The sequence below is a fragment of the Rana temporaria genome, chromosome 1 (genome assembly GCF_905171775.1).
Source record: "Rana temporaria chromosome 1, aRanTem1.1, whole genome shotgun sequence".
Lineage (NCBI taxonomy): Eukaryota > Metazoa > Chordata > Amphibia > Anura > Ranidae > Rana > Rana temporaria.
Window position 1 is genome coordinate 682475542 of NC_053489.1, and position 72089 is coordinate 682547630.

General features: G+C 43.5%; 3 protein-coding genes and 1 long non-coding RNA gene across 5 annotated transcripts; 2 read left to right on the forward strand and 2 right to left on the reverse strand.

The window, feature by feature from the left end:
• Positions 1 to 22657: 22657 nt before the first annotated feature.
• Positions 22658 to 25016, reverse strand: LOC120924678. Its single transcript, XR_005746402.1, has 4 exons — positions 24098 to 25016; positions 23943 to 24006; positions 22984 to 23218; positions 22658 to 22889 (listed from the first exon to the last, which is right to left on the reverse strand). It is a non-coding gene; the product is annotated as an uncharacterized LOC120924678 (long non-coding RNA).
• Positions 25017 to 25053: 37 nt separating this feature from the next.
• Positions 25054 to 26430, reverse strand: LOC120924679. Its single transcript, XM_040335678.1, has one exon. The coding sequence runs from the start codon at positions 26407 to 26409 to the stop codon at positions 25153 to 25155; it is 1257 nt and encodes a 418-aa protein (XP_040191612.1). The 5' UTR covers positions 26410 to 26430; the 3' UTR covers positions 25054 to 25152.
• Positions 26431 to 26461: 31 nt separating this feature from the next.
• On the forward strand, positions 26462 to 33336 carry LOC120924681. Of its 2 annotated transcripts, XR_005746403.1 has the most exons (4): positions 31637 to 31887; positions 31979 to 32042; positions 32776 to 33010; positions 33105 to 33336. XR_005746403.1 is itself a non-coding variant. In XM_040335680.1 (3 exons), exons 2-3 carry the CDS (start codon positions 27446 to 27448, stop codon positions 33173 to 33175), a joined length of 630 nt encoding a protein of 209 aa, XP_040191614.1. In that variant the 5' UTR covers positions 26462 to 26831; positions 26926 to 27445; the 3' UTR covers positions 33176 to 33336. The 2 variants fall into 2 exon arrangements, 1 of the variants encoding a protein (XP_040191614.1); XM_040335680.1 differs by lacking the exons at positions 31637 to 31887; positions 31979 to 32042; positions 32776 to 33010 and adding exons at positions 26462 to 26831; positions 26926 to 28004.
• Positions 28012 to 31611, forward strand: LOC120924680. Its single transcript, XM_040335679.1, has one exon. The coding sequence runs from the start codon at positions 28624 to 28626 to the stop codon at positions 30829 to 30831; it is 2208 nt and encodes a 735-aa protein (XP_040191613.1). The 5' UTR covers positions 28012 to 28623; the 3' UTR covers positions 30832 to 31611.
• Positions 33337 to 72089: the final 38753 nt, after the last annotated feature.

Here is a 72089-nt window from a genome sequence, read left to right on the forward strand (position 1 = left end):
GTAGCAGCAAACAATATTCTAAGAGATGCTAGAAGAGCATAATAAAATGTCCCTTGCTTTTCAGCATTTTGTTGGCCATATAAACGCTACCAAGCCAACAACTGGCCCCCATGGATGATTGAAACTATGGGAGGGATCCCTTGAATATTTGAAGGCATCAAGGGTTTGTTTACCCGAAATAGCTTTCTTTACCTTAGTGTAGTCCTCCTTCACTTACCCCTCATCCTTTCATTTTACTTATAAATGTCCTTATTTCTTCTGAGAAATCCTCACTTCCTGTTCTTCTGTCTGTAACTCCACACAGTAATGCAAAGCTTTCTCCATGGTGTGGAGAAAGCCTCTTGAGGGGGCGAGCAGGCAAGTCAGGATGATCTTTACTTTGCAAATAAAGGAGCTGTGTGTTGGCATTATGATACTCCTCGCCCCCTCAAGAGGCTTTCTCCACACCAAGGGGAAAGCCTTGCATTACTGTGTGGAGTTACAGACAGAAGAGATCTGGTTCGGAACTGAACCAAGGGTGTTTGGGCCATCCCTAGTCTGTAGGAGGGTGCCCAACATTTTCTTGGTCTATATGCTTTTAAAGCCAGACTGAGACCAGAGGCAGCTCAGAAGGTATTGAGGCAACAACCATTCAAAAGTAGTGGTCCTTCAGAAGAGGACATCAATTTCACCACCATTGTAGGACTTGCCTGCCTCAATAGATGATACCAAGTCCATCACCCACTGAAGAGAGAGCATCCAGAGTGAGCAAGACTGAAAACCAAAAACAGCTCTATGTTTCAGCGGAAGAGCCTGAGTTGACCAAATTTAAAGATTGCATGGCTGCACCAATAGATGGGCTAGAGCTCAGTATCCCTACAGAGACTGTGTCAATTCCAGAAATTGTGATTGATATAACTGCTATTATGGACAATGAGTCTAAATTTGAAGACGCAATTGAGTCCACCAAAGCCACAAATATTGTGGAGACTGCGCCCACCTCAACAGATGGGATTGAAACCACAGTTGTAGAGAATGTGGCTGATCTTAATGATGAGATGGAGATCGGCATCCCTTCAGAGACTGTGTCAATCCCAGAAAATGTGACTGAGATCGCCACTACTGCCGACACTGTGTCCGCCTCAGAAATCAAGATTGAGGTCATCCACGGCACAGACAATGCTCCGGATTGTGCCGTTCTTCCAAGAAAGGAGAGTGTTCCTCCACTGACCACCCAAGAAGAAACTGCGGAGGAGGATAAGACCCACCCCAGCGGAGAATCTGCCAAGCAGAATGCCACCCCTGCGGGCAGAGGTCAGTCATTCTTTAGCAAGGTCAGGGCTTATTTTCCTTATAAAAATGAGAAAATATACTTCCTCCAAAAGATAAAAATTGCAATCAATACAACATACAAGTTGGATGAACAACCTATATTTAATTTAGAGATGGTTCATATTGGTGGGGACTTGGTATACATCTGAACAGACCAGGAGATGATCTACAAATCACATGGAACCAAAAAAGGAAAATGTTGGTGGAAGCTCCGCCCACCCAGCCACCTCTGTTTTTTGTTTGATACTACAGAAGTTAGCACACCCCTAATTATAGTCTTTATTGCCAGTGGTGAACAGTGACTTGTATGGTACGCTGCCTGTTTCAGTGGTAACCCTAAAGTATCTACTGTAATACCGCATTGCTCATAGGAGCTTAATTCCCCTAATATGAGTCTCTTATATGTGTGCCTATTTTAAAAGCCTCATTTCCATTGGTCCTTTGTAAAAAAAAATAATAATAATCTATTGCATGGGGGAGTTCGTGAATAATGCCCTTTAAAACATTGCCTTAATGGATATGTTTGAGGGTTTTTCCTGGCCATGAAAAAGCGTTTGAACGCGAAACATCACGTCAGTCACGGCTATTATGCATCTCCATTGAATGCCACTGTAGTTTGAGCCTTGTCCGTGCCCTGCACCAGTCTCATCTCCGGGGGCACATTAGCGTTGCTACCAACGCCACGTCTGTGCCTTTCATTGGTCCAAGCGTAGTTTTGGTTGACGTCATCAGAGCGCGCCCAGCTCCCCATTGGACGGCTTCCCGGCGACGCTGCACGTGCGTCAGGGATCATCTCGCTGAAGCGCGGCTCCGTTCATCAGGTATTGATGCAGGTTTTGCCCGCTAGTACCTGCATCTGTGCGTGCGTGGGCTTTCATCACCTTCCGGATCACCCTGCCAGGTCCCTCAGGCTACGCCCACCTAACATCTTGCCGCAGTAAGAAGGCTGCCCATTCCAACAGATACTTTTGAGCTGTTACAAGACACTTGCCTCTCCTATTTGGTTATTGATGGTTACTGTGATGCAAGTGTGACAGGACAACTCGGGTGACTCAGGATTGATGTTAACCCTTCCATCACAGACTCCTCAGTGGCATCCCATTGGATTATTAATTTAATATTAATTTTATTACTATCTCAATATTGACTTTTTACCATTATATTTTATATAGTATTGTGTGCCTAATTTTATGTAATATCTATGTCAATTTATCATACTATAAAGTTTTATGCCTTCTTTCCATTGAGCGCTGCTTTTTTGTTGTTGCATCCTGAAGAATATGTCTCGCCCATAGGGATGAGATTAATAGAACGTAGTCACTTCACAATGTTCATTTCAGGGTTCCACTCCCAATTCAAAGAGGTGGAATCCATTTTTAAAGAACACTGGTGTGGCAAAACCTAGCCACTTCTGGAACGCTGGACGTTACATGTCATAGGGTTGTCTGTATTGCATGCTATGTATTCTGCTGGGTCTTATGTGGGCATAGTAATTTGTATGCTAGCAGCCGTAAGCCACTAGCATTCAAGTACTTTGTTTTATGTTGCCCAATCGGTGTTCGGCAGTTTTAAACCGAACTGCCACAACACATAACCCCAGACCTCGAGTCGTGAGGGAAAGTCCTGGAGGAGACAAGAGAGCCCGGTAAAGGCTGAGCGCTTCAGGCTCAAAATCTACTAGAAGACATTCTTTGACTTTAATTCTACATTCTTCTATTTTTTTTAATCAGGAATGCTGTATTTCTTATTTAAATTGTACTTGAGGAGATTAATCAAAAGAAAAATGTGTTCCATCGTATGTTTTATCGGAGAAAGTTTAGAACATGTGGTGGAGACCCAGGGATCCAGTATGCTGTATTTCATAATGATGTTTTTTGTGAGGAGAGGAATAGAAAAAATTGTTGGAGGAAGAACTTATAAAAACAAAAAGACCCAGACAGACGACGGACACAGTAGGGGCGTGGCCGGACCGAGCTGGGAGATGGACGTGTGAAGCCTGAGCTCCTGCCACCTCAGAGCTAACATCAGTGATTATCGGAGATTACCGGATCGCTTTCCAAAAAGAAAACTATGGGAACAGCCTCCAGAACGTCCTCTGCCTCCAGATCACGCTCACCGAGGAGAAATACCGGCGCAGTTACTCAGACCATCCCGGACATGTTCCGCTCCCAGAGAGGAAACATGGCGCCTAAACTCCTCAGCGGGCCATCCAATGATTTTACCTCATGAACACTCTGAGCAATCGGACATTATTCTAATGACATCACCGGTGGCACCCTCCACAACAACGGAGGGCGAAGGGACCACTGCACCCACCTCATAGTCACAACGACCGCTTACCGTAGAAGATCTGCGATCGGTAGTAACGGATATTAAGGACGCTCTAGGCGCAGCCGTCTCGGAGCTTTGCATAGACATACGCTCACTTACCGAACGAGTCTCCCACACGGAACAAACGGTAGAGGATCAAGGCATCGTCCTCCAACGTTCTTCGAGGAAGGTGGACAATCATACCCTGCTACTCAGGGATGTGAATCGTCATCTCGGAGACTTGGACAACCGAGGCCGCCGCCAGAACTTACGAGTGTTGGGCCTACCGGAATCCGCTGAGGGAGACCTAATACATCAGGCAGTGACGTGCATTTTTAATTCGGCACTGGGCAGACCCCCCACAAGAGGCCATAGCTATGGACAGAATCCATCGCGCTTTACGCCCGAAGGGCAAAGAAACGGATCCCCCAAGGGATATTTTCTGTTGCTTGGCAGATTGCAGACTCAAAGAAAATATCCTAAAGATGGCGAGGGACAAGCGCCTTACTCATGGCAATGCTCCAATACAGATCTTTCAGGATTTATCGGGGATCACCCTAAAACATCGCCAAGACCTCAGACCAGGGGGTTACTTCTGGAACGCTGGACGTTGCATGTCATAGGGTTGTCTGCATTGCATGCTATGTATTCTGCTGGGTCTTATGTTGGCAGAGTAATTTGTATGCTAGCAGCCGTAAGCCACTAGCATTCAAGTACTTTGTTTTATGTTGCCCAATCGGTGTTCGGCAGTTTTAAACCGAACTGCCACAACACATAACCCCAGACCTCGAGTCGTGAGGGAAAGTCCTGAGGAGACAAGAGAGCCCGGTAAAGGCTGAGCGCTTCAGGCTCAAAATCTACTAGAAGACATTCTTTGACTTTAATTCTACATTCTTCTATTTTTTTTAATCAGGAATGCTGTATTTCTTATTTAAATTGTACGTGAGGAGATTAATCAAAAGAAAAATGTGTTCCATCGTATGTTTTATCGGAGAAAGTTTAGAACATGTGGTGGAGACCCAGGGATCCAGTATGCTGTATTTCATAATGATGTTTTTTGTGAGGAGAGGAATAGAAAAAATTGTTGGAGGAAGAACTTATAAAAACAAAAAGACCCAGACAGACAACGGACACAGTGTTTGTTTGTTTGTCCGCATCACACCAGGGTCGCACGGCCATGCTCAAAGTACCGGAGGATCTACCCCGCTTTTGCGATACACTGGGGATCCCCCTTATAGCAGTCCCTGAATGGTACGCAGCCTTCCGGCAGTCAGTATGCAGATGGCCGAAGACACGCGAAGAGCCGATGGGGACCCAGGCATCCAGACACCGGAGACAGAGATCCCCTTCGGACGTCAGGCTTCATTCTGATTCGCAAGTGATCGGAAATGACCGAGGCCCGCCTACGGCCCCAAATGCTAGAAGAGCCCGGAGAGATTACTGATCATCGAATATGGAAGCCGCTATATTCTATATTCATGTTGTTTAATATGTTTAGGTGTGACGTTTGTTGGCCTTAATCTGTTCTATATACAAGTTTTATACCATTGCAGACTTTTGGCTTGCTCCCTAAACCTTTGCCCAAAGAGAACATATAAATGCGATGGGACTTCTTTTTGATTTTACTTGGGAGTGAATGTACCACTGACTGAATTCTTTGTCTAACGCTCCTCCCACTTCGAATTTCCCACTTGAGGATTGTTTACCCATATACTACATCACCCATGATGCTGTGCGGCACCTGGGGGTGAAGGTTCTGGAGGCGGACGCCACTGGGAGGGACTACATTTTTGAACTACGTTACCCAGTCTGGATAGCGCCAGGTAGAGCTTGATGAATAGGTTTTGATACCGCCTCCCACGGCTCGTTCACACTATGGGTACACGATCCAGACAATACTACAGCTGTTCTTTATGGGATGCCCTGGATATGTTGACTCCCAAACTGGCTGTTGATCTTACAGGACTCTGGGGCATACCCTTTTATGTCTCAACGGAGCTGAACACTCGACACTATCATACAACCTACGATCCTCCCCATGAGACTGAATAGATGTCTGCTAACGTCATCAATAGCTTCCCTGATGTTCAAGAACGGACCTGATGGGTAGTGGACGGGGAGGGACCACCAAACGCTTGAACAGTTTCAGAGAAAGATCAACCCAGATGGTCTACCTAGACTTGAGGAAATGTAACTGTTATGACCCTGACTCTGAGAACACTCTGTCTCAAGTTTAGACTCCAGCTGTAGAGGCCTATCAGAATTAACCACCAGCTCACTCTCACTGAACTATAAGAGTATGGGGTCTATATCATCATATCCTCTGATTGGAGCAAAACATGTAGTAATAGTTTAATACTTGTTAAACTATGTTGTATCTTTTATCTAGAAAATAACAAGGATAAGTCTTTAGTAGGTGCTTTCTGCATATATAGGTAGTGAACTTGAGTCATGTAGAAAATTAGCACTCATGATATAACACATAGAAAGAACCCCAATATAATTAGAGCAAGTATCTCAATAGTTAATATGCATTCTGAGAGAGAGAAAAGGAGACAGTCCTGAGTATGGATAGCAACACTATCTATGTGGCAAAATAGTCTATATACACATGCAGTCTAAGGGGTAGTGTGGACCAGGTCTCTTTGCACAGGAGTAGATGGTATTTCCAAATATGCAGTACTATGGTCTATATACTCATGCAGTTTAAGAGGTAGTGTGGACCAGGTCTGTTTGCACAGGAGCAGATGGTATTTCCAAATATGCAGTACTATGGTCTATATACTCATGCAGTTTAAGAGGTAGTGTGGACCAGGTCTGTTTGCACAGGAGCAGATGATATTTCCAAATATGCAGTACTATGTTCTATATACTCATGCAGTTTAAGAGGTAGTGTGGACCAGGTCTGTTTACACAGGAGCAGATGGTATTTCCAAATATGCAGTAATATGGTCTATATACTCATGCAGTTTAAGAGGTAGTGTGGACCAGGTCTGTTTGCACAGGAGCAGATGGTAATCCCAATATGCAGTAATATGATCAGAATATACTTGCGGTTAGGAGGTAGTCCAGACTGGGAAAGTTAGCACAGGTGCTGATGGTATCTCCTTAGCAGTATGCAGCGGTGGTGGTCCTTCTATCCAGTATAGCAATGAGATTTGGATCCAAGTGTCCCACAAAGGGGAACTTCAAGGTTGCTGTGGGTTGGTGGAGGGTCTCCAGGTGGCGGCAGGGTCCAACAGGAATATTCCAACAACCTGCCGCCAGTGCTGGAGGTTTAAATAGCCCGGTCTCCCATCCACGCCGAGCGCCACACACTGGAACGCACTTCCGCGTTCCAGCGTGGAGCGCAGACGTCCGCGTACCGGAAGTGACGCGGATGTCTTCTTGAATGGAGCGCAGCTGTCATTGCAGGTAAAGCTGCGCTCCTTGTACACAAATTAACGCTAATAGCGTTACAGTAACATATGCTTCCAGATTACCTAGAGGCTATTGCGTTTGTATGATTGATCTCGGTTTTTACTGGTATAAATTTGAAATGTTAGTTATATTGTACTAAGTATTACTGTTCCTGCTTACGCTCAATAAGGGCTTTTATTAGATCCTTATACCTCAGCACGACTCGAAGAACACGGGAGAATAGCCCTTTAGAAGATCCCCCGATGGAGTCGCGGAAGATTGCATGATCTTCTCCCCCTTTGGGATTTAACCCCCCTGAATGCCTTGGCTCTTTGGGGGTTAATTGGCTGGATCTTAATGCCCTGGGGGGGGGGGAATTGGTTACTCGGCGTCTGATACAAGGATCTAGATTGTGACATACCCCAGATCCCTAGAGTTTGATTGGGGCCATAAACATATGTTCTTTTAAGCCTATCACACTGACTATTCTCCCATAGGTCATATATAACTCTATGTCTCCTCAAGGCTGCACTCTATTTTTAAGTAACGCTCTGAGGTGGCACGGGATAACTTGGTTTTATTGTTTAAGAGTTTTATCTTTAGAATTGTTCTATTACTTACATTTTGAATTCTTGTTTGCTTTGATCTGTCTTTTGGCAGGTCCAGGCCAACCCCCACACGGTGGTACGCTGCGGTTAGTACGCACCTATTAAGGTGTGTGCACCCGGCGTGCATTGTAACCTTCCGATCTACCCTCCCCCTTTGGAGAGTGAGGATTTCATTCCTCTCTCTTAATCGGTAGATTTGATACTTATCCCAATACACATTGATACTTCCACATTCTTTCTTGTCCCTTTCATACCTCTCCTCCCCCGTTTTCCTTTTTGGCTTTTATCAATATTACGGATCCCGGTGACTTAACTGACATGGCCGACAATCTGAATTCTACCCCTTTGAAACTTAAGATTTACTCACTGAATGTACGTGGACTTAATACACCCGAAAGGCGCTGTCGTCTACTTTATTCCCTCCAGAGAGAAAAAACACATTGTTCTCCTACAGGAGACCCATTTCCGAACGGACAGTTTCCCGGTGCTACGTGATCGCCATTTCCCGACAGGATATCATGCGACGAACAATGAGTCTAAATCAAAGGGGGTTACGATCTTAGGGCCAGATTCTCAAAGGCGTTACGACGGCGCAACACCATTAGCGCCGTCGTAACACCTCATCTGGCCCCGGGTATCTATGCGACTGATTCTCAGAATCAGTTGCGCATAGGTACCCATTAGATCTGACAAGCGTAAGGCTGTTACGCTGTCAGATCTTAAAAGTAATTTTTTTTCCCGCCGCTAGGTGTCGCATCGTCGCTTTTCCCCGTCGTCTATGCAAATGAGGTAAGTACGGCGATTCCCGAACATACGCGAGGTCGACGCAGCGAATTAACGTCGTTTGCGTAGCGTACCCGACGCGTAAGGTTGCCCCTGCTAATTAGCAGGCGCAACCAATGTTAACTATGGCCGTCGTTCCCGCGTCGAATTGAATAAAAATGACGTCGTTTGCGTAAGACGTCCGTGAATGGCGCTGGACGCCATTTACGTATACATCTAGGCAAATGACGTCGGGGCGACGTCATTTAGCGCAATGCACGTCGGGTAATTTACCCGACGGAGCATGCGCAGTATGCTCGGCGCGGGAGCGCGCCTAATTTAAATGGTGCCCGCCCCATTTGAATTGGGCGGGCTTGCGCCGAGCAATCTAACGCTACACCGCCGCAAGTTTACAGGTAAGTGTTCTGAGAATCAGGATTTAAACCTGTAGACCTGCGGCAGTGTAACGTAGAGCTCATACATTACGCTGCCCAGGAGCAGCGCTAATGTATGAGAATCTGGGCCTTACTCTCCAAAAATTGCCCACTACTGGTCGATGATGTCCAAAGAGATACACAGGGCAGGTACATCTTTATAAAGGGGAAGATACAGGGATCCCCTGTGACCATAGCAAACGTATATGCTCCCAACACACAAGTAAGATTCTTTAGAGATACGCTCCAACATCTAACCGAATTCAAGATGGGAAAGCTGATTCTAGGCGGAGACTTTAAAGGATCACTAAACAAAAAAATGTTTTGGGCTAAATAGCTTGCTTTACCTTATAGCAGTCTTGATTTCATGTCCTCATTGTCCGTTTTTGCTTTGAAGCAGCTGTAATCCTTTGCTGAAATCCTCACTTCCTGGTTCTCTGGCTCCATAGTAAATGTCTCATGGAAGCTTCTCACTGTGGTCTAAGCTGTGTGTCTAAAACTCCTCAGAACCAATCAGATTCATTTTAAAAACAAAACACTGCCCTGGATTTGTTTGTTTTTGTTCTGTGTGTCTCTTTACATTTCATAAACATGAAATCAGTTTAAAAGCGAAAGCGAAACTAAATGCACATTATTTGATAGAATTTAAAGGGTCACTAAAGGAAAACGGACAATGAGGACATGAAATCAAGACTGCTATAAGGTAAAGCAAGCTATTTAGCCCAAAAAATGTTTTTGTTTAGTGATCCTTTAATGTACCTTTAGCTCCTCTTGTAGACACCTAACGGATCCTCATGTTTAACATATCGCGCCCTTCGGGCCATAAAAACTCAACTGAGCCTGTTAACCCTTCATGACTCATGGCGCACACTCCATCCCACAGTTAAGGACTTTACTTACTTCTCCCCTTTACATGACAAATATTCACGCATAGATCTTCTGTTACTCACTCAAAATGACCTAGAACTTCTCTTTGACGCTACCATTGAACCAATGATACTTTCAGACCACAATCCGGTCACTATGACTCTTAAATGGCCAGGCCATTGTCCAGCATCGAAGATCTGGAGAATGGATGATTCCATTCTCTTAGACCCGGGAGACACTCAATCATTGTTGACTTCGCTTTCCCAATACTTTACAGAAAATGAAACGGCGGATGTAACCCCTGCGACAGTGTGGGCGGCTCATAAATGCGTAATTAGGGGGAAAATTATGTCCCTCATGGCCAAGCGACGTAAACTTAGAAAAGCACGGGGGCGTGGCTTGCGGGCGGAGAAGATGGACGCTTAAGCCTGCAGCTCTGACAGAGAACCGGGGGAACAGCGACTGCCCAGCACACTTAAGACCGCTCAGAGCCCCATCCAGCCAGCCCATCCTTGGGACATCCACCCGATGCAGGCTAGGAAACGAAAGGAGGACCGTTACCCGAGGAAACTAACGGACTTTTTCGCCATGCCGTCAGGGGGACGGAGGAGCCAAGATGGCGCCGGCGCGCGCCTGCAGTTTACCTCATCGCCATACACAGACCTCCCGGACTCGAATCCGGTCCCATGGGAGGAGGACACTGAGCCGCACGGAGCCGGGGATAGATCTCCTCACACTCCATCGACGCAGAGCCCAGCGAAAACGCGGATGCGGATGGACGCCACACTACAGGCCCCGGGAGAGGAGGCTTCACTCACGCCGCAGGAGAAGGTAGGCCTCGATGCTGCATCCTCCATTGCCCTCTTCCCTACGTCCGGACAACCTGTCCTGGACACCACTCTAAAGGACATGTTACTGTCTCTGCAATCCTCCCTCATGCTAAATATCTCCACGATGGTGAGAGGATTCACAGCAGAACTGAATACTCTGGGAGATAGAGTGCAACAAGTGGAATGTAAAATGGATGACTGTGCTAGCACTGTTAATGAGCTTATAGATGCATGCAGGGACCAGGCTGAGGAAACAGATTGGATAAGAGCTAAGCTCGCAGACCTCGAGGACCGTTCGAGGAGAAATAACGTTAAAATGAGAGGGGTCCCCGAGTCTGTTATGCCTGCTGACCTGCACAATTATGCCCGGGAAATGATTGCAAAACTACTGCCTGAAGTATCGCAAATTGAAAGCATCATTAACCGCATACATAGGATCCCCAAACCTAAACACCTGGAGGCCTCCATCCCGAGGGATGTGCTTATGAAGATCCATTTCTTCCCAACCAAAGAGAAACTACTAGCAAAAGCCAGATTAACCCCTGAACTCCCGGCCCCATTCAATGGCGTTCACCTATACGCAGACCTATCTCAATTCACACTATCCATGAGGAGGCAGATGAAATCCGTGACAAAGGCTCTTAATAACCACAAAATATCCTACAAGTGGAGACACCTGGTGATCACCCACAATGGCGCGACCAATGTTGTATCTCATCCACGGGATGGCCTACAGCTCCTCCACTCCTGGGGCATCATCTTGGAGCTATCTCCTGCAGACCAACAAGCCCTCTCAGACCATCGTCCGAGAGGCACACGCCGCCCAAACCAACCACAGCCTAGCAGGAAATGAGCCCTCAAACCCCACTTTGTAAGGCGACGACGATCCCCTGTTCTCTGTCCTACTGTCAACTAGTTGTTGGAACATTCCCCTAATTTGAGTCAGTACACCTGTTTACTGCTGCTGACCTTTTTTGTTTGTGTTTCATAGTTCTTTATTGATCCTTTCACGTGACTATCTACTTCAATAACTGGCCGATAGTTGCCCGTCACAAGCCGGGTGCCCACAGTGGTGGGAACGAAGCATCAGGCTCTAGAGTCATCTAGACCCTTAATTGCACAGAGGCCAGGACATCTGCAACAGTGCACAGCGCTCATATTTCACTAACTGTCTCTTTCCCAACAGAACCGCTTGAATTTTCTCTCCGCCAGAATCTCTACAGCATCCAGTCCGACCGAGATTCCCAGTGCTACCAAGGTACCAGTAACCGACTGCCCAGAACCATACACCACCTGTGATACCTTCAGAACTGTGAGTTTTGTCCTGCACACACCCTCACCTCATCCTGCACGCACCGCCACTCCAAGATGGCCATCAGTGTTCTCTCCCTGAACTCGAACGGTCTCAACCACCCGGTAAAACGGGCTTCATTATGGAAAACAGCGCTGGCCCACGATAGCGACATAGTATGCGTTCAGGAAACGCACTTCGCCCTGAACGCTACCCCCAAATCCTTTCCTCATGTCTTTTCGGCAAGCTACACAAAAAAACAACGGGGGGTCCTAATTGCAATCAGAGACTCAGTAGCATTTCAACTCCACGACAGTATCCTGGATCCTGAGGGACGCTACATTGTATTTGTGTGTACTGTGGAGCACGTTCAATACACCATAGTAAATATATACGCCCCGAACACTAGACAGATTGGCTTCCTGAAAAAAGCACTAAAGGCTACCCTGAAAATCCAGCAAGGACATCTTCTTATATGTGGCGATTTTAACCTTGTACCCGACTATGACATGGACTCCTCAGCGGGGCCCAAACGTTTTGTTTCACCCCTGGCTGCCTTTTTGAACGAGCATGACCTATATGACGTATGGAGGTGTTGTCACGCGACAGAGAGGGATTACACGTTCCTCTCCTCGCGTCACAACACCTACTCGCGAATCGACCTTTTCTTGTCTGACAAATGGCTATTGCAAAAAGTATGTATATCTGAGATCCATGAAGCCACCTGGTCGGACCACGCTCCAGTGAGCATTCAAATTACTAACCAACACTCTACTCCCAAATCTTTTGTGTGGAGAGTGAATAATTCGCTGCTCCAACGCACCGACAACCAATCGTTCCTATCTGAACGCTTGGAAGAATTCTTTAGCACCAATTCTAACACAGTTTTGTGGCGGTTTTGTGGTGTGCTCACAAATCGTTTATGAGGGGTTATTTTATTCAGTTGGGAGCTAGGTGGAAGAAGAAGAGAATGCAAACACTAGACGACCTAACAGCCCAGATAATGGCCACAGACACACTGAACAAGACTAACCCAAGCCCGATCCTCCATGCCAAATTGTTTAAACTTCGCACCGACCTAAGGACGTTGCTACTAGAGGGCTACGAAAAGAAGCTCAGGAAGCTGAAAGCTACCTCCTTTGCTTCAAATAACAAAGCTGGTAAGGTTATGTCCCAACGCATCAAGGGACATAGGCTTAAAGCAAAAATAGCATACATAAACTACCCGACAGACCGAGATAAGCATATCAATCCCCAAGCGATAGCAGACGCATTTAGTTCATACTACAGCGAATTGTACAACCTAAAAGGACAGTAAGGGCGCACCTCACCCCACGGCAAGCGACATAGAATCTTTTCTAGACCAAGTACACCTCCCTTCCCTTACTCCGGAACGAATATCAGATCTTAACAAGCCCTTCACACCTTTAGAAATACGAACTGTAATTGATAAACTCCCCTCAGCGAAATCCCCGGGGCCCGACGGATACACAGGGGAATACTTCAAAACCTTCGCTACCACATTAACTCCCTACCTATGTGACATGTTCAACCACGCTGCCACTTCCTCCCAATTCCCTGACGAAATGCTAGAGGCCCTTATCATTACCCTGCCCAAACCAGGTAAAGAACCCACGGTCCCTCAAAACTTCTGACCAATATCCCTCTTAAATATTGATCTGAAAATTTATGCCAAGTTAATGGCAAACAGGCTAGTCGATGTCCTCCCCTCCTTGATCCATGCGGATCAGACAGGTTTCACTAAAGGGCGTCAAACGTCCGATGCCACAAGACGTCTTATAGACGTGATCCACCACACAACTTCATCCGGAACGCCTTCTCTGCTCCTGTCATTGGATGCAGAGAAGGCGTTCGACAGGGTCAACTGGTCCTATCTCTCCTCGGTATTGGAAAGATTTGGCTTCCAAGGGCAAATACTCAAGGCCATTCTCGCCTTATACACAAATCCCTCAGCGCGAGTTTACTCCGCTAACCTACTTTCCAAGCCATTCCACATATCAAACGGCACAAGGCAAGGGTGCCCCTTGTCGCCACTAGTGTTCAACCTCATGATGGAACCTCTAGCGGAACACATCCGCACCAACCCGGCCATATCCGGAATCACTATAGGAACCCGCACCCATAAAATAAGCATGTTCGCGGATGACGTGATCCTGATGATCACCGACCCTTCCCGATCCCTGTCAGAGATCCAAAAAGTACTGCATTGGTACGGGGAGGTCTCATTATACAAAGCCAATGCCACTAAATCTCAAATCCTCAACCTAGGAGTAGATCCGGTGACGAGCAATGTATTGCAGCAGCAATTCCCTTACACCTGGGCAGACTCATGCCTACCGTATTTAGGAATCTACCTCACCAAAAACACACGTGACCTTTTCTCATATAACTATATCCCCCTGAGAAATAAGATGCAACAAGACCTGGGGAGACTGGGCAAGGTGGAATTGTCTTGGTGGGGCAGGCTTGCCGCCTTCAAGATGATTCACCTCCCACAGCTGCTCTATCTATTTCGAAACGTAACAATCCCGATCCCGGCCAGCTACTTTAGATCCCTGCAGGCGATGCTAGCAAGCTTCGTCTGGCAGGGGAAAAAATCCAGATGTTCACACACAAAGTTGATTAAACACAGACTAGCCGGAGGGGTCGGCTACATCGACTTCCGTGACTATTTCTCGGCCTCGGTCATGGCCCAGGCGAGAGAATGGTTTCAACAAGACCCTTCGACCACCTGGGGCGAGATCGAGCGAGGCTACAGCTCGGTGGGCCCACCGAACCTGTGGCTATTTGCTGCCCTTCTGGAACATAGGACCCCGACCCACCTGGCACCGCCCATGAAAGTGACCATAAGAACGTGGCTCCAGCTTATAGCACGTCGGGACCACTCGGACCCGACGATCACTTTGAAAATACCAATTGATACTTTATCCCTGATGATTACCCCGCTAGCAATTAAAACGTGGCGAGAAAGGGGCATCCAATTCCTCCAAGACCTATACTCTCCTACCAACACCATCAAATCTTTCCAACAGCTACAGAGGGAGTTTGACATTCCCCAAAACTCTTACTTTCAATACCTACAAGTTCAACACTGCCTAGGAACAACACCGGCACATCCACACACCATTAACTCATGTGCTTGGATTTACCTCACAGCTAAATCCCAGCCAAAAAAGGGCATTTCCCTCTTCTACAACTTCCTTCAAGACAAACGCAGTTTTGTTAAAAATCCATCCCATGACCAATGGGAAAAGGATCTACATAGATCCTACTCGCCCCTTCAATGGCACACGGCATGCAAACTAACACAAAGGGCCTCCAACTGCACCAACCTATGGGAACTGTCTGTAAAAATCACACTCCGCTGGTATTACACACCAGCAGTTTTATCCAAATTCAAGACCCAAACCCCTGACTCCTGCTGGCGAAACTGTGGCTGGAGCGGGGACCTCCTCCACATACTCTGGGGATGTCCCAAGCTTCGACAATACTGGGGTCATGTGTTAGACGTAATCTCCGCAATAACGGGCTCCAGAATTGCACCAGATCCAGCACTGGCAATACTCTCCCTAGGGATAGAACTGATCCCACCTGCACTACGCCACGTAGTGCTCAACCTCCTAATGGCAGCTCGCCTGTCAATAACGAGGAAATGGAAGGATGACCTTCCCCCGACGATCACTGAAGTGATTGATCTGGCCAACTTACACTGCTCTCACGAACAACTACTGGCATCATCATTAGGACGCCTAGCAAAGGTTACAGCGCTGTGGACTCCCTGGTAGGTCTGGTTCACCAATAGTAAGGAATTTCCAGTGGTATGAGCATGTATGCACAGTATTGATTATCCCTGTACCTATGGAAGAGAGCCAGTGCCCCACTCTGCGCAGTTAGTTCCCGAAAGGGGCGCGGGTGGAGTACAGGCTCTCTAATCTACCAAACCCTAGCGAGCCGTCACCCTCTGGTGAGGGCACCATGCTCTGGTTAGCAAATACCAACTGTTGTTCCGGTTGACAGTTAAGTTTGAATATTCCTTGTTTGCTACCATTACGGTTTCTACTTATATGATTTATTGATATACCAACTACTGCTGTATCTTGATATACCGTAAGAACATGTTCCATTGTGGGACACTGTTCCTCCTATGACTTAATGCACTGTTGTATTGATTGTATTGATTGTCTTTTCACTTTGCTGAAATAAATAAAAAAACTATTGAATTAAAAAAAACTTAGAAAAGCACGTATTGATAATCTGTTAAACCAGATTGCAACCCTTAAACGCGCACATAAACGGTCGCTCGCAGCAAACATATATGATTCACTACTGAAGGCAAGGAATGACCTACTCGCTGAATTCCACACCAGGCTAAAGCGTAAATATGCATTTATGCATAAATTATATTACAAATTTGGAAATAAATCTAGTAGGCTGTTAGCTAATGCCCTGCAGAAAAAGAAATCGGCACACACGATTCATGCTATCACATCCCCCACAGGTGTCTCAATTACCAGAACTGACCGTATCGCCGAACAATTTTTGCAATACCTTTCGTCACTATACCACCTACCACCTCTGTAGGAACTGCTCAGACACGCACGAGATTACTAGACGATTTTCCTCGACACTTATGGCACTTCCCCTATACCTACACCGGACATGTCCTGCTTAGACACACCGATTACAGCTGAGGAGGCCCTTGCAGCCCTGAAACAACTGAAGCCAGGGAAGAGTGCGGGTCCAGATGGACTCCCCACGGGTTATTACAAAACCTTTTCTGCCGTTCTGATCCCCAGATTTGTGAAAGCCTTAGCGGATGTTCCCCTCCCACCCCTATCTAACTTAATACCTCAAAAGAGCCCAGAGGCTCATAAGAGTCCAGAGTCAGCCTGTGTGAATATCATTTTAGAATCAATCATAACCAGGTTTTTGATGTTCTAATTGCTGACTTGACATGGAAGCCACCAACGCTCACGGCCAAATTCCTGACAAGGCCATCGAGGCCAGGCCTCGGGGCGGAAGTAGGTGCTGGGGCGGCACCAGGGGGGTACAACGATACACATGTACAGGGCTCGAGTGCCTGGCGGGAGGCCAGGAAGTGTGCAGGAGAGAGGAGCCGGAGGAGATATATTGCAGGTCTGCAGGAGAGACGCAGCCATAGGCGAAGCATAGTAAGCTGGCAGGGCTGGGACTCGGGAGATGTTATGAGGAAGGGACTTAACAGTCTTTTAGTTGCTCATTGGCCAAGGATGCAGCAGGAGGTGGGTCTCTCTGCCTCCTTAGCCAATAGATACACAGGGTGCACTGTCCATCACTGAAGAGCCTTGTGCTTCCTGTGTTGGTGGGAGGGACAGAATTCCTCTGAAAAGAAGCTGGTAAGTCAGAGGCCGTTATTTAAATAGTGAGAACATTTTTAAAAATGCCACAATAAGAGAAAGATTAGGTGTCATTAACAAAAGGCTATTTTCTTGATTTAAAAAAAAAAAAAAAAACCTAAAGCCAAAAATTGAGTGGTCATGGCTACCGCCAAACTGCCAAGGAGAAATCTGAGGCCTCGTACACACGACAGAGAAACTCAGTTCCTCGTCGAGTTCCTTGTTGAACTTGTCGAGAAGCTCGGCAGGCTTGCTTTGCGTACACACGTAACATACCAAAATCTGGTCGTTCTCCGGCGCGATGACGCTCACGACGTATGACGCGACTATAAAGGGGAGGTTTGATTTTGTTGGCGCCACCCTTGGGGCTCCTTTTGCTGATTCCGTGTTTACGCGTGTTAGTAAAAGTTTGGTGAGTGACGATTCGTGCTTTTCAGTCTTTGTGCTTTCAGATTGATCTCTGCCGTTCAGTTTGTACTTGTGGGGGTCGTATCTAGGCAATCGAGACGTGCGGTCAGGTCGTATTGTTTTACATTGCGGTCCTGTCCCCGCGTTTTTCATTGTCAGGGTCGTTCTTCATAGGTCTTGCTGTTCTTCACTGCGGTCTGTTTAGTGCAATTCTGATTTGTCGTTCGTAACTAGCCTTGTAGCCATGTTGCAGGCACCTAGTCGTCGCCGACTTCGTGCTAAGCATCTTCTGAGTGTAGGTCTGTTTGTTTATGACCTAGACGATGAGGAGTTCATGAACAGGAGGAGGACGCGTTCATGGACCAAGAATTGGTTGCTCCGTAGGAACCAATTCTCTCACATGCCTTTGCTGCGGGAGCTTCAGGAAAATAATCCTGTTGATTACAGGAATTTCCTGAGGATGTCTGATCCCGTCTTTCAGCACCTGTTGGCTTTGGTGTCCCCCTATATTACCAGGCAGGACACCGTTATGCGGGAAGCCATCAGTGCTGAGCAGAGGCTAGTTGCCACCCTCCGTTATCTGGCAACTGGGAGAAGCCTTCAGGACTTAAAGTTCTCGACGGGCATCTCCCCCCAGGCTCTGGGCCTCATCATTCCTGACACCTGCTCTGCCATCATCCAGGTTCTGCAGGAGGAATATATGAGGGTAAGTTTTCTCCTTTAATATCGCATTTTATGTCTATAATGTATGCTAATGTCTTGTAGTTATCTCCTCCTTCCCTAATTACCATGTCTGGAATATGCTGTGAATGTCCCCTTTGCCCCCATGCATGATGTAAACTTTGATGCCCCTTTTTTGGCCTACATGCATATTTTCCATCACTTACCTCCCCAGCATGCTATCCTGGGCCCCAACCTACCTAGTCTAGTCACTTCCCAATGTATTGTGTTATATCCATTGTAATGTCCCCCCCCTCCCCTCCCAAATGTGTTGTAAAGTCTATGTTCACCAATAATCCAAATTATATTATTTTTGTACTCCCAAACTCATCTAGCCCTCCCCTCCCAAATGTGTAGTAAAGTCTATGTTCACCAATAATCCAAATTATATTATTTTTGTAATCCCAAACTCATCTAGCCCTCCCCTCCCAAATGTGTAGTAAAGTCTATGTTCACCAATAATCCAAATTATATTATTTTTGTACTCCCAAACTCATCTAGCCCTCCCCTCAAAAATGTGTTGTAAAGTCTATGTTCACCAATAATCCTAATTATATTATTTTAGTACTCCCAAACTCATCTAGCCCTCCCAAATATGTGTTGTAAAGTCTATGTTCACCAATAATCCAAATTATATTATTTTTGTAATCCCAAACTCATCTAGCCCTCCCCCAAACTTGGGCACTGGCCCATCAGAGGGGGTGTTTAATGTGTTAATTGTCTAAATATATTTAGATATAATATGCTAGTTCCCAGAAATGTTAGAATGCTTATAATGTCTTTGTATAATCTGCTTGCAAGGTTATGTGGCTAATTTTTTCTTTTTTTCTTCCCCAGCTTCCGTCCACACCACAGGAGTGGCAGTCTGTGGCTTTGGACTTCCAGACCCGATGGAACTTCCCCAACTGCGGGGGAGCCATCGACGGGAAGCATGTCCCCATCGTGCCTCCACCCCGTTCAGGATCCCAGTTCTTTAACTATAAGGGGTTCAACAGTATTGTGCTGATGGCGGTGGTGTCAGCACAGTATGAATTCCTTTTTGTGGATGTCGGGATGAATGGACGGATATCGGATGGGGGAGCCTTCAGGCAGACGGAGTTTGCGCTTCGCCTTCAGGATGATGATCTGTCATGTAGAAGGCCTGCCATTTGTTTTCCTGGCTGATGAAGCGTTTGCCCTGGGACCCCATCTTATGAGGCCATTCCCTCAGCGCACCCTCACCCCAGAGAGGAGTGTCTTTAATTTCCGGCTGGGCCGAGCACGTAGAGTGGTTGAGAACGCTTTCGGCATCATGGCCAGCCGGTTCCGCCTTTTCCTCACCTCTCTCCACATGGCGGAATATAAGTGGAATACTATTATTTTTGCATGCTGCATTCTCCACAATTTTTTGCGGAGACAATCTCCAAATTATATGGCCCTGGTTGGGCCCGAGGCACAACATTTGGCTCCATCAGAAACTTTGGCGGGCCTTGAAGCTGGCCACACAGGACTGCCCCCCCAGAGTGCCCGTGAAGTCCGGGACAAATACATGGACTATTTCATGGGTAGGGGGGCAATACCATGTCAAGCAAATTTGCCATAATTTTATCTTTCACAAAAATAAATCAGAATCTTTTTTATAAACTTGTTATGTCTTGCTTGTGTTGCTTGGAGTTCTTTACTAAGTGTAACTAAGTGTATTTTCATTATCAACTAGCAAACATTTCCCAGGTGACCCCCAAACCAAACACATAGAAAATTTAACGTATTTTAGGAAAAACACCACACACTTTTTTGAGGTTCAAAAGCTCTTTATTTTACTAATTTTTTTTTTTGGTTTGTTTTCCAAAATACCCTACAAAAATATTTGGTCTTTTTTCTCATACAATATACAATCATTTTTGTAATTTTTTTGGTCTTTTTTCTCATACAATATACAATCATTTTTGTAATTTTTTTGGTCTTTTTTCTCATACAATATACAATCATTTTTGTAATTTTTTTGGTCTTTTTTCTCATACAATATACAATCATTTTTGTAATTTTTTTGGTCTTTTTTCTCATACAATATACAATCATTTTTGTAATTTTTTTGGTCTTTTTTCTCATACAATATACAATCATTTTTGTAATTTTTTTGGTCTTTTTTCTCATACAATATACAATCATTTTTGTAATTTTTTTGGTCTTTTTTCTCATACAATATACAATCATTTTTGTAATTTTTTTGGTCTTTTTTCTCATACAATATACAATCATTTTTGTAATTTTTTTGGTCTTTTTTCTCATACAATATACAATCATTTTTGTAATTTTTTTGGTCTTTTTTCTCATACAATATACAATCATTTTTGTTAATTTTTTGGTCTTTTTTTATCTTAATAAACAATTAAATCTGGTTATTTTTTTTTGTTTGTTTTTTTATTAAAGAAACTGTAAAATCTGGTTATTTTTTTTTTTTTATTAAAGAAACTGTAAAATCTGGTTATTTTTTTTTTTTTATTAAATAAAGTCTAAAATCTGGTTATTTTTTTTTTTTTTTTTTAATTAAATAAAGTCTAAAATCTGGTTATTTTTTTTTTTTTTTTTTTTTTTTATTAAATAAAGTCTAAAATCTGGTTATTTTTTTTTTTTGGTTTTTTTTATTATTAAATAAACAGTAAAATCTGGTATTTTTGAATTTTTTTTTGTTTTTTCTGATTCAGACTCTCCCCAAAACATCAAGTACATTTTTTAATTTATTTTCCACCCTCCTTGTTCTTTCTTTAATTTGTCGGTTGGCCAGATGAATCTCCTCCACCTCTTCTCTGCAGGCCCATATTTCAGATATAACCATCTGGACAGTATGCCTGTCCAAGCCACCACCTGATCCTGAAATGTGGGACAAAACAATTTTTTAAAATTAGGCAGGCCTACATCTACATTACCTGAAGCTGGGTTAGTTATATGTTACTTTACCTGATGTGGTGGCAGGCTGCGCATCATCACCATCCCTCGGGGGTGTGGCTTGCTGGACTTCTTGCTCCCGTGTTGAAGCTTCATGACGCCCTACGAGAATGAAGAAAATGGAAACAGGATTTTTATAGCTTATAGGCCTGAAAGAGGAATATGATTCACTTTATACAATTTCTGGGACTATTGATGTTTTGAAAAACCCCTCAGGGCAAAACACAGGATTGAAGGCATTCACAAAGATCCTGACAAATCTTGGAGCTTTGGTCTACTTTTAAACATGTAAGCCAACCATGTATACACTGGATCACCTCAGCTCTGTGTGAAGCCCAAAATGGGTTATTAAAGGGGACAACAATTATGCAAATGAGTCCACATGTGTCACCGACTGCTGAGCAGACTCTCCTTTTACTGTATATATTTAAATTTTAAAAAAAGTTTTGTGGTTTTAATAGCACATCTACATAATTTTCACGATTGATCTCACCCCAATTTTTGAAAAATGTCATAATTTTGAGGATTTTAAACACAATATTTTGTCGTTCCGAATGTACGTCCAGTTTGACGACAAATTCTTGTGCATAAAAACATAATACAGTACAACCTGAAATAAAAAACACATGGCGCGGAACAAATCTTACAAAATATATAACAAACAAACTTCTTCTAATCACTCTCCTGATCCTCTTCATTTGTTCCGGCTCCCGTTTTTTCAGGTCACACCACCTTTTCCGGATCTGCTCCTTGGACCTTTTCACCCCAAATTTATGATGGAGACTCCTCCTCACCTTCTCCATTATTTGGGCCTTGACCTTATTAGGGTACTTGTATGGCCCATGCCTCCCATCATAGTCCTCTGCTTTGAGGATGAGGACCATCTCCACCATTTCCTCAAAGGTCATGTTGGTGGCCTTAAAACGGATTCTCCGTGTCATTCCTCGTCCCGCCTGGCCTGGCTCCTGTCTTGCTGCCATATTCTCCAACATGTGCTCCCAACAAAAAAAAGATGGAAAAGGGGCGGGGAAAATACGACACCATGAACGTCAGGGGCGGGGAGACGTGCGTAAAGTCCCACATGCGCGTGTATAAAGGGCTACCACGTGAGTAAAAGGGGCGTTCACAGTTTGTGGAAGACGGCGGAGATAACGATCGGGTCAAAGACCGGTATGTAACTACATTTTACATGTTATTCTTGATTGAATGATTTTGTGGGCTACATCTTAGGTTCATAAATTAAAACATATGAAAAAAAGGATAAGGACACAATGGGATGGGGGAAAGTGCTGCTCACCCCTAAATAGATAATAAAGAAAAGGACAGTTTCCCCAGTGGGGTTTTTAGGCAGCAATTGTTGTTGCTTGTTGTGGGAAATTACAAAGACGTACCAATATTTGTAAAAAAGGTAGAAAAGATATTTATTTTAGCAAGTAGAACAAGTTTGATTATAAAACAATGAGCTCTGGTACAGTTTAAACATTGAGAACACATACATATGATGATAAAGCATCAAAGTTGCATGACATTGATCAACATGATTGGCTGATCTTTAAGTCAAAATGTTCCTGACGCGTTTCGACCCTTGCATGTGAGTCTTCTTCGGAGGAAAAGGTATATGATGCAAACTATAACAAAAAATAGATATATAATAATAGAATACATAATATATAGTACAGTCTGAGTAAAAATATGTTTTAAAGTGTATAGTTACCAACTCACAGGTTGTGTTTCTCAGTTTTATTTGGACCAGAGTAGAATTAAAGTCCTGAGGATCCCTGATAACTTGTCTCCATACGGGTGGTCTGTACCCCCACACGAGAGTCCTCAGAAATGCCCCTTATGAGTGGCCTACAGGAACTCACAGTGTGAGTGGGAAGGAATCCAAATACAGCCAGGGAGCGTGGGCCGGGCAGGTGGGCAGGGGGCCCAGCAAAGCAAGCTGCCTGAGTGATGCCTATTTAAGAGTTCAAAAATAGAGTGGTATGAGTACCAAATTTAGATATATTTTAAAGTATAAAAATAATAATAAATAAATTGTATCAGTAGATGGCGCTAGACTTGCACATGTACCCCATTATAATAGTATATATGTAAAGACAGATATCTAAAATGCCATATAAAACTTAATTATGTAAGTGCATATGGAAAGTTCAGTGGTGTAAAGGAAGGGGTGATGATGGGAAGGGTAATCGAACTTAATTTCGGTTTGTTATATGAAATACAATACAGATCAAATTAGGATACCAAAAATTATTATATATTGGTATAAAGTGTAGTGAATCAAAACAAAAGTGTATGTATAGGGATGAATTTCTTAGTGAGTGTGAAATGTGTATGTGTGAGTGAATATGTGAGAGACAGGAAAAGTGAAAAAAAAAAAAAAAAAAAAAAAAAAAAAAATTGTTGGGTAGAAATAAATAAATAAATATTAGAATTAAATAAGTGAGTAGATGGGTGGATGGGGATGTGTGAATATGGTAATGAATGGTAAAGGACACAAACAAAAAAGAAAACGAAAATGCTATAAGTGGGGGCTAGTAGGGTGAAAGGTAGATAAATATGTTAGATAAAAGAGTGCCAGTTAAATTAGTGTAAAAGTGTGCAGCTAGATGATAAAAAAGTGCATTATTAATAAATAGTGTTTTTATAGAGGTTAAATAGAGTTGTAATAAAGTTACCTTGTTTGAATGTATAATAATAAATTGTAGCAACAAATTCCAGAAGAGGCATTAGTAGGCGTATCTGGAGAAAAGAATATGATTCATAAATAATAATGAATCAACAGAAAAAAGTTGTTGCAAGTCTGCAGAGTTTTGGAAGATTGTAGTCTTACCCTCTGTGTGGTGTATCCAGTAAGGTATGGGAATGGGATCACAGGCAGGTGTCAGGTGTACACCTAGTGTGTTTAAGTATGTGCATGTCAGGTGCTTCCACTTAGGTAATCACTCTTAGGCAGCTGATGCCTTGCTTGGAAAATCCCTGTCCAACCTGGTGGACTGCCCCTCCCAAACAGGCTCCTCCAACTGAACCAGGATGCCAGGGTCAGATGACCCTCCCAGCTGTGAGCTCCTCGGCGTCAGAGAAGGGAATTAACCCCAACCCTCTGTTGCGATCGCGAGCGCCGCAGTGACGTCACGTGCGCGCGCACTGCGCGCGCGCACGGGGCGTCCACGGCTCCAGGGAGCGTCGCTGACGCCGTCAGTGGGGAGGAAACACCTCCATCATGGCGCAGTGAGCACCATCTTGTGGAGGAAGAAGAGAACACAGGGCCCTGCGTCTCCCCCTCCCCACTGAGAGACCACAAAGGTAGCAAATTGTAGAGGCACTCAAGAGGGAAAAACCACCCGGTGGAGACATGACAGGGTCCTATAGGAAGAAAAAATATATATTAATAAAGTACTTATTTATAGATATAGAAATAAATTCTGCTGAAAATAAACATTTATGCCCGTCACAGCAGAGATTACATACATGATTATATTACAGTCACAGCATTGATCATGAGCAGTGGATGTCAAAAGATTTATGCATAGACCATATATGCTTATTTTTTGGAGTTTTATCATGAACATCTGGCATTGCCACTGTGGGTGGGTAAGCATATGTTGAATTGTCTAACTATGGACTGTGATACTTAGAGGGGGATATAGGGATATAGAGATGTTCCGAGTGGCTATTTGGAGTTTTTTGGGATAAGAGAAAATATACAAAGTAATAATAATATTGATTGTACCAAATTTTTTTTTTTTTTTTTTTTTTTTTATATGTATTTGGAAAAGAAGCATCCAGATATATGGATATTGGCCATATATTAATTCTGCTAGTGGTGCCATGGACGTGACATGTGTTGGTATTTAGTCAAGAGTATAATATATACATAGAACAATTTTATTGGGTTTTTCCCGAGGTGAAACCCTTTAAAAAGGGGGCGAATGAAAGGGCATCATTCAGGCCTGGTTGCTGAGTAGCCCCCAGCCTGAATATCCATTTCTGTTCGCGCTGTAGTAAGGTTTTATTCCAGTCGCCTCCCCGATCTGGAACAAGAACATGATCGAGGGCGGCAAAACTTACGTGTGGTACACGATAGTTATGAGAGAGGGCAACATGCCTCCCTATGGGGAGGTAAATGTTCCCAATGGTCATACTATACTTGTGTTTGGAGATTCGTTTTTGGAATTCCTGTTTAGTTTTACCTATGTAATAGGCCCCACACTCGCACTCCATGAGATACACCACTCCGCGTGTGCGGCAATTCACAAAATATTTGGGCTTGAAAGTCTCGCCATTTGGGAGGCTAAAGGTTTTTTCTCTTCTTATTAGGTAACAGCATGAGCAGTGTCCACACTGGAAGGTACCAGGTAGGGAACACCGTAGTTTCTCATTTGTAGTATCCTTGAACTCACTAGACACTAAAGAATCCCTAATAGACATGGCCCGCCTATGTATAATGGAGGGATGTGTAGTAATGAAGGGATTAATTTTAGGGTCATCGGTTAAGATTGTCCAGTGTTTCTGTATTATGTCTTTTATCGCTTTGTGTTGCAAAGAGTAGCGGAAGACTGGTCTAGTGGTCTCGGATTTGAAGTCAGTTATAGTTTTCTTTTTCGATAAGAGATCATTTCTTAATTGAGTAGAGGATCGGTTATAGGCCCTGCGCAGGCATTTTCTACTATATCCTCTGGTTAGAAGTCTAGTCTGGAGTTGGTCTGCCTCCTCCCTGAAGAGCGAGTCTGTTGAGCAATTGCGGCGGAGCCGCAAATATTGCCCATAAGGGATGGAACTTTTTAAGGGAATTGGATGGTGGCTGTCAAAGTGTAAGATGGTATTGCCTGCTGTAGCTTTCCGAAACAGAGTACTGCGTAGGTATCTGTCAGGATCAATGAACAATTTCACATCAAGGAAAGTTAAAGTATTTTTGTCATGTATCATAGTGAATGTCAGATTAAAGTCGTTGATGTTCAATGCGTTGAAGAAGGCAAGGAGGTCCTCTTCGGGACCATCCCAGACGATGAAAATGTCATCAATATACCTCCGCCACAGTTTAATGTGGCGGAGGTACACGACGAGGTTATCATCGTCTGGGAGGGATCGCTCCCACTCCCCCAGGTACAGATTGGCGTAGGATGGGGCACAACATGTCCCCATCGCTACGCCTTGCACCTGGAGGTAGTGGGAGCGACAGATATCTGTCTTTACATATATACTATTATAATGGGGTACATGTGCAAGTCTAGCGCCATCTACTGATACAATTTATTTATTATTATTTTTATACTTTAAAATATATCTAAATTTGGTACTCATACCACTCTATTTTTGAACTCTTAAATAGGCATCACTCAGGCAGCTTGCTTTGCTGGGCCCCCTGCCCACCTGCCCGGCCCACGCTCCCTGGCTGTATTTGGATTCCTTCCCACTCACACTGTGAGTTCCTGTAGGCCACTCATAAGGGGCATTTCTGAGGACTCTCGTGTGGGGGTACAGACCACCCGTATGGAGACAAGTTATCAGGGATCCTCAGGACTTTAATTCTACTCTGGTCCAAATAAAACTGAGAAACACAACCTGTGAGTTGGTAACTATACACTTTAAAACATATTTTTACTCAGACTGTACTATATATTATGTATTCTATTATTATATATCTATTTTTTGTTATAGTTTGCATCATATACCTTTTCCTCCGAAGAAGACTCACATGCAAGGGTCGAAACGCGTCAGGAACATTTTGACTTAAAGATCAGCCAATCATGTTGATCAATGTCATGCAACTTTGATGCTTTATCATCATATGTATGTGTTCTCAATGTTTAAACTGTACCAGAGCTCATTGTTTTATAATCAAACTTGTTCTACTTGCTAAAATAAATATCTTTTCTACCTTTTTTACAAATATTGGTACGTCTTTGTAATTTCCCACAACAAGCAACAACAATTGCTGCCTAAAAACCCCACTGGGGAAACTGTCCTTTTCTTTATTATCTATTTAGGGGTGAGCAGCACTTTCCCCCATCCCATTGTGTCCTTATCCTTTTTTTCATATATTTTCTCGGTGGCTAAACACCTATTCTTCCCCACATGGACACAGGAAAGTATAACCTATGAGCTCTGGCACTGTGCAACTGTATTTAACATATGTTTGTTTGTTGTTTTATGGTTTTGAATAACTAGAAGTGTTAACATGTCCGCCTATCAAGGTGATGAATGGATGAACTTGATGCAACAATATGAAGCAAAATTTGAAAAAGGGGAACAGGTCGATACCCAGATCTCTTCCCATTTTCGCAAACTGGGAAAACTCCTAGAAAAGAAGTCGTCTCTGTTCTGGCACATTAAGTCTTTTGAAAGATATACTAGCGCCAAGATAAACCCTTTTGGTCTTCGCATACAAATTTTTCCTCACACTGAACAAGTGGATACCCCATTCAAAAAAGAATGGGAAACCAACTTACAGTTATGCTCTCAAGAGATGATGAATATCCTATCTCGGGAATACACTAGACAAATTGCTGTAGTGGATACCGAGATTGGTACTTTGGAGGCTTTGTTGTCTCCCCATAAAAAACATGATGCATATATTAAATTGCAAACAATGCTTGAAACTAATCTGTTATCTTTTAACAAGAATATTCTACAGGATAAAGAAGTCAAGTTCTGGCGTGATAAGTCTGCCTTTTCCGAGGAGCGGGCCTATAAATGGAACAATACCTCTGCACAAATGCAACATAAAAAAGTCCCACGTGAGTACAAACAAGGACCTAATGCAACAAAAACAACTTCTAATGCGCCTCCCCAACCTCTATTAGGACAGGATAACCATCCCGTCCATAAAGGTCGAGGAAAATACAAAAGAAATCGCAATAATAGAGGCTCTGAAGAACAAGATGTAAAAAAACGCATTGTTACCAATGATCCTATCATTGATGATGACACCTTTGTGGTTGATACGAACACACCATCGACTGTGATCAATGGTACTACATATCCCACTAATTTTGATCTAACCGATACTCAAGCTAACAAAAATGGCACTTTGGATACACTTGAACCAGTTCTACGAAAAACTTTAAACCCCTCAAGGGGTCCCGGCTCTCCCCTGCCCAAAAAAATGGGCAAGGGCCTGGATCCCTTTGTTGTCCGGCTACCAACCGGCAACTAAGTATCATTAACTTATCCTCTCATCCATTAACCCCTGATGAGGAAACAGTTCTCTTACGTGGTCTCACTTTTTGCCCCGAACGCAATTTTGATCTTTTCGAGGCCATTACTGATCTTCACCTTTTTGCGCGCAAACTAACATTGAGAAACCTTTATTCTAAACATATTAATTCAGATACAACAGACTGGTCAGGTGTCTCTATGAGAGAATTTAAGGCATTAAGGGACCTCACTCTGTTATATGAGGAAAACAACACGGTTGATCTAATTGACCTCATTGATTTAGATACATTATTGGAGGAACCTCTTTTGGTGTCCGACAATGCCCTCCATATGTTCAAACTTCCCTCTAAAAAATTCCCTCCACTTGGCACTAACCCTAGCATACTTACCTTTGTGCGACAAACAATGCGAGACATGTGTAAGCTTGCCACCACTCACTTACGCCCTAAAAATCTCAGTCAAAAAGAATTTAAGGCTCTCGATTCTCTACGCAACAACAAACAAATTATTATCAAACAATCAGACAAAGGGGGAAATGTTGTCTTGATGGACAACCAAACCTACCTTGACATGTGCCAAACTATCTTAAAAAATAATGACTGGTATTGTAAAATATCCATAAACAATATCACTCGTTTCTATATTGATTTCTATAAATTCGTTGATCAGGCCTTTTCTCAAGGTGTTATCTCTCTAGATCTACGAGATTTCATCAGAACCAAGCACCCCAAAACGGCCACTTTTTATAGCTTGCCCAAAGTTCACAAAAATAAGACCCCCATTCCTGGACGACCTATAGTTTCCGGGATCGGTTCGATTTCCGAAAACCTCAGCCAAGTCATAGATGCGCACCTTCAACCCTATGTCACATCTCTTCCTTCTTTTACTAAGGACACCATGCATTTTTTGCAAACCATTGAGGGATGCATGCTGTGTGATCAAGCTTTCCTCGTCTCTATTGACGTGGAAGCATTATATAGCAGCATCCCTCATGAAAAGGGCCTCAGTGCTATTGAGGAGGTCCTTACACGTGGACATATGTTTACTCCTGATTTTAATGATTTTTTGATTAAGGGTTTGAGATATATCCTATATCACAACTTTTTCTCTTTTGATCGCTCCCACTACCTCCAGGTGCAAGGCGTAGCGATGGGGACATGTTGTGCCCCATCCTACGCCAATCTGTACCTGGGGGAGTGGGAGCGATCCCTCCCAGACGATGATAACCTCGTCGTGTACCTCCGCCACATTAAACTGTGGCGGAGGTATATTGATGACATTTTCATCGTCTGGGATGGTCCCGAAGAGGACCTCCTTGCCTTCTTCAACGCATTGAACATCAACGACTTTAATCTGACATTCACTATGATACATGACAAAAATACTTTAACTTTCCTTGATGTGAAATTGTTCATTGATCCTGACAGATACCTACGCAGTACTCTGTTTCGGAAAGCTACAGCAGGCAATACCATCTTACACTTTGACAGCCACCATCCAATTCCCTTAAAAAGTTCCATCCCTTATGGGCAATATTTGCGGCTCCGCCGCAATTGCTCAACAGACTCGCTCTTCAGGGAGGAGGCAGACCAACTCCAGACTAGACTTCTAACCAGAGGATATAGTAGAAAATGCCTGCGCAGGGCCTATAACCGATCCTCTACTCAATTAAGAAATGATCTCTTATCGAAAAAGAAAACTATAACTGACTTCAAATCCGAGACCACTAGACCAGTCTTCCGCTACTCTTTGCAACACAAAGCGATAAAAGACATAATACAGAAACACTGGACAATCTTAACCGATGACCCTAAAATTAATCCCTTCATTACTACACATCCCTCCATTATACATAGGCGGGCCATGTCTATTAGGGATTCTTTAGTGTCTAGTGAGTTCAAGGATACTACAAATGAGAAACTACGGTGTTCCCTACCTGGTACCTTCCAGTGTGGACACTGCTCATGCTGTTACCTAATAAGAAGAGAAAAAACCTTTAGCCTCCCAAATGGCGAGACTTTCAAGCCCAAATATTTTGTGAATTGCCGCACACGCGGAGTGGTGTATCTCATGGAGTGCGAGTGTGGGGCCTATTACATAGGTAAAACTAAACAGGAATTCCAAAAACGAATCTCCAAACACAAGTATAGTATGACCATTGGGAACATTTACCTCCCCATAGGGAGGCATGTTGCCCTCTCTCATAACTATCGTGTACCACACGTAAGTTTTGCCGCCCTCGATCATGTTCTTGTTCCAGATCGGGGAGGCGACTGGAATAAAACCTTACTACAGCGCGAACAGAAATGGATATTCAGGCTGGGGGCTACTCAGCAACCAGGCCTGAATGATGCCCTTTCATTCGCCCCCTTTTTAAAGGGTTTCACCTCGGGAAAAACCCAATAAAATTGTTCTATGTATATATTATACTCTTGACTAAATACCAACACATGTCACGTCCATGGCACCACTAGCAGAATTAATATATGGCCAATATCCATATATCTGGATGCTTCTGTTCCAAATACATAAAAAAAAAAAAAAAAAAAAAAAAAAAATTTGGTACAATCAATATTATTATTACTTTGTATATTTTCTCTTATCCCAAAAAACTCCAAATAGCCACTCGGAACATCTCTATATCCCTATATCCCCCTCTAAGTATCACAGTCCATAGTTAGACAATTCAACATATGCTTACCCACCCACAGTGGCAATGCCAGATGTTCATGATAAAACTCCAAAAAATAAGCATATATGGTCTATGCATAAATCTTTTGACATCCACTGCTCATGATCAATGCTGTGACTGTAATATAATCATGTATGTAATCTCTGCTGTGACGGGCATAAATGTTTATTTTCAGCAGAATTTATTTCTATATCTATAAATAAGTACTTTATTAATATATATTTTTTCTTCCTATAGGACCCTGTCATGTCTCCACCGGGTGGTTTTTCCCTCTTGAGTGCCTCTACAATTTGCTACCTTTGTGGTCTCTCAGTGGGGAGGGGGAGACGCAGGGCCCTGTGTTCTCTTCTTCCTCCACAAGATGGTGCTCACTGCGCCATGATGGAGGTGTTTCCTCCCCACTGACGGCGTCAGCGACGCTCCCTGGAGCCGTGGACGCCCCGTGCGCGCGCGCAGTGCGCGCGCACGTGACGTCACTGCGGCGCTCGCGATCGCAACAGAGGGTTGGTGTTAATTCCCTTCTCTGACGCCGAGGAGCTCACAGCTGGGAGGGTCATCTGACCCTGGCATCCTGGTTCAGTTGGAGGAGCCTGTTTGGGAGGGGCAGTCCACCAGGTTGGACAGGGATTTTCCAAGCAAGGCATCAGCTGCCTAAGAGTGATTACCTAAGTGGAAGCACCTGACATGCACATACTTAAACACACTAGGTGTACACCTGACACCTGCCTGTGATCCCATTCCCATACCTTACTGGATACACCACACAGAGGGTAAGACTACAATCTTCCAAAACTCTGCAGACTTGCAACAACTTTTTTCTGTTGATTCATTATTATTTATGAATCATATTCTTTTCTCCAGATACGCCTACTAATGCCTCTTCTGGAATTTGTTGCTACAATTTATTATTATACATTCAAACAAGGTAACTTTATTACAACTCTATTTAACCTCTATAAAAACACTATTTATTAATAATGCACTTTTTTATCATCTAGCTGCACACTTTTACACTAATTTAACTGGCACTCTTTTATCTAACATATTTATCTACCTTTCACCCTACTAGCCCCCACTTATAGCATTTTCGTTTTCTTTTTTGTTTGTGTCCTTTACCATTCATTACCATATTCACACATCCCCATCCACCCATCTACTCACTTATTTAATTCTAATATTTATTTATTTATTTCTACCCAACAATTTTTTTTTTTTTTTTTTTTTTTTTTTTTTTTTTTTTTTTCACTTTTCCTGTCTCTCACATATTCACTCACACATACACATTTCACACTCACTAAGAAATTCATCCCTATACATACACTTTTGTTTTGATTCACTACACTTTATACCAATATATAATAATTTTTGGTATCCTAATTTGATCTGTATTGTATTTCATATAACAAACCGAAATTAAGTTCGATTACCCTTCCCATCATCACCCCTTCCTTTACACCACTGAACTTTCCATATGCACTTACATAATTAAGTTTTATATGGCATTTTAGATATCTGTCTTTACATATATACTATTATAATGGGGTACATGTGCAAGTCTAGCGCCATCTACTGATACAATTTATTTATTATTATTTTTATACTTTAAAATATATCTAAATTTGGTACTCATACCACTCTATTTTTGAACTCTTAAATAGGCATCACTCAGGCAGCTTGCTTTGCTGGGCCCCCTGCCCACCTGCCCGGCCCACGCTCCCTGGCTGTATTTGGATTCCTTCCCACTCACACTGTGAGTTCCTGTAGGCCACTCATAAGGGGCATTTCTGAGGACTCTCGTGTGGGGGTACAGACCACCCGTATGGAGACAAGTTATCAGGGATCCTCAGGACTTTAATTCTACTCTGGTCCAAATAAAACTGAGAAACACAACCTGTGAGTTGGTAACTATACACTTTAAAACATATTTTTACTCAGACTGTACTATATATTATGTATTCTATTATTATATATCTATTTTTTGTTATAGTTTGCATCATATACCTTTTCCTCCGAAGAAGACTCACATGCAAGGGTCGAAACGCGTCAGGAACATTTTGACTTAAAGATCAGCCAATCATGTTGATCAATGTCATGCAACTTTGATGCTTTATCATCATATGTATGTGTTCTCAATGTTTAAACTGTACCAGAGCTCATTGTTTTATAATCAAACTTGTTCTACTTGCTAAAATAAATATCTTTTCTACCTTTTTTACAAATATTGGTACGTCTTTGTAATTTCCCACAACAAGCAACAACAATTGCTGCCTAAAAACCCCACTGGGGAAACTGTCCATAAATTAAAACATAGCTAGTTCGAAATTTGAAGGTAATGGTCCGCTATAGTGCCGTCGTACGTAACCAACGCTTTGATTATGCATTTTGATCCAACTACTGTTGTGTGGGCAATCTCGGTTCTCATCAGGATGTCTTCTAAAAACAAGTCGGTTTAAACATGATGCAAATGGTCGCTTTTATGTCTTGACCAAACTAGATTGGAGTGCTTTTCTCTAACTAACGTTTCATACACAAATGAGGATGAGATCTGGCTTATTAGTTCGACACAACTGGTCATCTGTTTCCTAGGAACTGACCCAACATGATCTGCTGCCAATTCCTCCTTGTCGTTTTTGCGACGGAAGATAAGGGGCGGGGGGAAACATCAATTTTTTTTAAGCATGGGCGGATGTCGTGTGCGGAGTGTATATAAGGCTCGAACACACGTAGCGTCCATACGACCGGGTTGCGTAAGAAAGACGTTTGAACGACAAGCGTGTAGGTATGCTTCGAACTTGGGACAGCAGTGGCATATTAAGGAAAGACAGACATTTAAAGGAGCAATAAGCCAAAATTGTTTGGGGCAGAAATAACTAACTTTACATTATATCAGTCTTGATTTCATGTCCTCATTGTCCCTTTTTGCTTTTAAGCAGCTGTAATCCTTTGCATAAATCATCACTTCCTGGTTCTCTGGCTCCCTCTCAAATTTATCAGGGGAGCTTGTCACTGTGGTCTAAGCTGTGTGTCTAAAAATCCACCAAAACAATGCTAATAATTTTAGAACTAAAAATATGCCCTGGTTTTTTGTTTTTTGGTTCTGTGTGTCTCTTTACTTCACAGAAACATTAAATCATTTTAAAAGCAAAAGTGAAACTAGAGGCACATTATATGTATGCACTTGTATGTCTCTAGACACTGTAAACAGTCATTTCCTCCAAAAATATAGTTATCCATTAGTGACCCTTTAAGGGCTAGCTTGTGAGAAAGAGTAATTCACTTTATAGACTGTGTATTGACATTATTTTTTTATCCTTGGTTTTGGACAGGAAAAGATGAATCTCTTTAACAGACCAGAATTCTTGGAGATATTCATTGATCGGTGGCAAGAACTTCCTGTTCTGTGGGCCACCAAAGACCCCATCTCTAGAAATAGAGAATTGCGGAAAACTGCACTGGAGAGCCTGCTCCCACTTGTGCGGAGACAGGTGGGGTTTGATGTGACAACTGACCAGTTGGAGGTCAAAATTGGGACCTTGAGAGGCACCTACAGGAAGGCACGCAACAAGGTCTTGGCTTCGATGAGAGCTGGAGCAGGGCGGGTATATGTACCCAAGTTGTGGTACTACAGCAAACTGAGCTTCCTGGATGAACACCTGGAGGTAAGGGAGTCACTTTCGAGCCTTGCCCCCAGAAGGCACAGAAGGTCCAGCCTTCCCTCCAGCCAACCTGCTGCTCCCTCTGCAGATGAACCCTCTCAGCAGCCTTCCATCCTGGATGAAGATCCGGATTTGCCCAGCTGGAGCCAGGTATATAGTACTTTCAATGTGCAAATGTGTGGTGTTTAAATGTTGTTAAAGAGATGTAAATTAAGATGTTAAAGGTAAAAAAAAATTAGATCTAAAAGTGTTATACAGAACATTTGTCAGTATTGGCCATGAATTTTTTTGGTGTGATTGACCATAAAACATGGGTCACAATGATTGGCTTAGCTAAGTCGTGACTAAAAAATATGCAACAGTCAGGAGCTTAAAAAAAATAATAATAATTTAAAAAAAAAAGTAAAACTGTACTTTTTTTCCATACACAGGACGAGACCAGGCAGCAGGAGGATCAGGAAAATGCCAGGCAGGAGGAGGACAGGGTGAGTGGCTTGGAGGAGGCTGCAGGCCCGAGTATCTCTAACGTGGTGGCAGGCCCAAGTGGAGCGGATGAGGTGGCAGGCCCAAGTGGGTTGGACGAGGTTGCTGGGCGAAGTACAAGATGTCAGGTGTCTCCTCTTCGCCTGCGTCCGAGAAGGCAGGTGAGGGATACAAGGGTGCGCGACACCTCACTAGCCCTCATTCGGGACGCCCATGCAACCCTTCAACAGCCTCCCACTGCTCAGGAGGGATTTGTAACGGTGGTTTTGGCCAAAATGTCAGAAATGACATTAGACCAGCGCCTCCTCTTTGAGGGACTCCTCATCACCCTCGCAAATCAGGGGGTGAGGGGTCTTCTCACGGAGGACACTGTCATTTGCCGCCATCCCCATCCTCACACACCACATAACTCCCAAGCTCCCCCACCTTCTTCTTCTTCTTCTCATGCTCCTTCTCAAGCTCCCCCACCTTCTTCTTCTTCTTCTTCTCATGCTCCTTCTCAAGCTCCCCCACCTTCTTCTTCTTCTCATGCTCCTTCTCAAGCTCCCCCACCTTCTTCTTCTTCTTCTCCTCATGCTCCTTCTCAAGCTCCCCCACCTTCTTCTTCTTCTTCTCATGCTCCATCTGAACATTCGTCTTCCTCTTCTTCTCCTGCTCCTTCTGAACATTCTTCTTCCTCTTCTTCTCCTGCTCCTTCTGAACATTCTTCTTCCTCTTCTTCTCCTGCTCCTTCTGAACATTCTTCTTCCTCTTCTTCTCCTGCTCCTTCTCAACATTCTTCTTCCTCTTCTTCTCCTGCTCCTTCTCAACATTCTTCTTCCTCTTCTTCTTCTACTACTCCTCCTCCTTCTACTCCTCCTCCTTCTACTGCTCCTCCTCCTTCTACTCCTCCTCCTTCTACTACTCCTCCTCCTTCTACTCCTCCTCCTCCTTCTACTCCTCCTTCTACTGCTCCTCCTCCTTCTACTGCTCCTGCTCCTTCTACTGCTCCTCCTCCTTCTACTGCTCCTCCTCCTCCACCTCCTCCTCCACCTCCTCCTCCACCACCGTCGGCTACTCATCCTCCACCACCTTCGTCTACTCCTCCTCCTGGCATGAGTACTACCCCTGTGGCACCACCTCCAGCCAGGCAGAAGAGGAAGGCTGCTGAGAAGGCTGCAGAGAAGGTGAAAGAGCAGGCTGCAGGGAAGCCACCAAGGAAGGCCTTGAAGAAATCAAGAAAGTGACTCCCTTACTTCCATGTGGTGTACCAGAGTTCAGGCTGCTATAGTACCACAACCTGGTGACATCTGCCTGCCCTGCTCCAGTTTGTGACCTCGGGGAGTCCAAGACCTTGATGCGTTCCTTCCTGAATGAACCTCTCAAGTCCCCATTTTGGCCTCCAACTGCTCACCAGTCACATCAGGCCACACCTGGCTGTGCACAAATGGCAGCAAGCTCTCCAGTGCTGACTTTTGCATAGTTAATTTATTTTTATAACCAAAATAAATGGTAAATTTTTATTTTACAGTTCATACTTGTCCTTGTATTTTTTTAAATTACAATTTTGCAAGTGAGAAGGCAGGTTATTTTTTTTTAAAAATTGGATATAAGGTGTAATTTGAAAGGGACAGATGAGATAAGACAAAGCAATAAGGTTTCTATGGGGGGAACTTGACATTACAAAAAAAAAAAGGATTTGCATTTTTTTGAACTTTAAAATTAAGGTGAATATTAAAAGCAGGATTTAAAACACACGACCAAAATAAGGTGACAATAATAAAAATAACAAATATTGAGATCAGTAAGAAAAAGGTTCCACCTAATTTTAAGGAACTCTGTGTGAATATCATAAAAAAAAAAAAAAATTATATTGCTGTTTTGTGCCCTTACAAAAAATTGTGTAAAGCGCTGCAAATAAACGATTAAATAATGTTGGAAGCGAAACGAATGTGCTATCTCCATTCCAAACGCTAGTTTTACCTATGTTGGTCTCCAGTGTCTAAGTTTTTGACAGGTTTCTTAGCATACACACGACCGAGTTTCTCGTTTAAAAAACAGCCCGATGAAGAACTCGTCGAGCCAAAATCCACTGCCATCGAGAAAATAGAGAACCTGCTCTCTATTTGCTCGACGAGTTCCTCGGCGGCTCCATCGGGCCGAAAATGTACACACGACAGAGTTTCTCGACAGAATCCGGCTCTTCACCGAGATTCTCGACGAATTCTGCCGAGAAACTTTGTCGTGTGTACGAGGCCTGAACGTATAAAAGAAGAGCTCAAGCCAACAATACAAAGTTATTTCTCTAACAGAGGCACTGCTGGAGGTTCTGTACCTGTGGAGGACAGAAATACATAGAAGACCACTGAGCCTGTTGCAATTTTTGAAATAATTGATTCTAAGGAAGAAGAAGAAGCCAATATTGATTTGGTATTTTCTTCTGATCCTGTGGATTGGGATAGGAATAGTAAAAAGCTGAAGGACTATGTAGCTATAAATGTCATAACTCAAAATAAAATGCTGCCTTTTCCTTGTCGGCTCGCAAATATTCTGATCGGACCCGGTCATTCTCCAATTTCTTGTTATGAACGCAAACTGCAGAACGGAGAACTGTATGAGAGAACCGGGCTGGTATACTCTGAGAAAGCAAAAGCTGCTTTTTGTGCCCCTTGTCATCTTTTTGGTAGTTCATTGGCACTGCGCTGACAAGCCATTCACCTCTGCAGCTAGGGGTTCGGATCCCGTTCTCGGCTACATGTGAATTGAGTTTGGTGGTCTCAGCCCGGATCCCGGTGGGTGTGCTATGCGAGGTAAGCCTGCGCTTAGTACGCCCACCCCCCTCCCACAAAAAAACCACCACACTTGCACACACTCGAAATTGGGTTAACATGCACGCACTTTGACCACGTGGTCTCTAAAAAAGAGAGGCAAAGGACTAACGGGGCTGGTTGAGCGGGCAAATCCTCTCACTCCCTTATAGGGAGTCCCTCTGCCCCGTTGGACTTCAAAACCGAGCAGGTAGGGTGGGCTGTGTAGGAGGACCCCCTCACACACCCACCATTGCCACCCGGGGCATGGAGAAAGGTGGCAGATTGCCTCTGGGGGAGGCCTGCCTACCCCCAAATCCTGCAGTCCGGCTCCTCTCTCGAGTACACACACAAAATACACTTTAAAAAAAAAAAAAAAAAAAAAGAAGAGCTCAAGCACATGCCAAAAATACAGTTATTTCTCTAACAGAGGCACTGCTGGAGGTTCTGTACCAGTGGAGACTGAAAAGGTGGCAGAAGGGCAGAAATACATAGAAGACCACTGAGCCTGTTGCAATTTTTGAAATAATTGATTCTAAGGAAGAAGAAGAAGAAGAAGAAGCCAATACTGATTTGGTATTTTCTTCTGATCCTGTGGATTGGGATAGGAAATCGGCTCGCAAATATTCTGATCGGACCCGGTCATTCTCCAATTTCTTGTTTGAACGCAAACTGCAGAACGGAGAACTGTATGAGAGAACTGGGCTGGTATACTCTGAGAAAGCAAAAGCTGCTTTTTGTGCCCCTTGTCATCTTTTTGGTAGTTAATCGGCATTGAAGGATCCGGCCTTGGGGCGGCAAAGGGAGGAAATCCGGGCCTGCTGGCGCTAATAAACTTCCCCCCAGAACTTTGAGTTCCTTTTCTTATCCACCATTTTCACAATGACTGTGACAGAATTACAGAAAGCTGCATCTATCTTGGCTTCTAAGTATATGAAAGATCTGGATACATTGGAAATTTCTGCTGAGGTTGAAAGCTTTACATTTTTGGTTGAATCTATACAGTCAGATATGGAATCAGCAACACCTCTTGATCTGTGCATTGTGGTATTGATGAGTGGGGTTGAGCACATTGTTATTTTTTTTGGATTATTATAGCCACAGATAAGCATATTTTTAATATTTTATCAATATGTCATTTTTTTTTAATACTTGTTGGAAAGTCAGACCGCAGGCTCTGGTCACAAAGTACAATATTAACCAATATGGGAGGATTCCTAGAATAGGTTTTTGATTAGGAGTCATTGTCCTAGGAAGCAAACCAATCGTTTTTTTTTTGTTTTTTTTTTAACAACATACAAGTGACACAGAACGGTTTAACCAAAGTGGAGGCTTCCAGATGTATATCAAAAAGGTGTATAACATGCTAGGGGCTGGTAAAAAAAAGTAGCTAGCTTTTCCCCTTTCACCCACCTTATTCACATGGGATGCCCCTGAGCTAAGGAGCAAATTTTTAGAGCCCATGAGTCTATTTTTTTGTTTAATTATTATTAGTAGTATTATTTAGCATCTTTACTGTTGAATCTAGATATCTAGTCTGGCTCCCCTGTAGACAGAAGAGCAGGGGTTGATTATGTTTAGGAAGCTCTGTGGTGCTTCAAAAGGCTATGGCTTTGTTACCTCCTCATCTTTTGGTACTCTAGATTGTTGCCACCAAACCCAGGGGAGGCAGGTGTGGAAACAACACAAAAAATACTCAGAAGCCTTGCAGTCTGAGAGCAGAGTCTGGGGTTCAGTCGTCTGGAGCAGACCCTTGTGCTGGGGGCTCTGTCTATGGAGCAGAAGGAGGAGACCCTTGTGCTGGCGGCTCTGCCCATGGAGCAGACCCTTGTGCTGGGGGCTCTGTCCATGGAGCAGAAGGAGGAGACCCTTGTGCTGGCGGCTCTGCCCATGGAGCAGACCTTGTGCTGGCGGCTTTGCCCATGGAGCAGAAAGAGGAGATCCTTGTGCTGGCGGCTCTGCCCATGGAGCAGACCCTTGTGCTGGCGGCTTTGCCCATGGAGCAGACCCTTGTGCTGGCGGCTTTGCCCATGGAGCAGACCCTTGTGCTGGCGGCTTTGCCCATGGAGCAGACCCTTGTGCTGGCGGCTTTGCCCATGGAGCAGAAAGAGGAGACCTTTTTGCTGGGGGCTCTGCCAATGGAGCAGAAGGAGGAGACCCTTGTGCTGGCGGCTTTGCCCATGGAGCAGAAAGAGGAGACCCTTGTGCTGGGGGCTCTGCCAATGGAGCAGAAGGAGGAGACCCTTGTGCTGGGGGCTCTGCCAATGGAGCAGAAGGAGGAGACCCTTGTGTTGGGGGCTCTGCCAATGGAGCAGAAGGAGACCCTTGTGCTGGGAGCTCTGCCCATGGAGCAGACCCTTGTGTTGGCGGCTCTGCCCATGGAGCAGACCCTTGTGCTGGCGGCTTTGCCCATGGAGCAGACCCTTGTGCTGGCGGCTTTGCCCATGGAGCAGAAAGAGGATACCTTTGTGCTGGGGGCTTTGCCAATGGAGCAGAAGGAGGAGACCCTTGTGCTGGGGGCTCTGCCAATGGAGCAGAAGGAGGAGACCCTTGTGCTGGGGGCTCTGCCAATGGAGCAGAAGGAGGAGACCCTTGTACTGGGGGCTCTGCCAATGGAGCAGAAGGAGGAGACCCTTGTGCTGGGGGCTCTGCCAATGGAGCAGAAGGAGGAGACCCTTGTGTTGGGGGCTCTGCCAATGGAGCAGAAGGAGGAGGAGACCCTTGTGCTGGGGGCTCTGCCAATGGAGCAGAAGGAGGAGACCTTGTGCTGGGGCTTTGCCCATGGAGCAGAAGAAAGAGAAAGAGACAAGTGGGAAGCCTCTGGTCTATTTTTTTGTTTGTTTTTTTAACAAACAAATGTGCTTTATTGACAGATGCATGGTACAGAGTAAGTGTAAACATGTAGGCCAAGTCAGACCTGTGCAAGAACAAAAGCTATCACAGTGTTCAGAACAAACCGAAAGATAATGCAAAGTATATCATTACCAGTGATACTTCCTAGTTAAGAGAACCGGTTATGACCGTCCATCACCCAAAGAAGACTTGTCAGTATGAAGGTTATAAGTCAAAGTACAAGAAGGACCATACCTTATCAAATTTCCAGTGACAACCACTGCTGGAGTAGGTCATCTTGTATAGGGGTAAGGCCACATCGACCAGAGCTTCCCAGGCATACATTTCTGGTGTCGCCAGACACCCATTTTAACAGAATGTCTTTAATTTGCATAGTAAAGGGTCATATGCTATGAGAAGCTTAGAATGATGAATGGTTGTCATCTGGGATTTCACCAATAATGCTAGAGGCGGAGTGAGTTGTAGTCCAAGATTGATTTTTAGCGAAAACAGCCTGAAAGTATGACACAATCACTGGGCATTCCCAGAACATATGGATGTTGGAACCCAGAAGAAGTTTACAGTGAGGACAGATGGGGTCTCTCTCAGGGAACAGTCTATGCAATTTTTCGGGGGTATAGTATACCCAGTGAAGAAATTTAACTTGAATCAACTTTTCTCTAGAGGAAAAAACAGGTTTCAGGCCTTGTTTCAAGCCATCTTCCCTGTCCAGTCAGAGGATTGTCTCCCTTCCAGTAGTCTCCCCATCCCCATCCTAACAGAAGGGCACCATAAAAAAAAAGGACAATAGTGGCTTGTCTAGATTCCCCCAGGGTCAACATTTCCTCTACATGATCTATTTTAATAGGAGACCGAGGAAAACTGAGCCCCAACAGCGTGACACAGCTGGAAGTACCAAAATAGCATCCAGCCCGGCAGTCCGAACCTCTGAGACATATGTGAGAAGCTTAAGAGCGTACCTGTGGGCATGACATCTTCAATGGTTAATATCGTACTGTGCCCAGAGTTGGGAGTACTGTATTGTGTGAAGATGGAGTCTGGGGTAACCCCACGAGGGTTTGAGCAGGGGACAATTAGCCTGAGGTGGAGAAACGCTGCGTAGCGGCCGTCCAAATTCTTAACATGATGTGTGTAGGTCCCTGGACAAAATGGTAAGCCCTAATCGTTAGTTAATGTTTATACATATGTAATGGAATAATTAACAAAATATTACACCAAAATGTTAGAGTTAATTTATAAAAATATGCCAGTATTGCATTGATATATTTAATACCACACTAGAATATCACATACATCTTAAGCTTTTAATGAATGTATTACTCTCAACTACAGTGAGGCTTGTCAATTTAAACTTTAAATCATATCTTCCTGCCAACTCACTGCCCCGGCAGGACTCAAAGTAGTCCGCAAATTCATCCCTAATTGAGAAACCCAATCTTGGACCACGAACATGAAGAAAATCTGCAGGTTCCATATTGTTTGCCAATGTATCCTCAAAACTGACTCCATCTCTCTCTTGTACTAAATTATGTAGCACACATGCAGCCTTTACTACCTTTGCTGCATTCTCAATTTTGGTTTTAGAAATATTTGCCATTTTTTTGATAGTATACCGAAAGCACATTCTACCAGTCTACGTGCCCGACACAGCCTATAAATAAATATCCTCTTTCGTGTATCAAGATTTCTCAGTGAGAAGGGCTTCATTAGATGTTCGTGAAAAGCACATGCATCATCGGCTACAAAAACAAATGGCATATCTGGTCCTTCTGTTCCGGGCAGGGGTCGGTTGTCAGGCAAATCTAGTTCATTAGATGCCAGTCTTTTTCCAAATTTACTATGCTGGAAAACACCAAAGTCTGCACTGCTTCTGAAAGATCCAATATCAACATAAAGAAATTTATAGTCTGCATTGACCACAGCCAATAAAACCATTGAAAAATACTTTTTACAATTAATAAAATTGACTTCCACTATGACATGGTTTTATTAACCTAATATGTTTTCCGTCAATAGCTCCTAAACAGTTTGGAAAGTTAGTCTTCATCAAAAACCGCTGGGCAAAATCTTCCCATTTTTCTTTGTTTGGAATTGGCATGAATCTACTTTTCAGCGTCCATATTGCATCACATGTTTGCTTCACAATTTCACTTATAGTTGAGATTCCAATTCTAAATTCATATTGCAGTGATGAATAACTACTTCCTGTGGCAAGATATCTGTAAAAAAATAAACAAAATATTTCTTTACAGTGAAAACCATCAAGATGCGGTGGAAAACCTTACGCGATAATTACAGACGTGAACATCTCCGTCAACAAAATGTGCGTAGTGGATCGGAAGCAAAAGTTTCACGGACATACTGCCATTATGCAGAGCTCCAGTTCTTGAAGCCGGTCATGCAGCAGAGACGGTAAGTATACTTAAACATTTTTCAAAAATGTTCTTTATAACTAAAGTAATGAAATTACCATGTAGCATAGTATAACCTTCTTTATTTTATTTTTGGCAGAACTGAAAGCAATTTCAGCTCCGACGTCAGTGAGGAAGAGGAGCAAGACCGTGAACTCCATTACTAGTGAGACTAATGAAACACAGGAATTGGATAATGAAGATCTTGATGACACTGTACAGCCACCCAAAAAGAGGGCAACTTACAGAAAAAAAAACTAAGAACAAAATCTAGAATTTCTAGAGGTAGTCAAAAATCTAATTTCCGCCCAAAAGAGCGAAAGCAGCGAAATGCTCACATTTTTTAAAAGCCTTATGCCACAGGTGAAATATAAACAACTATATTGCGCTACTCAAAATAGAATAGGTGAAAAAATGGTGGTTTAGGCAGCCAACATACCAATGCATAATTGTATAAAAGTGAAACGGAACGGAACTTTTCCACAAGGGCAGGTGAACATATTGCTAAGATCCTCAAGGGCTATCCAAAACATACAGTGCCTAGACATTATTTGGAACACCATAATAAGAAAGTGGAAGGGACCACGTTCCAAATTATCGACCACTTTGTCCCCCACTGGCGAGGTGAACCTGGCACTCGTGGGGTGTCCAAATTAGAGGTGTTCTGGATCTACCAGCTCAAGAGTTACACGCCCCATGGCCTTAATGTGGAATGGGACGTGAACTCATTTATTAATCAGTCCTAATATTTTAATAATTTTCCTTTAAAAAAAAAAAAAAAAAAAAAACCCTCTTTTGAATATTCAATTATTCTGGTTGGGGTTTTTCCAATAGAATTTAATATGCATATAATTTTTTCTGTTTTTCCATGATTCCCATCTGTTTATTTGTTAATTCAGCTATCGGATGCTGCACACTTGTGGCCTAGCATGCATACGCCAGCCCCGGCTTTTTCACCTATGGGACACTGTGTGTACAGTTGTTTTTAATGTCTCCATAAGGTGTAATCTATTTTACTCCACAGCTAAGGGTTAATGCTACTGCGCTACCCCTTTTTTCCAATGAATCCTAGGATGCTCTCGATGGAACGCACGGCGTCATCACGTTCCGACGTCTGGTGACACGAATATTGCGGTCACATGATGCCGGCGCTTCAGTTGTCGCCGCCCCCCGCGAATGACGAGCCCAGGGAAGGACAGCATTGGCGCTGGGTCCCGGACTCTGATTGGGCGGCGGGTGCGAGGCGGGGCTATCCACTCTCACTCCCTCACATTGGGCAGAGGGATACATGTGAGACAGGAGGAGGGGATGTTTGAGCGATTATCCCCTATGATTGGCTTGGCCACCGCGTCACACTTCCATTGTGTGGAACACAGGATGGGGAAATCAGAAGCTGTGGAACGCACGCCGGATGGGAGTGGCTCGGCATGCGGGGACTACAGGTAGGCAATCATGGGGGCTATTTATAGGCGTGGGGGAATGATGGAGTCCAGTTCCATGCCCCAGTAGATGTCTGTGAGGACGAAACCGGTCGGGTTTACTGGACTCCAATCATTACCACTGCGCCATTGATCCTTTTGCTTTTCTTGATCTGCTGTGGTAATTTGATGTGCTGTGTGGAACTTTTTATCTTTCGGGATTTTTTATATACCCATTTGTATTGGTTGGACTCTCTCCCTGCTGTGAAACAATTTTTATATTTTTGAGAAATTTTATAATTAAATTTTCTACACTATGAGGAGGTGTTCTTTTCCTTTTTTCTCCCATTCCCTCTGAATTTTGGAGTGCTTCCTCCACACCATCTCACGGACGTTCCTGAGGCCAGTACTACCAGCTTCCTTTTGGGACCCTTCTGGAGCATCATAATAAGGATTCCTACCTTCATCGGTGCCGTTGGAGGGTGTTTGAGCCCACATAAGCCTTGAAGACCTACCCACCGTACGGTGAGACGTGGGTCAACGGTAGCTGGTAAGAGTATTTATTCTTTTAACTTACCAAGGAATGTCCATTTGAAGATGTGTTGTTTCCATTTGAAGATGTGTTGTTTCCAACTGAAGGGAATATCTGAATACAGTCATGAGTCATAAGAAACCACCCCTATACACCTATATGGGACTATTTCACTTGTGTGCCAGTTTGAATATATCTGTAGCCATACAGATCCACAGGACTTATTTATTTTGTTTTATCACTGAATTTTCACGCATTTTATCTAGCCTTGAGTGAAATTTGTTTAGCTCAAGGTACTTATGATCCTCTTTTCACTGTGTGCCTAGCTAAGAATTTTGTCATATTTCTTAGCAGGATTATTACCCACCTTGGGGCCACCCGGTGGACATTTTTAAATATACAGGTTGGCGCTACATTTTTTCTTATGCCACAGGTGGACAAAGTGGATCCTTCGCTGCTCTGTGATCTACGAGTGGACATGATTCGATTGGTACAAAATTATCAACAGAAAACAGCGGACCTGTCCACAGCTGTTCGCCCCCCGACCCTTGGAAGTCAACCACCATACCATGGAGGATATGGTCATCAGAATCCTGAAACTTCTTATAGTCATCCAATGTCATACCAGCCACACTATACTCAAAATTTTTGCCAATCAACCCCCAATATAATTTAAGGCCACAAACCGGACACTATGAATTCCCCCCCCCCCCCAATATTCTCAGATGCAACATCCTCATCTTCCTCCTCGTACTTCTACTCCTACTCCTCCTTGTCCATCTAGTTCCCAAGAGGAATCCCACCTGCAGCAACTCTATTATCAAGAGATGTAAATTTGGTTTCTAATTCTTCGAAACTGATATTTTGGGTTTTTTTTAGTCAACATTCTATACAGTTGACAATTTTGGTTCAAATGTTGTGTAATATAAAGATTACATTGAATATTTTTTGACAAAAAGTTTAGATATATTGATGTGTTTTATATATGTTTATTTTTGACAAAAAAATTTGAAAAACTGTTTACCAGAAATGTGGGTACATTTGTGGCTTAAGTTGTTTGAAATAGCCAACAAGGCATTTAATTTGGGTTAATTTAAAAGCTGAAAATTGCTTTATATAGATGCCTTTCTTTTCAAATTTTTGACATTTTGTATTTTGAATAATAAAAATATTGACAAATGTTGTTCAATTACCTAAAATAAATCTTTGGTTTCCAAAAAAAAATGATTTTGTTATTGTATTCTGCATTGTTACTAAAAAATAAAAGTAACAAATACAAGTACCGTAGTGTTATATATATATATATATATATATATATATATATATATATAGCGTTCGCATGGTGAGATTGCACCCCTGCAATTAGTATCCTGTCTTGACAAGACTGGTGTCAGAAGATCAAGAAGAAAGTAAAATCTATAAAAAATATATAATTGTGGTTAAAATTGGAGATTGTGAGAAGTGCGATTAGGGTAAGGTTAGGAGTTTGGGACTATAGGAAGGGTATTTATGAGTATTATAAGTGGGTTTGTAAAGAATTTAAGTGGGATTAGGAGTATTACAAGTGGGATTGTGTTTTCTATCGTTCCAAATCACTAACCCTAACCCCGCTACTACTAGATCCAAATCACTAACCCTAACCCCGCTACTACTAGATCCAAATCACTAACCCTAACCCTAATCCCGCTACTACTAGATCCAAATCACTAACCCTAACCTGGCTATTACTAGATCCAAATCACTAACCCTAACCCCGCTACTACTAGATCCAAATCACTAACCCTAACCTTGCTACTACTAGATCCAAATCACTAACCCTAACCTGGCTACTACTAGATCCAAATCACTAACCCTAACCCCACTACTACTAGATCCAAATCACTAACCCTAACCCCGCTACTACTAGATCCAAATCACTAACCCTAACCCCGCTACTACTAGATCCAAATCACTAACCCTAACCCCGCTACTACTAGATCCAAATCACTAACCCTAACCTGGCTATTACTAGATCCAAATCACTAACCCTAACCCCGCTACTACTAGATCCAAATCACTAACCCTAACCCCGCTACTACTAGATCCAAATCACTAACCCTAACCCCGCTACTACTAGATCCAAATCACTAACCCTAACCCCGCTACTACTAGATCCAAATCACTAACCCTAACCCCGCTACTACTAGATCCAAATCACTAACCCTAACCTGGTTACTACTAGATCCAAATCACTAACCCTAACCCGGCTACTACTAGATCCAAATCACTAACCCTAACCCCGCTACTACTAGATCCAAATCACTAACCCTAACCCTGCTACTACTAGATCCAAATCACTAACCCCGCTACTACTAGATCCAAATCACTAACCCTAACCCCACTACTACTAGATCCAAATCACTAACCCTAACCCCGCTACTACTAGATCCAAATCACTAACCCTAACCCCGCTACTACTAGATCCAAATCACTAACCCTAACCCCGCTACTACTAGATCCAAATCACTAACCCTAATCCCGCTACTACTAGATCCAAATCACTAACCCTAATCCCGCTACTACTAGATCCAAATCACTAACCCTAACCCTGCTACTACTAGATCCAAATCACTAACCCTAACCTGGCTACTACTAGATCCAAATCACTAACCCTAACCCCGCTACTACTAGTTCCAAATCACTAACCCTAACCCCGCTACTACTAGATCCAAATCACTAACCCTAACCCCGCTACTACTAGATCCAAATCACTAACCCTAACCCTGCTACTACTAGTTCCAAATCACTAACCCTGCTACTACTAGATCCAAATCACTAACCCTAACCCCGCTACTACTAGATCCAAATCACTAACCCTAACCCTGCTACTACTAGATCCAAATCACTAACCCTAACCCCGCTACTACTAGATCCAAATCACTAACCCTAATCCCGCTACTACTAGATCCAAATCACTAACCCTAACCCCGCTACTACTAGATCCAAATCACTAACCCTAACCCCGATAATTAGAGTTTGAGGTTTAGGCTTAAGGATTTGTAACAAGTGGCAGCAGGATTATGTTTCAGGAGTTTTGTTTTGGAGTAGGAGGGGTGGGATTAGGGGTTTTGAATGCAAGAACTGGGATGATGGAGTTTAGGACTACAGGGACTGGCTTGGAAAAGAAGTAGGATATTTTTACTTACGTTGTGATGCTCATCCGAGTATAATTTCTGAATTTATCAGGGTGCTCTCAGTTCACGATAAAGTAGTACAAATTGTCCACTCTCAGAATGCATTTGGTGGGTGGGATGAACCCAAAAGCGACGTTGCGGTCTCTGTTGGAGAATACGTTGCCAAACATGTATCACAAACAACAACAGCCGCTCATAATACTCCATCTTCTCCTTGTACTATTTCCTTTCCGAAAATACAGGAAGTAGACAGGATATGATGTCAGGGGGTGGTGTTTCTTTTCTAAAGCTGTCACATTAGCTTCGATTGGTAGGCGGAAGCCGACTTGCGGCACCCTGACGTCATTGTTTCCATGACGACGGCGGCCGCACAACGGCGTCTCCAGACCATGGAGATATCTTCCCGTATCCCGTGCGCATGCGCGGGACGAGTCGCATGATCTCATTGGTTGATGGCAATCCCATTGAGGTATGCAGGTGATCAGCTGTGCGATCGTGGCTACGATCGCTGATACAGCCCGGGGGGGGGGGGGGGGGTACACTGTTGGCTCCATCTAAAGGTTGGTGACTCTCTTATACTGATCTTGCTGACAATGTACAATACAGCAATTGCGCAATCACCACTATGATTGCGATCACAGCGGAGGGTAGGCACCCCATGTGACTCTTTTGCTCTGGTTAATTTACAATCAGCTGGTTACTAGTAGCTACTTGCATAACAGGATCAATGGAGATTCCTGATTGGAGGGTAGGGGGAGGAGGTAATTGGGATGGGTGGGTTTTATTTTTCACAGGTTTTTATTGGTGACAGTTTTCTATATATATATTGGTGTGCTGCATTTTGTTTGTATCTTTTGCCTGACGAAGATGTTCTGTGCGACCTCGAAACGTTGCTTTTTTGGATCGCTAAATATGCAAAACATTTTTGGACGTTTTTTTAAATGGTCCTTGGTGTGCTGGCGAATATGTGTATATGATTTGCTTTCCGGTGCCCAGCCGGTGATCGCTTCAGCACCCTTTTACCCATTGGCTAATTTCCTGGAAGGTGTGCATTTGGAATATTTTTGAAACTTTTCTAAAGCTGACGCTTGAAAAACGTGTTAAAAACGCTGTAATAATGCATGGGCGTTAGCGCTATTTTTACCGCAAACGCAGTAAAATCGTGGTAAAAACGTGTTAAAAACGCACATCGTTTTTACCGTGTTTTTGCAACTCCTCAACGTGAAAGGGGCATAAGGGTGGTCACAGGATATGTGGTAAGCCTATTATCTATAAACGGTAATGGGTATCACAGCTGTTGAGCACTTAATTTATGTTTTACACCGCACTGTGAAGGCACCTTCCATTGGAATATATAACGTGTTAGTCATTTTTATATTTGTGCTGTGATGAAACACGTCAGCCCAAGTATCGTAATAAAACGTTTACATATGGACATGGAGTTGCCGGCTTTTCCTATTTTGTATATAGGTCTAAAGAGAGGTGCTTGCACAGATACACCTGAGGATGGAGCAAAGTCCTGTTACTGAGAGGATAATAAACATCACCTTCGAGATCATCCACCTATTGACCGAGAGGAATATTCTGTCATTAAAAAGACTTATCTTGGGGCTGTGGCTTGCCGGCGACTAAGATGGCCGGCTTAAGCCTGGAGCTCTGCAGCTTGGAGAGACATCCAAAGAGCACAACAGCCTCCCCACACTCCCAGTACAGTGATGTCCAGGAAGATAAAAGGACGATCAAAGACCACGGAAGGTGATGGCCTTCTTCATCCAGCCGACGGCTAGGAAGGCCCAGGGACAAGATGGTGTTGCCGCCGCCTCCTCCTCGTGTACTGTGGCTTCCTACACCGATCTCACAGAGGCCGACACCGAACATGCAGAGGTAACAGCTGCACAGCTCTCCCCTAAAAGTTCCCCACTACACAATCTGGGATCCGATACAGCCCAGCAAAGGCTTGCATGAGGCTGGAAACTCCTCCAGTGGCTCCAGCAGACATATGTTAAGGGATTAACCCCTCATAGCCCAGTGCAGCATTACAACTATTTATAGTTGCATTCCCTACTGCAGGACAACCAGTGCTTGATTCCACCATGAAAGAAATGATTGTATCCCTACAATGCTCCCTGATCACAGAATTCTCCACACCCTTCCATAAATTCTCTTCTGAGCTGAGCAACATGGGCGACAAGTCCATTATATGGAAAAAATAAATAAAATGGGAGAGTGTACAGAAACCATAAACCATCTAGTGGATGCATACAAGGAGAATAAAGCTGATAAAACATAAAGATTAAACTTGCTGAATTAGAAGATAGGTCCAGACGTAACAATGTCAAAACAGAGGGATACCAGTCTGCTCCACACAACATGTTTTTTTTTTTTGTTAAGTATGCCTTGATGTCTGCCATTCTCCCAAAAGCTTCACATGTGGATCTCACGATCAATAGGATCCACTGTATCCCTAAAGCCTCCCATTCAGCTTATTTAGTCCCTAGGGATGTGCTAATGAGGCTCCACTTTTTTCGAAATCAAGGAACTGCTGCTATCCACAGCCAGAGATGGTTCACACCTTCTGGAACTGCTTGCACCATATAGGTGGGTGTCGCTAGACGTCACCTCACTTTACACCTCTATCCCGCATCAGTTTGACCTACTAGCTCTAGAATTTTTACTTGCACAGGACCCCCTTTATCAACTCCAGACAAGCCGCATTCATCCTAGAGGCCACACATTTTTGTCTCACCCATAACTATTTCAATTTTGATGGCGAGTTCAATTTACAAGTGCAAGGGACCGCTATGGGCGCTAATGTTGCCCCGTCCTATGCTAATTTAGCCATGGGCTACTGGGAAAATAATTACATCTCACAAAACAACCCTTACTCTGCTAACATTGTCTTTTTTGGTCGCTATATTGATGACCTAATTGTGATCTGGGGTGGCTCCCCCGACCTGATCACTTCATTTGTGAGTCATTGTAACAATAATCCCTATGGTTTATCCTTCACCCATGTCTCTGACCCTACCAGTTTAGCTTATCTGGTTCTAAAGCTAGGCCATGCAGCTCAGACCATTAATCGCCAAAAAATACACTAAACCTACAGCTGGCAACTTTTTTCTTCACTATAAGAGCTGCCACTACCCAAAATGGACCAAAATTATACCAAAAGGGACAGTTTTGCCGTTTACGGCAAAATTGTACCCTAGACAACGACTATGATACATTAAGCATTGATTTAAAAATGAAATTTGCTGACAAAGAATACCCCAAAGCACTGGAGGACCAAGCATACGACTATTACTCCAAAAGCAAACCGGCAAAAAGAGATAAACAATAGACCATTCCACGAGATTACCACTTTACCACCTGACTGTGGTATGACCTAACTGGGACTCTGAAGGAAGACCTGCTGTGCTCCATCACCCCTGCAACTTCCTGCTCAGGATCTGATGTGCTGCCAGACAAAAGAGACTTGCTGTGACCTGCAGTCCTATCACCATCTCCTCAGCCCAGGAATGAACATTCCTAGGGACACAGATGTTTCTAGTAATGGCTGATGTTTCGGCCTTGTACACAAACATCCAGCATGATGATCCATTGTTGGCCTTAAACTGGGCCCTCAGTCAACAGGAGGACTTGACGTTTATCCAAAAGACATTTTTGAGAATGACATTAGTATACTGCCTGACACACAATTATTTTTCGTATGCAGGAGAATTCTATATCTAAAATATCGGAGTAGCTATGGGGACTAAGTTTGCACCCAGCCTCGCTAATCTGTTTATGAGCGAGTGGGAGGACAAATGGATTGACAACAATATTTTTCGATTTTATTCAGCATTTTTTTTTTTCTTATCTCAAACTGAGCATATGAAGGACTAAAGATTGGGTGGTCAATTCAACTTCTCTCCACACTCCTGTGCAAACATCAGATCTATGACACTGTCCATCTACAACAATGCCTTTTCCCTCAGACGGCAGCAGACGTGTGATGTCATCCCCATAGAGGAACTGAGAAGACGTGTGTGGTCTTCTCCCTGTCTCAGCCGAACATCTAGAGGATTTCTTCATCTCCCTCCTCGCCATTGAGTGCTGGCAGCCAAGGAACAGAAGCCTGTCAGGAAAGGTTCCATCCGCTGGTGATATTTACTATCTGGCTCGCAGTACTGTGTTTCACCATCAGGTGTCTCCTGACAGTTCCCAACTGTCAGGAGAAATTCTCCCTGCTGGTGTTATATCACCCTTGGGACGCAGTACTGGTCTCCACCAGCGGATGGACCCCGGCAGTGTGGAGCAGACGGCCTTTACTGCGCTCAGGTGTGACCTGAACTCAATTACCACACCTCTACAAATACCTGGCGTGTGCAAGCATACTTCGCCATGGTATCTTTCTGCTAACCTGATCCTGAGCCTGCTATTCTAACCCTGAGCCTGCGATCCCGACCCTGAGCCTGCGATCCCTATCCTGGACTTGCCCTTCCAGCATTCCCCTTTGCCTTGTATCCCTGCTTTTCAGCTCACCCATCCTTCATCCCCCTGTTCCTGCTTATTCTTATGACCTCCCTGTGTATGAACTCGGCCTGTCTTGTTTATGATTACGATATCTCCCCTTGACTTGTATATACGGTTTGTTGTTATTCGTGCACTGGTTGTCTTCGCATGTTTGTTCACCTTGTAAATAAATACCTTTTATTTCACTACATACATTGTTGGTCTCCTCTGTGTAGTCACAAAGTTTCTGGTCTACCAGATTCTCTGACAAAGCCTTAAACCTTGCTACAAGTCCCGGCCAGCGCTGTTTGCGCCTGAGGATTCCTTCATCTTCCTCTCTACCACCATTGGCTGTCAGCTAGGGATTAGAAGCCCTAAGGTATTGTGTGTTTTCCTTCCATCAGAGGAGCTGCTCTCTGAGTCCCGAAATCTTAACCCTTTGTGCTCTATGGTTTTTGGATATCATTGCTGACTGTATATTGTAGGTCTATCCTTTTTAACTAATCTATTTGCATTCACTACATGGACTAGTATTATTGTTTTATGTTTGGATTGGACCCATCAATAAATTGACTTATTGTTACACTTTTGTTGGTACAAAGTTTGTTTGAGAGCCATGAGCGCTGATTTTAGTGCTTTCCTGGATTTACAACAATAGACGACGGGAATTTATATTTTACCAACGTTACATTGATGATTTGTTCATTGTATGGCAGGGTACTGAGGAGTCCTTGAAAGAATTCTCTATTTGGTTGAATACTTAGGCCTCGTACACACGGACGGACTGTCCGCTGAAATCGGTCCACTGGACCGGTTTCAGCGGACATGTCCGCCTGGAGATTTCTGTCTGATGGTTGTACACACCATCAGACAGAAATCCGCGCGTACAATATACGCGGTGACGATCCGCGGACCAGTTTCAGCAGACATGTTAGGCCTTGTACACACGACCGAACACTAATAATATAAAACTGGAGTTCACTTGGGACAAACAACAAATACACTATTTAGATGTTAGTCATGAAGGAAAATGACAAATGAATCACCAAGGCCTACTTTAAAAAGTACATATCGCAACAGCTACATTCCCGTACAAAGTGGCCATCATCCACAATGGCTGCGTAACATACCCAAGGGACAATTTATGCGTATACGACGCAATTGTACACATGATGATGATTATGTTACTCAAGCAGCTTTAATCAAACGTTTTGTGGAAAAGGGATATAACAAACCACAACTGGACAAAAATGATAGATGGGTAGGAAAGAGTTCCCAGGAGGCTTCGCTGAGACCCAAAGAGAGGAGTCAGAACCCAAAACATGAGTGGGGCTTTATAGCGCAATATCATGAACACCGAGATGTGGAGGGCATCTTTAGGAAGCATTGGAATATCCTGACAATGGATAAAACACTATAGTCGGCCCTACCTGATACACCAACATTCATCTATAGAAAAACCATCGTCCTTTGGAGATCAGGTGTGTAACGGTATGTCCCGTGGGACCCAGAGGCTCTTGAAGGATGCAGGGTACTCCTGTTTCAGTTTCACCAATGACTCTTGGGTCTAGGGTCATCCTATGTCCACTAGGGGAATAGGATGACTGAGAAATGATATCTCGGATTACATGAGATGGGACAGTAATGATAATTCACAATGTATTGCAGGATATCTTGAAATATTACAGGTGGTTAATTCTGAACCCAACCGGTCAATAGGACAGTGATTCATTCAATATGGGAACACAGGCTGTTAAGGTGTTAATTAAGTCTGGCTCCAAAAAACGTTTCATTGTGTGATGCTAATTAACACTGTCTTGTGTGAAAGTTTTATTGATGATAATATGTGTTGTGAATTAGCACAATCTAAAAGGTCAGACGTCTGACTTATGTTTACTAAAGGAATGTGTATTGAAGGCTCGCTAGTTCGTGTCATTGTCCCTTTTATTACTGCGGCATGATTTATACTGTATAAAAAGTTTGTCATTAAAAGCTATTCATTTGGAACCAGAAAACAAAGCTGTCTCTCGTTTCTGGGGGAAATGCAATGGGTCCTGTCTGCTGGATTGTGGAGTGTCGAGAAGCTGTCGTGGGTTGGTGGAATAGAATATCGTAACGGCGTTAACCTCTGACCGTTACAAGGTGATTAAAAAAGTTTTGGACAAACCCAAGACCTTACAAATGTTTTGGGACCAGACAGGTTTCTACGCCTGCAGACGCTGTAAGGCATGTCAGCAAGTGGCAACACATTTGCGAGGCCTCACAAGTTTTGCTTCAACGGCAAATGGGAAAGAGTTCCAAATAAAAGAATGCATAACGTGCATCCACATATGTTGTATATGCTTTAGAGTGCCCCTGTGGCCTGTTGTATAATCGGCCGCAACCAAACGTACCCTGGGTAAGAGAGTGTCAGAGCACATTTATAATAGAAAGACAGGCTACAAGGAAAAAAACATGACCGTGATCCCATTGGGCTAAAATTTTGAGGGGTTGATAAAATACACCCCAGGTGGAGGGGGGCTAACATTGTACGAGAAATCTCTAAAACTGAAACTAAATATATATTTTTTTAACCAATACACTCAGTCCAAATGGGTTGAACATAGAATTAGACCTTAATTGCTTCATAAGTAATAATTAACTTTTGAAGTAATAAGGTATCAGTAGTATAGTTTTATTTAACCTACTATTTATCATTTAGTTAATGGTGAATTTCATTATAGTAAGAACATTTTCTAACCTGTAGATGTATTGAGAGGTTACCCATGAAGTGGGCTAATCCCCCCCATTTTTTGGGGGCTCATGTCTACATTCAGTGCGATAACATATGCCGACAATTACTCTATTAGCTTGTGAACAGTTATCAAATATATGGATTACATATCTGAGTGACTATGATAGCTTACAGTACAATTAATTCAGAGGCAGTAGATGTCGGCACAGTGCCAATGAAGATTAATATATGGATTGACACTGGTAGACTTCTGTCAGTTACGGTATACTCAGGGCCGATCCGCCCTATAGGCTCACTATGCAAGCCGCTTAGGGCCCCACAAAGCTGCGGAGGGCCCCCCAAATTACTAGAGGCCCTGCCTGATGAGAAGACATTTTCGGTCCCTTGCTTGCAGGCTGCATGGGAGAAGAGGAAAGAATTCAGCACCCCCGCTTCTCACTTTAATACAAGGTCATTTCCGACAGCAGAACACCCCCCTCCCCTCAACTTTAATCTCGAATGTTACATGTCACTGTCGGCAGCCAGCATGTCATTTTGCTTAGGGCCCCAGGGAGGTCAGGATCGGCACTGGGTATACTATGTTATGTTATCTTAATAGACAGTATATACTATATACAAACATACTCGCCAGCACACCGCAGATCGTATAAAACGTCCAAAAGTTTAATGCAGTGAAAACATCACAAGGATTGCAACGTTCCGAGGCCACGCAGGACCTCTTTGTCAGGCAAGCGATACAAAATCAGTGCAACACCATCAAATAAAGAGCAGCCACCAATGGGAACATGTGGAAAATTACATAAAACACACCCTCCACATGACATAATACAGCGTCAGCAATACAACATGTTGTGCGATATTAACTACGAGTATATACTATATATCTCATATATTGGATTTTTATTTAAATACTAATTGGGTGTATTTTTATATGTTTTTAAGCATACATTCCCGCTACAGAGGAGGAGGAGGAGGAGGAGTCGTAGGCATTTTTTTATAAATTCCGCCCAATATAGACAAGATTAATTTTCAGTATTTGTCCTATATGAGTACCGAGAAAATAGTAGAAAAAATACTGTGACAATCAATGTGATTAATCTGTTGTTAGTATATGTTGGTTTATATATAATGTATAAGGTTGAAAAGGACTGGGAACTAGGAGCGTGCAATCAGGCCTAAATAGAGTAACAACATAGCGTTGGCCCTTGTTTACGCCTGCAGTTGATGGGCATTGAAGTAACTCACGTAACGTGCGGGTGGCATTTCCTTATAGAAATGTGAGTTCTCACCCATTTATTTCCCCCCACACAGTGCTATATAAAGAGATGATTCACGTAGAGTGGTCACGCCCTCTGAAGACGTGTAACCAATCACGAAACGCGTTAGGGCGTGACCACGTGGACTCATCTGTCCAATCAGGAATACGGCTTCCCGGGACTCACGGCGGCAACAAGTGAGACATCTTTTTGACCAAAAGCCGTATATCTGCATAAGTGACAAGCGCTGTTGATTTTTTAATTCTTGTAAGAATATTTATAAAAAGGGGGGGGGGGGGTTGTACAATAAAAATGATTCACACTATATAGATCTTCCCCCTTACATACCTGGAGAGGGACAGCTGGATATCAACAGAGAGATCTGACCAGACCCGAGGGATTCTCGTAACAACACCTAGCTGAGTAACTGAGTACTACAGTCCGGTGAGTGAGTTTCCTATGGGAACGACAGCAAGTGGATAAAGAGTCCTAGTTATATTTCAGCTGATAAGGATCCACATTTCTTTCCTCTTTCGGATAACTGTATGGACTGTAGCACACAGCAAGGAACATATCACAGTGCACGTCCCAAATCAATGGATTAACAATTGTGAATGATTTTATATATATATATATATATATATATATATATATATATATATATATATATATATATATATATATATACATACACGCTCAAAAAAAAAAGAAGTTATCATCAGTTTAGGCTGACACGTATTCTTCTACATATTTTTTGGTAAACAAAATTCGCAATAAGCATTTATTACTTGGTTTGTGCAAAAGTCATAGGGCCAGGTCCACGTACCTTGCCGCATCTATACGTCCGGCGTAGCGTATCTCAGATACACTACGCCGCCGTAACTTACAGCGTATTTTCCGTATCCTCAAAGCATTTGCGCCGTAAGTTACGGCGGCGTAGTGTAACTGTGTAAGAACATTGAAAAGGTTAATTAATTTTTAATGCATCAGAAAATTATGTAAATCACATGCAAAACTGTATGCTTTCTATGCAAGTCACCAATGATATACAGAAGAGAATGAAAAACATCTCATCACATTGTCAGCAAAAGGATTAACTCAATGATGACCATCTCCAGAACTCCCACCGCATGTCACAGGCTTCTGTGGGCAACAGGGGAGTCCTTTTTTAAAGCCATTGGTAAAGCCCAAAATGACCAAATATTGGATTTGAGAATCAAGTTGGATATTATATTAGTATCTTGAAGCTGACATTTTCTTTGTGCTGGTTGGGCGCCTGAGCTGACGGGATACTTGCTCCAAGGTAGGCGACAGTTCCTAGTCCCCAATATGTATCCCCGATATATCTGCTCTCTTCTGAGTTCATCTACTCACCCTGTACCGGAATAGTCCTCCTTGCCCGCTCCTTTCTTTTGGGGTCTCTTGGGTTTTCCTGAGCGCTTTCGCTATCTAACTTTATTGGAGTCAAGTCATATGTATTACCAATTCATTATGTTTTTTCCTACGGGAATCATAACATGTAACTTAGAAAAAAGTTATCATATTATTTACATACCACATGCCTCATTTAAAGTCCCAAAAACCCATTTCCTTTACTTCTTACACTAAAAATATATACGTTATGGCTTATACATACACTTCACCTGTTTCTGGACAAGTTTTCTGAATGGCTCCTTTTATACCCAACTGTTTTGAACATCAATTGGATTTTGATGTTTTTTTTTTAGTTAGATATGAATTCCAGAAGACGTGATAAAGAGATGTGATGTTCAGATTCCCAATGCCCTCACATTCATAGCAGAGAAAGGACTTGTACACATGGATTTGAAGACAGAAAATGCGTTGGCATTTGACAAGGAATACCAATGTGTGAAGATCACAGACTTTGGCCTTGCTATGGTCAGAGGGACGATGATAACATCCAGGTGTGGCAGCCAATCCTACATGAGCCCCAAAAAGTCATGGAGGTTACCATTTCAGGTGGACTGGTTGTAGATGGCAGCCTCAATGTGTGGGCGTTCTGCCTTCTCACGTGGGAGTTTTCATGGTGGGTGGCCAACCTTGATGATGAAGGATATAAACCTAGGGTTGACTGGCAAAACAATGTCAAGATGGAAAACCCTCCTGTAGCATGGAGAAAGATTCCCACTGGGATACAAAATATGTTTATTGAGCTTTTGGCCATTAGTTACACAAAAAAAAGTATCAAAGTCCTCAAATACACGAGTAAAAGGTGGAAAGAAGATCGTCCCATCGAAAGGAATTCTTCTGCACAGTCTGAGGAATCATTGGCTTCTCATCTGATCACTTCACAGTTTCCATCACATCACCTCTCATCTCCATGTCTTCTTCTCTTCTGACCACAAACACTTCTGGATCTCAGTCTGAGATGATTGAGTTGATGATTCCAGAGCCACAGAAGGACAATGAAATTTAAGTACCTGAGTGAAAGCTGGAAAGAAGAAACTCCAGGAGTCTACTTTAAAGACAAGACAAGGAAGATGATGATTCCATTGAAAGGATTTATTCAGCCCACTCTGAGGTGACTTTGGCTTCCCACCTGAACACCTCTCTGTTATTTTATTTATTTCCGTGTGTAGCGCCCCCTTACTTTCAGTATGGGAACTACGCTAAAGTTAGTGGGGAATGGGAGAGTTATTTTGCTCCCATTCATAATTTGCTAAATTCGGGCTGCTGTCATTCCTGAACTGTCCTGTAGGTCAGTCTGCGCTCCAGGGGTGTCGATCCCACCCCTGGGCGACAGTTGGCGCTAGAGTGGTTATGGTGGAGCCTCTTTTCCCCAGCAGCCAATTAGAGGGGGTTTCCCTCACGGGGCATGCTGGGGGAGAGTATATCCGTGGCAGACGCCAATTTTTGTTGGTTCTTTGCGGTTTCCAGGTGCGGCACCCACCTTTAGGGTGTGCACATCCAACGGACCCCAGCGATAAGGCCTACCAGGCCGGGGTCGCATGCTACGTGGAGCTCCATGTTGCTGGAAGGGGCCCCAGTGATTTGCTGGTCCCCAGCTCTATTGAAGAGATCCCAAGCTATGCGCTGAACGGTGGGGGATCGGCTGAAGGAGAACCCGGAGGCAGGTTGTCTGAGGGGCTTGAACGAACCATCGGGGATCCCGTGACCGGGACATTGACAGGTACACTTTAACTGTCACCCGGTGACCCTGACTTAATTTACTGGGAGGATTCGCTCAATCCATTCGGCTCATCCAAGTACTAGCCCTGTGGCAGAGGTCCCTAGAGCCAGGTCGTCTGTGGCAGAGGCCTGTTCCCCCCAGAAACCTTAAAGTAGCGCTTTGGCTGCCAAAGTCGTGGCAGGAGTCTGTCGGGTGGCATTTCACCCACTCTGGCTAGAGTGGCGACAAACTGTGTTTATTACTACTGAGAGGAGGATTGCTCGCTTCATATCCAGGCCTGATACTGCAAAGTTCTCTATTACTTCATCAACCTTTCCTCTCTACCTTATGTTGATGTTGGCCATGTTGGGCCGAGAATAAAGCATTCAGAAAACCCTTCATTCATTGTCTTGACATTCGCTCACTAATCTACTCATCAACTTCACCCCTAGGACAACGGTAAGAGGTAACTTAATACGCCGATCCCAACAACAACCAGCGGCTCCTGCGGGGGTAACGCTACACTTGTAATCAATCTAAATCCAGGTGTTTGAAAGTGAAGATCATTTAATCCAAAACGCAGTAATACATGTTAGGGTCCTTTCACACGTGCGGACCGTTTTTTAGATCAGTTTTTTATCATCAGTTGATCCGTTTTTTCATCCGTTTGTCATCCGTTTTTCATCAGTTGTTATCCGTTTTTCATCCGGTTGTTATCCGTTTTTCATCCGGTTGTCATCCGATTTTCATCAGGTTGTCATCCGTTTTTCATCCGGTTGTCATCCGTTTTTCATCAGTTGTCATCCGTTTTTCATCAGTTGTCATCCGTTTTTCATCAGTTGTCATCCGTTTTTCATCAGTTGTCATCCGTTTTTCATCAGTTGTCATCCGTTTTTCATCAGTTGTCATCCGTTTTTCATCAGTTGTCATCCGTTTTTCATCAGTTGTCATCCGTTTTTCATCAGTTGTCATCCGTTTTTCATCAGTTGTCATCCGTTTTTCATCAGTTGTCATCCGTTTTTCATCAGTTGTCATCCGTTTTTCATCCGTTTTTCATCCGTTTGTCATCCGTTTTTCATCCGTTTGTCATCCGTTTGTCATCCGTTTGTCATCCGTTTGTCATCAGTTGTCATCCGTTTTTCATCAGTTGTCATCCGTTTTTCATCAGTTGTCATCCGTTTTTTCATCAGTTGTCATCCGTTTTTCATCAGTTGTCATCCGTTTTTTCATCAGTTGTCATCCGTTTTTTCATCCGTTTTCTTTTTTTGTTAGAACCTTATTTTTATTACATATTTTGATGAAAAACGGATGTTAGCGGATCGGATGTTAAACGGATCGTCCGCCAACATCCGTTTTTCATCCGTTCCGTTTTTTTGACGGAAGAAAAATAGGGTTTTCTTCCGTTCAAAAAAACGGAGTTTAATGGAGACGGATATTAACGGACGTTAGCGGATGCTCTTCCGCTAATGTACGCTATCCCATTGGAAAGCATTGCAGTCCGTAAACGGACGTATGAAAAAACGGACGAACGGTCCGCACGTGTGAAAGGACCCTTAGTGATGCTTACAGTGAAACAACGATAACACTTCTTATTGGCTAAATTAGCGAAGATAGATTTGTCTGTACCTGGCACTTTATTACCAGACAGAGCTTCCTGCACAATCTGTTATCTATATATTACGTATGGGGTTAGTAAGAACAAAAGAATATAAAAGTTAGAACGTGTGCTCAGGTGCCATCTTAAATCTGTGAATTGTAAAACTAATAGACACACAAACAAGAACTTTTCTAACATTCCCTCCTCATGTGTGTCTTTTTTTTCTCAACACATTTCGATAATAGTCCCCGTGTTATACACTTTCGGACTGTATGTCATTAAGTTGAGCTTCAATGTCAATATAGGTCTCCTCAGAGGTAGGAACGGCTTGATACATCGTTCTTGAGATTGCAGTTTCAATCAGTCTTTGTGAAAATCCTCGAATATAGGGAATACAGCGGCATCCGCAAGTGCGACGAGCCAGAACCGCAGGGGAGACACGTGAGGTGCACGGTGGGCCGATGAGAGACAGCAATAATACAGTTCATCGGTTTACTCACGGTTAGCAGAAAGCCTCCCTGGCCGGTCGCACAGTGAAGAGGAAGACAGCACGAAATCCTCCGGGGCACGCTCTGTGATAGGGAAACGCCAGCCAAGATGGTGGTTGAGGTGCCCGTGATGACAGGGGTGTTTAGAGTGCTTGTGGCGGCTGGGTCCCTTGATGGTATTTGTCGTGACGCCAGTACCGTTAATGGTGGTACAACCAGTTGTAGTAGCAATGTTGAAGAATGAGGTAGACATTGGTAGGATACAACTCACAACTTGTACTGTGACTGGTTTTGGGTTGCAGTACAAACATCCAGTTAGAATACAGTCTCCTGATCCACTGCTAATAGGCTTTAGTAGGCCTGGACTCAGGCTGTGGTTCAGTATAATGCTTACTTGTTTCTGGTCCCTTTTGAATCCAGTGACATTGGTGAGGTTGCCGGTGGCTAAGAAATCCTTCACCTTTATTCTCAAAAGGTCTTTGCTGCCGGTTAGTGGCGTTTACCCTTTGATTTGAGCAGTTCCAATTTGTCCCTTCTCTGGACTGACCTTCTCTCTCACCTTGACATTCTGCTTTCTCTTTGCACACTCACCTCCTGAACTGAACAACTGACCACGGATAAACCTGAGCTGGGATAGATATCCCAGAGTGGTGCTATCCCCATCTTGTGGTGGGAAGTATGAAGCACACTTGACCAGCCTATGAACAGGGAAACCACAGGTGTAGCAATGCAAAATGGCATGCAATATAGCAATGACAAAGAAGTAATACGTTTGCAGTTCCCACATGTCCTGAGTGAGACGCTGCACAAGTGACCAGAACAATAAAAAAAAAGCAAATTAGATAAAACATGATGTGATAAGTCCAGGTTGTGAATGGATCGTTAATACCGGAGTTTTCTGCCAATTCATTCAATAGAGCAGTTAGTCCTTCCAGGGCTCTGGTCACGGTTCCCCAGGAGCTTTATTATTAGGGATAAACACATGCTACCAAACATTTTGCATACCCCTCCTCTTTCAGCTAGGACCATATCTAAGGCCATTCGGTTCTACTAGACCTTTTTTTTTTTTACAGTATCTTTACTATAGTTTACAAATCGTTGTTGGTTATAGAATATTTGGTTAATCCAGTCAACATTTTTATTTATAGTCACCCACCAGAGAAGAGACTCCAACCCAGCTTTTACCCGATTCCTGCCCTTAAACTAATTTCTGCAGCCCGCGAGGAACCCCAATATCATCTAAGTAGATCTGAGAGTTAAATGACCCTTTGGGAGAAGTTTTTCTTCGATACCATTGGTGACTCTTAGTTCACGGGTGTTCGGATAGGATTTTCAGGGGCATAACTAGCTGGGCCATAGCACAATCCCCTCAAGCATTGGCTGGTATCTTAGTTCACAGTTGCCTATATTAAATAATTACATAACAAAGAAAATGATTATATATTACAACAGTCTGATGTGGAAAATACAACCCTGTCTTGGGTGGGCCCCCAAAAAAATCTCATAAGGGCTCAAGTTCTCTGACCTATAGAGTAGGGGTAATCCTGATGTTGTAAAGAAGGAAACAGTTGGCCATTGTTGCTTTACTAACCCATCTACCCTTTTCCTGCATTGATTTAGCTGGCCTGCTTTTAATGACTATACTTTACCTTTCTACCTTCCCTGAACTCTGAGGATGATGGGAGCATGGAAGGCCTGCTCAGTTGCCAAATCCTTGCATGTAATTTGCATGATCTGTCCAGTTGGACGTGTTCCTCTGTCATTCTCTAAAGTGTCAAAGACTCCAAAGCGGCATATTACTTCAGAAAGGATCTTCTTGTCTGTTGTCTTGGCATTTGCTTTAGCCACCAGTCAGACTTCTATCCAACTTTGAAACATTTCTATGCACAGCAAAACATATTGATATTGGCCTGATTTGAGCAATTGGATTTAATAAATATGTAGTCTTTGGAAAAGGAACAGTGACTTGGCCAAATGTCTTTGTGTTACTCTGGTCTGTTTTCCTGAGTTATTTTTTTTAGCACAGATTATGCAGATGATGTGAACTAAGATGGAGACTGAATCGACGTAAAACTAAGTCTGACAGTTCTCGGAGTCGAAAAAAAAAAAGGATTATGCACCCCTCAACAAAGTCTTAATATGCATTTCTGGTGTATCGAATAAACCATCCAGCTTTGCTTTTCTCTCCATTGCCTTAGGGCAAACATTAATCAGTCTGTGAGTGCAGGTTCTTTTACTTTCAGTATTTGTTCTCTTCTTTTTATCTGCTACAGGCTTCTCCTCCTCCTTTGCAAAATCAGTGATTAGGGTCACGATTGCTTTCATTGGTGTTTCAGCAGTCTTCCTGGTAGTATGGTCAGACAACTGTTTCCTTTTTCTTCAATGGGTTGTCCTTCAGTATGTGTATTGACCTTCGGGGTGGCTACTTCCTTTGGGAGGGTGACCTGGTTCAAAGAGTTCTTAAACATATTTCCAGCTTTGAATTGATTTTCTTGAAGCAATTGTAAAACTTTGTTCTTCTTTATGGGTCCATAATCATGGACTACTTCGACAGCATGCTTGCTATCAGTGTAGATGTTGGCTTGATCCTTTGCGGGCTCACAGGCCCTCATGAGTGCTACCACTTTGGCAACCAGCGCTGAAAGTGACGAAGGGAGTAGTTGGGTCTCAATCACTTCTTCCAATGTTGTCATTGCATGTGCCATTCTTGCGACTCCATCTTTGTACAGGTGTGAACCCTCTGCAAACAGGATCAGATCAACATTTTCAAGAGGAGTGTCCTTCACTGGGAAGATTTGCTGCATTTCTTCTTCCATAAGTTTTAAGCAGATGTGGTCACCCTCCTCTTTGGCCCCGTACACACGACCGGTTTTCTTGGCAGAATCCAGCAAGAAACTAGATGGGAGACGTATTCTGCCGAGAAAACCGGTCGTGTGGACACATTTCGCCGAGAAACCCGTCGGGAAACTCGTCGAGCCAAATAGAGAGCATGTTTTCGATTTCCCTGTTGGGCAATGGGAAAATTTGGCTCGGCGAGTTTTCTGACAGCCGAACAAGGAACTCGACGAGCAAAACGATGTGTTTTGCCCGTCGAGTTTCTCGGTCGTGTGTACGGGGGCCTTTGAGGAAAAAGCTGGCAGGCTTGATTGAAGTACATCTTTTCACTTCTATTTCTCCTAATTCAAGCAGTATTGCTTCATAACATCTGTTCCAAAGCATGTCTTCTTTGCCTTTGTCACCATCCTTTTCTTCATGTAGCTGGTCTCTGGTATCAGGTAAACAAATGTTTGCTTCTCATCCTCCCCACTAAACTTAATAATGTGATTTAGCTCAGTAGGGTCAGAAATGGATGCAACCATAAAATCACCATTCAAACAAAGGCTATCAACAATCAACTTAAATTCCCTGTACTTGCCCATTCTAGAGGCTGCTTCTTTTTTCCAGTTTCTGCCTCCCTATATGGACGTCTCCCCTAGAGTCACCAGTAGACCCAAGACAACTACTGTCCCTCTCATTCTAACCAGCTACAGAGCCCTGGGGGGTAAGGTAAGGGAGTCATCACCAGTTTGAGATAAGCCCCACCTTGTGCAGAACCTCCCTTTGTAGCCGGACTTACCAGAGCTCTGCCGCCAACTGACCCTGCTCTGCCTGTAAAACCTTTTTGCAATGGGACTGGTGAGCCCAGGTAGACTTCTCTGCAATCCTTATTACCGTGGGAGTGGTGAGAAGAACCTGATATGGCCCCTCCCACTTAAGCGAGTGCCAATGTTTCTTTTGTATTACTTTTATCAGGACCCAGTCTCCGATATGGATTTTCTCTTCTCCTTGGATTGAACCTTCTGGAATAGAACAGACCTCCTTACTTGGATTCTGTTTCAACAACTTAGACATATATTCTGCTAAGGTACTTTCAGATTCTTCAACCGGTGTTTCATTTAGTAGTAGGTGTATTCTATATGGCCTTCCATGTATTATTTCAAATGGGCTTAAACTTTCCTATGTGGGTGTAATATGCATGCTAGTCACAGCTAATGGTAGGCAGTACATTCAATTTTTTACCTGTTTCTTCCATAGCTTTTCTCAGTTTATTTTTTCAGGATCCCATTGTGTCTCTCCACCAATCCAGCCAATTGGGGGTGGTAAGCGCAATGGTTTTCTACTTGGATACCCATCACTTCTGTCAAATGTTGTATAGTTTTATTTACAAAATGGGATCCATTATCACTGTAATTCAAGAGGGTGAATATATGGCAAATACATATAAAGAATTCATCTCTAGTCTAAAACTATATAATGCATCCTACTCCTGATGATTGGCTGTAAAACGTTATGAAACGCGTTGAGTCTTCATTCAAGGATGCCAAGCCAGGCTTGCTTAGAATCATGAATTCTGCCAATACTATTTAATGTTTACACTTATTATGAGTATACTTATTGGATTTGTATATTTAAATTCATCAACTGCCTTTGTATTAATCATTTTATCAATTACTAATATTAAAGCGGTGGTTCACCCTCATTACCAACATTTTAGCATTAAATGAGGCATAGTAGCGCGAGCTACAGTATGCCTGTATTTATTTTTTTAGCCCCGTACTCACTGTGCAATTCGTATAGATAAGATTCCGACTCCCCGCGGGGAATGGGCGTTCCTATCCAGAGGGAGGATGATTGACGGCCGGCTATGGCACGTCACGCACCCCGAAGATAGCCGGAGTAGATCTCGGCTCTTCACGGCGCTATACGGCTCCTGCGCACAGACTATGTGCAGGCGCCATGAAGAGCCAAGTCCTATGTTGGCTATTTCCGGAGAAGCGTGACGCGCCAGAGCCGGCTGTCAATCTTCCCTCTGGATAGGAACGCCCATTCCCCGCGGGGAGTCGGACAGGATTGCACAGTGAGTACGGGGCAAAAAAAATAAATACAGGCATACTGTAGCTCACGCTACTATGCTTAATTTTATGCTAGAAGAAAAAAAATATATATATATTTTTTTTTTATAGGGTGAACCCCCGCTTTAAATATGTAATTATCATCATTACGTATTATGTCTCATTCCACTTAAAGCGGTAGTTCACCCTCACTTGCATCATTTTTCCATCGAGACAGGCATTGTAGCGCGAGCTACAGTATGCCTGTCCCGGTTTTTTTACCCCCGTACTCACTGTGTACCTGTGCGATAAAGATTTCGGCTCCCGCGGGGAATGGGCGTGCCTAGGGAGAGGGAGGATGATTGACGGCCGGCCCTGGCACGTCACTCTCCCCGAAGACAGCCGGAGTAGGTCTCGGCTCTTCACGGCGCAGGCGCCGTGAAGAGCCAAGCCTATTTCGGCTATTTCCGGAGAAGCGTGACGCGCCAGAGCCGGCCGTCAATCATCCTCCGTCTCCATAGGCACGCCCATTCCCCGGTATCTTCGATGTACGAGTACAAGGTGAGTACGGGGGTAAAAAAATCGGGACAGGCATACTGTAGCTCGCGCTACAATGCCTGATTTTATGGTACAATAAAATTTTTTTTTTTTTTTTTTCGTTCATAGGGTGAACCCCCGCTTTAAATCATGTATTATATATCATTTATATGATAAATTATATATCATGTATTGCAAGAATCATATTTAATTTATTGGCATCAAGTCATATTTATTAGCAATTCATTATGATTCCCGTAGGGGAAAAAAAACATAACATGTAACTTAAAAACAGTTACCCAGAGCAGAAATACCCAATTTGTTTAATAGTCTCCCTGCAGGTAGGAGGGCGGGGCCTGATGAGGGCGCTCGTCAGGACACGCTGCTAGTTTGAGGAGCTCCGTGGGCTCCATGGATCCCTCGGGCGTGCGTTGAGCCGGTCTCCCCTCGTCCTTGCCTGCACTCTTCCCCCCCCGCCCCCCCCCCCCCCCCCCCCCCCCCCCGCTGCTCTACCTCGGTATGTGGAGCCCCGATTCTAGGAGGATTCTAGGAGGATTCTAGGAGGTGTTGCTGGGCATTGAAGTCTCGAGCTCCGAGCGCTGGGCGGGCTGTGTGGTGCTGTGCTGCTGTAGAGATGTGTGGAGGAGCAGCCTGACTCGTCTGACTCTGCGTGTGAGCAGGTCAGCGTGTCAGAGTGTCAGCAGAGGGTCAGCAGAGTGTCAGCACGCAGTGTATTGCTACAGAAAGGCTGAAGCCGAAGCAGATAGATAGATAGCAGATAGCTGATAACAGACTGTTACTGTTACTAACTGTCACTAACTATAAGCTAATTGCGAGTAATTACAACTACAAGTGATTTCTATGATTACAATCAATTTCAGCAATTATAGCAATTACAGCAACTTTAAGTGATTTAAGTGATTTAAGTGGTTACAGGGGGGGTGTGGGGAATAGTGTGCAGGGAATTGTGGCTTCCTCTCCTCCCCCCTCCCCCCTGCAGCTCACATTGCTCTAACAGCACGCTGGCTGATCCCATACATTAACATCAAAGGATGGGAGACGCAGCTCTTGATTTTGCTGCCCAGGAGGGGCCCTACAGACCATAGATGCCGTCCTTTAGAGGTTCATCAACGGGTAACTATAGCCGCAACTCATTCCTGTAATTGTTCCTGTAATGGACTGTAATCCAACGGTGTAATCCAACGGTGAGTCACTTTTCGATTTTGCCTTTTGCAGAATTGAAAATGATGATGCGAGATGTCGGGGGGTGGGGTGGGGTGCGGTGCGGGGGGATGGGGAGGGGGTTCAGTGGTTGGGGGGGGAGGGTGTGGGGGGGGGGGTCCGGGTGGCTTGTGCTCGGGGGGTTGCTGGGGCCCCGGGGCTACTCACCTGCCCCCACCCATTGGGTGGGGGGGGTTGGTGGTGGCAGTCCTGGATGTAGCCCCACATGCAGAGCTCAACCTCCGGGGCATGAACCGTAGGGCCGGGTGGAGTAGGTTGGCCACGGATCCATGTGCCTATTTAAGGCCGTAATGCCCCAATTGGTAGGGGAGGGGGGGAGGGATAGGGGGAATGGGGTGGTTATAGTGCAGAAGAAGTGGGGGGGCAAGGGAGAGGGTTTGGGGGGGAATATCTCCGATTATCTGTTTCAGAAATACGTTACCTGTTGAGGTTTTGCCCTGATGCTTATTGGAAAACCTGTCTATACAAGATTGAGATTGATATGTCGCAATCTACAGAGACCTACAATAATAACAATAAAGTAGCGGGAGTGGTTGGGGGGAGATTGACTATCTGGTAGATAGAACAGGAACCTTAAAAATACTCTCATATAATGTACGGGGACTAAATTCCCCTTTAAAAAGGGGCAATATTCTAAGAGAAATAAAACATCTTAAAGCAGATATAGTACTCATACAAGAGACACATATCTCGCAGGAGTCAAATCTTAAAATAAGTTCACCGGAATACCCACTATGGTACTACGGAGACTCACCGACTAAACGGGCAAAGGGAGTTGCCATAGGTTTTGCCAAGGAAGTAAGATTTGTCCTGGGAGAGAGAAAAGCAGATCCCGAGGGGCGGTATCTTTTACTTAGAGGAAAAATAAATGAAGTGGATTATTCTATTGCAAATATTTACTGTCCAAACACGAACTCCATGAGATTTCTTAGGGGGGTCACCGAGATGTTTATGGATTTCAGGATAGGCCGGGTAGTTGTTGCTGGCGACATGAATCTCTGTCTGGATCCAGAAGTCGACTGTACGTCTCGTGTACAGCGGACTGGAGATGCACAAAGAAAATTACTTAAAAAAAAATTACATCAACTTCAACTGATAGATGTTTGGAGAATACAACATCCGAAAACACGGGATTACTCATTCCACTCCGCTGTACACGGGACGTACTCCAGGATCGACTTCTTTTTAGTGGATCATAGCTCACTGGATGTAGTGACAGGTTCGGGAATTGGAATAACTACCCTGTCGGATCATGCGCCAGTTTCAATTAATGTAAAAATCGAGGGAGCTCCGAAAAGTAACACCACATGGAGACTTAACGAGGATTTAATACAGGATGAAGAGGTTGTAGAAAGGATAAAACGGGAATTAGAATGGTATTTCAAGGCAAACTGCTCTGAACATATGCCGGAATCATTAGTTTGGGAGGCTCACAAGGCCTATATTAGGGGCATACTGATCGCAATAGGATCAGCGAAAAAAAAAGAAAGCAAGAAGAAATACGATGAGTTATATAAAAGTATCTTTGATCTTGAACAGACCCATAAACAAACAGGAGGGCAAGAAGCAGAGCGTAATGTTATCCTAAAAAGAGAGGAATTAAGAGATCTTATTGAATGTGAAAATAGAGCGGCATTTCATAGACGTAAGAAAGAGAAGTATCAATGGGGAGACTTGTCGGGTAAATTCCTAGCAAAAGGGCTCAAAAACAAACCTAAGGGTAATTTTATAGAAAGCATTCAAACGGGTAAAGGGGGTAAGGTACATACAACATCTGAGATCGCAAGAGTATTTCAAGAATACTATGGGAAGTTATATTCGATATCGCAAGGGGACCCCCCCCGAAAAAATTAAAAGGAGAAGTGATAATGCAAAAAAATTCCTAAACAACACAGGTTTAAATAAAATACCCGAGGATAAAATTAGCTTTTTAGAAGAACCTATAACGGAAATGGAAATTCATAACAATTTAAAGGAGTCACCAAAGGGGAAAAGCCCAGGCCCCGATGGGTTAACAACTGCATATTACCTAAAGTTCAGTGACATTCTGATCCCCAGGATGTGCTCTTATATAAACGGTATTGGTTCAAATTGGGATATTCGCCGAGAGGCATTAGAGGCCGCTATTACAATAATTCCCAAGATAGGTAAAGATCCCTCCTTATGTTCTAGTTTTAGACCCATCTCGCTATTAAATGCGGACGTAAAATTGTTTGCCAAAATCTTAGCCGGGAGAATGAAAATAATCATGAAAGATTTAGTACATACTGATCAAGTAGGCTTTGTCCCTGGGAGGGAAGGTAGGGACAACAGCATCAGAACACTCCTGTTAACACAGATATTAAAAGATAATAAATCCCCAGGTCTACTCCTGTCTATAGACGCCGAAAAGGCGTTCGACAGGGTAGACTGGGGATTTCTACTGAACACATTGGAGTTCATTGGGATCGGTCCAAAAATGATGGGGTGGATAAATGCTCTGTATAAACACCCAACAGCAAGAGTCAAAGTGAATGGGACACTATCAGGGACTTTTGAGATGTTCAATGGGACCCGACAGGGGTGCCCCCTGTCCCCTCTTTTATTTATTTTATCTTTGGAACCATTGCTGGACGGGATTAGAAATAACCCGGACATCAGGGGGATTCAAACAAATGATGGGGAACATAAACTCGCAGCATTCGCCGACGATATCTTACTATATATAACGAACCCAACTATAACCCTCCCGAATCTATTAAAAATTCTTAAATTGTATGGAGATGTGTCAAATTTCAAAATCAATCCTCTAAAATCAGAAATCCTTAATATTAGCGTGAACGCACAGGACGTACAGAGATATAAGCAAGAGTTTCCATTTATTTGGAAAGATATCGAGATAAAATATTTGGGAGTTAATATCACAGCATCCCTGGAGCTAATTTACCTACAGAATTTTATCCCGTTATTAAATGATATTAAAATTGATTTAAAGAGAATTGCATCTAGACAAAGATCTCTACTAGGGAGAATAAATTGTTTTAAAATGTTTATCCTCCCTAAGATATTATATAAAATTCAAATGTTACCAATCGTATTACCAGGTGCTTACTTTAAAATATTAAAACAGTTATTAAATAGGTTTATATGGCGGAGCAAAAAACCGTGCATAAGTATGGAAATATTAATTAGAGATAAGGAACGTGGTGGTTTGGGGGTACCTGATATCTACACATATTACACGGCTATTCACATGGCACGGGTGGTTGATTGGGTTAGAGATAACAATGAGAAAAGGTGGGTGAGATTAGAAAGTTGCTCAAATACCGTAT

Bases quoted from the DNA above. Each gene is read 5' to 3' on its own strand.
- LOC120924679 (XM_040335678.1), bottom strand. From the start codon at position 26,409: ATGGGGACATGTTGTGCCCCATCCTACGCCAATCTGTACCTGGGGGAG.
- LOC120924681 (XM_040335680.1), top strand. From the start codon at position 27,446: ATGTCCGCCTATCAAGGTGATGAATGGATGAACTTGATGCAACAATAT. The intron at 28,005-33,104 runs GTGAGTACAAAC...TTTTTGTTATAG, and splicing joins GCAACATAAAAAAGTCCCAC to TTTGCATCATATACCTTTTC.
- LOC120924680 (XM_040335679.1), top strand. From the start codon at position 28,624: ATGAGAGAATTTAAGGCATTAAGGGACCTCACTCTGTTATATGAGGAA.